Source organism: Neofelis nebulosa, chromosome 7, assembly GCF_028018385.1.
Source record: "Neofelis nebulosa isolate mNeoNeb1 chromosome 7, mNeoNeb1.pri, whole genome shotgun sequence".
NCBI lineage: Eukaryota > Metazoa > Chordata > Mammalia > Carnivora > Felidae > Neofelis > Neofelis nebulosa.
The window spans coordinates 125,430,896-125,502,984 of NC_080788.1; the positions used below are offsets into that span (position 1 = coordinate 125,430,896).

Genomic DNA, 72,089 nt, shown 5'->3' on the forward strand with positions numbered 1-72,089 from the left:
TCCCCTGCTGGGAGGACATCTGGTAGAGACTGTGTGGCTCCCCCACAGGCAAAGGCCCCAGTGGACCTGGGAAAACAACCACATTCACTGGTGCTGGAACAAGGTCATTGGGGTGAAGCCTGGTACCAGAGGCATGTTGTGATTTGCCATAATCCCTGAAACAGTGCTGCTACACAATTGTGTGAACATTTTCTGGGGCAGACTGACACCCAGCCACAGTCTCTGGGCATCAGCAGCAGCACAGTACCACGAACATTCCTGGATGCAGCCGTCACCTGGCCATTGCTTGGTGAAACACTCCCACGGGGGCAGAAGGAGTCAAAGCCACAGTCCCTCAGAAGTAAGGCGTTGGGAAACACAGCTGCATCTTAGATAAAATTCAGCAGGATGGTGCTGCCTGGGGCTTGGTCACGGACAGTGTAAAAGCAGGGAGTGGACAGAAGCCAAAGACAAAGGATGGGTGCATGATTACTGATCAGGGAGAACAGAGTTCTGATACTAGAGACTGGGTAGCTGGGTGACACCATTTTCATCGCTCCCTTGCGTACGCATACACACCTACAAGCACCACAACAATCCACCCCAGTAAGCTAGGCAGCACCATCTAATGGAGAAGGGAGCCATTAGATAAAGTCCCACCCAACTTGGCCAACTTTGATATCCAGGAACACAAGTCTCTCTGCCTGCTTAGTTTACAGACTCTAAAATGCTTTATATTTTGACTTCAGGGGAAAACGAAGTAATTTGAATCGTATTTCAGACTGTTCACTGGTCCATATATACAATTTTCTTTTTTTTCTGTTTTTTTCTCTCTTTTTCATTTCTTTTCTTTTCTTGAATACAGAAAGAGAAAAAAATATTTTTATTTTCAATTTTTATTACAAATATTTTATTCAATTTTTTCTACTATATGTTTTACTTTTTGTAAAATCTTCAAATTCTATTTTACTTTCATCATTTAGTTTTATTCTTCAGTGTATTCATTATTTCAATTTTCAAATGATTTCCTCTTTTTTTTTCTTTCTTTCCCTTTTGCTCTAATCTCTCAAGCCCATTTCAACACTCAGGCAAAACACACCTAGGATATAGAGTCATTTATTTGATTTTTCGTGTGTGTTCATTGTTTTTAATGTTTTTATTTAATTTTTTAATTTTGTTTTTTTACCTCATTAATTCCCTTTGTCCCTTCAAAATGACAAAACAAAGGAATTTACCCCAAAAGAAAGAGCAGGCAAAAATGACAGCCAGGAATTTAACCAACACAGATACATGCAAGATTTCTGAACCAGAATTTACAATCAGGATAATAAGAACGCTAGCTGGATTCAAAAATAGGTTAGAATCCCTTTCTGTGGAGATAAAAGAAGTAACATCTAGTCAGAATGGAACAAAAAAAAATTATAACTGAGGTGCAATCTTGAATGGAAGCCATGGTGGCAAGGATGGACGAGGAAGAGCAGAGGATCGGCAATATAGAGGACAAACTTATGGAGAATAATGAAGCAGAAAAAAAAAGAGGCAGACTAAGGCAAAATATCATGATTTAAGAATTAGAGAAATCAGTGACTCATTAAAAAGGAACAACATAAGAATCATAGGGGTCCCAGAAGATGAAGAGAGAGAAAAAGGGGTAGAGGGTTATGTGAGCAAATCATAGTGGGAAACTTTCCTAACCTGGGGAAAGACACAGACATCAAAATCCAGGAAGCACAAAGGACTCCCATTAGATTCAACAAAAACTTACCATCAACAAGGCATATCATAGTAAATGCACAAAATACCCAGGCAAGGAGAGAATCATGAGAGCAGCAAGGGGAAAAAAAAGTCCTTAATCTACAAGGGAAGACACATCAGGATTGCAGCAGACCTATCCACAGAAACTTGGCAGGCCAGAAAGGAGTGGCAGGATATATTCAATGTGCTGAATCAGAAAAATATGGACCCAACAATTCTTTATCCAGCAAGGCTGTCATTCAAAATAGAAGGAGAGATAAAAAGTTTTCCAGACACACAAAAATTAAAGAAGTCCGTGACCACTAAACCAGCCCTGCAAGAAATTTTAGGAGGGACTTTCTGAGGGGAGAAAAGAAAGACGAAATCATACATACATACATACCAAAAACAACAAAGACTAGAAAGGAACAGAGAACACCACCAGAAGCTCCAACTCTCCAAGCATCATAATGGCAATAAATTCAGATCTTTTAGTACTCACTCTAAATGTCAATGGACTAAATGCTCCAATCAGATGACATAGGGTAACAGAATGGATAAGAAAACAAGATCCATCTATATGCTGTTTACAAGAGACCCACTTTAGATTTAAAGACACCTTCATATGGAAAGTGAGATGATGGAGAACCATCTATCATGCTTATGGTCACCAAAAGAAAGCAAGAGTAGCCATACTTATATCAGACAATCTAGAGTTTAAAATAAAGACTGTAACAAGAGATAAAGAAGCGCATTATATCATAATTAAGAGGTCTATACACCAAGAAGACCTAATAATTGTAAAGATTTATGTGCCAAATGTATGAGCACCCAAATATATAAATCAATTAATCACAAACATAAGGAAACTCATTGATAGCAATAGCATAATAGTAGGAGACTTCAACACCCTGCCTACAGCAATGGACAGATCATCTAACCAAAAATCAACAAGGAAACATTGGCTTTGAATGACACACTGGACCAGATGGACTTAACAGATATATTCAGAACATTTCACCCTAACACAGTGAAATATACATTCTTCTCCAGTAGACATGGAATGATCTCCAGAATAGACCATACACTGGAACACAAATCAGCCTGCAACAAGTACAAAAAAAACAAGATCATACCATGCATATTTTCAGACCAAATGCTATGAAACTCAAAATCAACCACAGGAAAAATTTGGAAAGGTAACAAATACATGGAGACTAAAGAACATCCTATTAAAGGAAGAATAGGCTAACTAAGAAGTTAAAGAGGAAATTAAAAAGTTCATGGAAGCCAATGAAAATGATAACACCACAACACAAAACCTCTGGGACACAGAAAAGGTGGTCATAAGAGGAAAGTATATAGCAATCCAGGCCTTCCTAAAGAAGGAAGAAAGGTCTCAGATACACAATCTAAATTTATACCTTACAGAGTTAAAAAGGAACAGCAAATAAAACCCAAAACCAGCAGAAAACAAGAAATAATAAAGATTAGAGCAGAAATTAAATGCTATCAAAACCAAAAAAAAAAAAAAAACACAACAAAAAAACAACAAAAAAACCCAGCAGAACAGATCAATGAAACAAGAAGCTTGTTCTTTGAAGGAATTAGCAAAATTGATAAGCAACCAGCCAGTTTGATCAAAAAAAAGGAAAGGACCCAAATAAAATCAAGAATGAAAGAGGAGAGATCACAACCAACACAACAGAAATAAAAACAATAATAAGAGAATATTATGAGCAATTATATGCCAATAAAATGGGCAATCTGGAAGAAATGGACAAATTCCTAGACACATATACACTACCAAAACTGAAACAGGAAGAAACAGAAAATTTGAACAGACTCAGAACCAGTAAGGAAATAAAATTAGTAATCAAAAATCTGCCAAAAAACAAGAGTCCAGGGCCAGATGGCTTTCCAGGGGAATTCTACCAAACATTTAACGAAGAGTTAACATTTTCTTGAAACTGTTCCAAAAAATGTAAATGGAAGGAAAATGTCCAAACTCTTTCTATGAAGCCAGCATTACCTTGATTCCAAAACCAGACAGAGACCCCACTAAAAAGGAGAACTATAGACCAATTTCCCTGATGAACATGGATGCAAAAATACTCAACAAGATATTAGTCAACCAGATCCAGCAATACGTTAAAAAAATTATTCACCACAACCAAGTGGGATTTAAACCTGGAATGCAGGGCTGGTTCAATAACCACAAACCAATCAATGTGATGTGATTTATCACATCAATAAAAGAAAGGACAAAAACCATATGATCCTCTCAATAGATGCAGGGAAAGCATTTGACAAAATATAACATCCTTTCTTGATAAAAACCCTCAAGAAATTAGGGATAGAAGGATAATACCTCGAGATCATAAAAGCCATATAGGAGCAACCCAATGCTAATATCATCCTCAATGGGGAAAAACTGAGAGCTTTCCCCCTAAGGTCAGGAACAAGACAGAGATGTCCACTCTCGCTACTGTAATTCAACGTAGTATTGGATGTCAGCCTCTGTAACCAGACAACACAAAGAAATACAAGGCATCCAAATCAGTCAGGAGGAGGTCAAAGTTTCACTCTTTGCAGAGGACATGATACTCTATATGGAAAACCCAAAAGATTCCACCAAAAAACTGCTAGAACTGATCCATGAATTCAGCAAAGTAGCAGGATATAAAATCAATGCACACAAATCAGTTGCATTCCTATATACCAACAATGAAGCAACAGAAAGAGAAATCAAAGTTTGATTCCATTTACAATTACACCAAAAACCATAAAATACCTAGGAATAAATCTAACCAAAGAGGTGAAAAATCTATACACTGAAAACTATAGAAAGCTTATGAAAGAAATTGAGGAAGACAAACAAAAAAAAAAAAAAAAAAGGAAAAAGATTCCATGCTCCTGGATAGGAAAAACAAATATTGTTAAAATGTCGATACTACCCAAAACAATCTACATATCAATGTAATCCCTTTCAAAATAACAATGGCATTCTTCACAGAGATAGAACAAATAATCCTAAAATTTGTATGGAACCAGAAAAGACCCCAAATAGCCAAAGCAATCTTGAAAAAGAAAACCAAAGCAGGAGGCATCACAATCCTGGACTTCAGGCTGTATTACAAAGCTGTAATCATCAAGCCAGTATGGTACTGGCACAAAAACAGACACTCAGATCAATGGAACAGAATAGAGAACTCAGAAATGGACCCACAAATGTATGGCCAAGTAATCTTTGCAATGCAGGAAAGAATATTCAGAGGAATAAACACAGTCTCTTCAGTAAGTGGTGCTGGGAAAACTGGACAGCGACATGCAGAAAAATTAACCTGTATCACTTTCTTACACCATACACAGAAAGAAACTCAAAATGGATGAGAGACCTAAATGTAAGACAGGAAGCCATCATAATCCTCGAGGATAAAGCAGTCAAAAACCTCTTTGACTTTGGCCACAGCAACTTCTTACTCAACACATATCCAGAGGCAAGGGAAACCAAAGCAAAAATGAAATATTGGGACCTCATCAAAATAAAAGGCTTCTGCACTGAAGGAAACAATCAGCAAAACGAAAAGGCAACAGACAGAATGGGAGAAGATATTTACAAATGACGTATCAGATACAGGGTTAGTATCCAAAATCTATAAAGAACTTATCAAACTCAACACCCAAAAAACAATGAATCCAGTGAAGAAATGGGCAAAAGACATGAATAGACACTTCTCCAAAGAAGACATCCAGATGGCCAACCGACACATGAAAAAATGCTCAACATCACTCATCATCAGGGAAATACAAACCAAAACCACAATGAGATACCACCTTACACCCATCAGAATGGCTAACATTAACAACACAGGCAACAACAGATGTTGGCGAGGATGCAAAGAAAGAGAATCTCTTTTGTACTGCTGGTGGGAATGCAAACTGGTGCAGCCACTCTGGAAATCAGTATGGAGGTTCCTCAAAAAATTAAAAATAGAACTACCCTATAACCCAGCAATTGCACTATTAGGTATTTATCCAAGGGATACAGGTATGCTGTTTTGAAGAAGCACATGCACCCCAATGTTTATAGCAGCACTATCAACAATAGCCAAAGTATGGAAAGAGACTAAATGCCCATCGATGGATGAATAAAGATATATACACACACACACACACACACACACACACACACACACACAATGGAGTATTACTTAGCAATCAAAAAGAATGAAACTTTGCCATTTGCAACTATATGCATGGAACTAGAGGGTATTATGCTAAGTGAAATTAGTCAGAGAAAGACAAATATCATATGACTTCAGTCATATGAGGACTTTAAGCCACAGAACAGATGAACACAAGGGAAAGGAAGCAAAAATAATATAAAAACAAGGAGAGGGACAAAACATAAGAGACTCTTAAATATGGAGAACAAATGGGGGAGGCGGATTGTGGGAGGGGGGATGGGCTAAATGGGAATGGGGCATTAAGGAATCTACCCCTGAAATCATTGTTGCACTATATGCTAACTAACTTGGATGTAAATTTAAAAAATAAATTTAAAAAAATCATCCTCAGTGATAAAGTCCTGATGATATTGATTTAAATTGTAAAAGCTGATTATAGGTACCTACCCTAATTAAAGTTAATAGACAAAAAGAAGCAATATAAATTTCTAAGTAAGTTAGGATTATTTTTAGATTTTATTTATTCATTTTAATGTTTACTTATTTATTTTGAGAGAGAGATTGAGAGAGAGAGAGAGCACAAGCAGGGGAGTGGCAGAGAGATGGAGAGACAGAGAGAATCCCAAGCAGGCTCCTCACTGTCAGCACAGAACCTTATGCGGGGTCTAACTCATGAACTGTGAGATACGACCTGAACTGAAATCAAGAGTCAGATGTGGGCACCTGGGTGGCCCAGTTGGTTGAGTATCTGACTCCAGCTCAGGTCATGATCTTGTGATCTGTGAGTTTGAGCCCCAGGTCAGGAGCTGTGCTGACAGCTCAGAGCCTGGAGCCTGTTTCAGATTCTGTGTCTTCCTCTCTCTCTTTCCCTCCCCCACTCACTCTCTCTCTCTCAAAAATGAATAAACGTTAAAAGAAAAAAAGAGAGTCAGATGTGTAACTGACTGAGCCACCTGTGTACCCCAAGATTTTATTTTCAAGTAATCTCTACACCCAGTGTGGGGGTCGAACTCACAACCCTGAGATCAAGAGTTGTGTGTTCCACTTACTGAGCAAGCCAGGTGCCCCCTAAATAAGTTTATAAAAGCAAATGGTTATTTGAGTAATAGAAACATATTATACTTAATATGCTTTAAATAAAGGCCCAGTTTGTGCTTTGTGGGATTTTACTTTTTTTAAAAATACCTATATTTATAATTTTATAAATAAGTTCTTTATATGAAAAGAAATTGCCTATAGTTATGAGTAGCTTGCTTAAAAAATTAAGCATCCAATTGTTTGTATCATTATTTATAATATTAAATAAAATGAAAAACATATTCAACAACAGGGAATTATTTAACTTATGTTACACCATTAAAACAATGCAATTAAAATAATGACTTGCCTTAGCAGTACTTGTTTAAATCATTTTAAAGACATTAAAATTCATGTGTATAACAATTTATCTATATGAGAAAAAGCTTTTGACATGATATTAAGTTTGAAAACATATAAAACAATAAACAATTGATGACAATTAGGTACAGCTATGATTAGTGAAACAAAGATTGGAAGGCAAGTGCATCATGTTTCATTATTGCCGTGTTTTCTTGTTGAAATAGCAGGTGGTACTACCAACATTTTTAATAAAAATTACAATGATTACCATAATAAACATCCTCGTGGGAAAATTTTTGTTCTTATCATTTCTAATTGCCTTACAACAAATCCTATAAATAGACATATTAGATCAAAGAATGTTTCCAAAACTTCTTATCTAGTGCCAATTGCTACTCAGAAATTTTTATACAAATGTACAGTCCATCAGGCAGTAAATAGGATGACTCCTTGTAACTTTCATTTTTATTTTATTTATTTATTTCTGATTTATTTTTATTTACTTATTATTTTTTTTAATGTTTACTTTTGGGAGAGAGAGAGAGAGGCAGAGGCAGAGAGAGAGAAAGAATCCCAAGCAAGCTCCACACTGTCAGCTCAGAGACTGACATGTGACTTGATCCTATGAACTGTGGGATCATGACCTGAGCTGAAATCAAGTGTCGGATGATTAACTGACTGAGCCACCCAGGTGACCCCCATTGTAATTTTTAAAAAGAAAAGAAAAATGAAGTAAACCATCAACATTTGAGCCTTTTTTTTCCAAATGTGGTTCTAAGATCTACTGTGTTTTATGATTACTATGGAAAATATGCAAAGAAGTTGAGAAGACATCATTGTCATGTACTGCTGCTTTTCAGCATAGTAACAAATGTGTTTGGAAATTGCCTGTTTTCTCTGATTAGGAAGCTTTGTAGAGATCCGCAGGAAATATATTTCCAATAGTTTCTGTAGTCAAGGTGAAGGAAGCCATGACTGCTCTGAGTGAGACCATTCTGTAATTATCGCCCCTTGAAGACTACTTCCAATCTCTGTAAGCTAGGTAAAGTAATTTATGTCTGAATATTTCTCATTTTTAAGAACAGTTCTTACTTTCACTGAGTTCTGTTTGTCTGGTTTTCCCATGTTAATGTTTAAATACTTTATAGAATTTTGGCCAAGTCCTTATTTATATCTTTTAATATAACTGTAGGATTTTTAAAAATGTAATCACAATATAATCACTTTGCATTTAGTCCTTCAGGAAATCCTAGGAAAATGACAGAATACCTGTTCGAAATGAGATGTACAGCTTTATTTAATTTTTTTATTTGTTTGTTTCACCACAAATTGCCACACTTATCTTTGCTTTGGACACCGCTGCCTGAAATTTTCTGTAACTGAAACACACCGATAAAATTTAGAGTTTAAGGAGACATAATAACGTCTGGAACCAGGATACTTATATTTGACTTTTTCTCTTTATGAAGTTCCGGTTCCTTCATCTAACATGAGGATAATAATAGTAAGTGCCTCTAGGGATTTTATGACTTTCAACAAGATAATGTAAAACATACATTTCTACATATCACTAAGTGGGTGCCAGGTCTTGCTTCATTTATCATCATTATGATCACCACCATAACCAAACCTGTGGTGGATAAGCTTCTTAATCAGTAGGTCTCAGATACTGAAAAGTGGGTTTTGTTTTTGTTTTTATTTTGTTTGTTTGTTTTTGAGAGAGAGAGTGCAAGTAAGCAACGGACAGAGAGAGAATCCCATGAGGGGCAGATAAAGAGAAAGAGAGAGAGGGAAGGAGAGAGAGAGAAGTGAGGCTCACTCAACGCAGGGCTCAAGCTCACCTGATGTGGAACTTCAACTCACGAACCATGAAATCATGACCTGAGTCTAAGTCAGATGCTTAATGACTGAGCTGCCTAGGTGCCCTGGAGAGGGGTTTCGAATGAAGATTCTTGGACCTCATGTCCAAAGATTCTGATTCAGCTTGTGGGGCTGGGCCCAGATAATTCTGATGTAAAAAGGTTCCACTGACTACATTTTGAACTTCTGACTTACAGCTTGTCTAAGAATTAAAATGACATGAGACAGATTAACAGGGGGAAATAAAATTTAATTTTGTAAATATGATGAATTCACACAGACATGAGGTTCCAAAGACAGGCAAAATGAAGGACATATGCCATCCTCATCTAAGAAGGGGATGAGGTACGGGACTTCAAAGAAAAGGAAAGCAATTCATGGGAAGATGAAAAAAGAGTAAATGTTTGACAAACAAACATTCACTGACCCACACGGAAACAAGGGGACGAAGAAAGGCATTTTAACCAACAGGCTTTGCTAAATTCCTCCCTGTCTACTCTACCTAATTCATATTTTACTGTAGTTATCTATGGTGATAGCTTCCTTCCTGGAACAGGTCCTTTATCTAAATTATTTCAGGCAGTTAGGGGAAGGTCACAATTTCTTCCTGGGTCATTTGGACCCTGATTGTTTTCTGTTTGAAATATAATCTGCATGCCAAAGTGGCACACTATGGAGCAACTTGCCCTTGGTCCCTACAAGGGTTAAGGTAAGGAGTTTAGCTCTCCTTTTTTTTTTTTTTTAAAGTTCAATCACATGGAAGTAGAAAAAAACCAGAAAAACTGTTTCAACAAGGCAACCTGTTTCCAAACTGATTATCCCATGTTAAATGTGAATAACTATTGATGATCTACCAAATAGTACACATGTTGGGAATAGAGAGCCCTCTTGCTTTCCTCCTGTTGCTTTCCTTCTGGGGAATTTTATTGCTCTGTGGGTGGTGGATCAGAACAGAAAAAGGAGTGGACCCATAGCAGGATGCCATCAGGAAGCACCCAAACAGTGGTCAAGATTGGAATACAGATGCTGCGTGGCCTAGGTACATTCTTAAATCCACTGTGGCTTAATCACTTAAATCCACTGTGCCCACTTTCTCATCTGTAAAATAGGGAACTAATACTATCTACCTTATAGCATTGTTGTAACAATTAAATGATGGGATTTTGAAATAGGATGACTAAAGTTGAAGTGCATTTTAATTAATCATCTTTGTTCAGCTGTCTTCCTCCCTAAAGGTTGGCAGTCATTGATCAAATAATGTATCCTATCTCTTCCTCTCCCCAGCCAAAGATGGTGCCTATGATACTGAATACAAATTATAAAAGGAAACATGGAACACTGGTCAAGCAAAATGTATTGCTCTGCCTGCAATTTCCCCTTCTCTACTCCAGATATTAAAAACTAATTCTCTCAGTTATTCATTGCTGGCAGAGATGATTAATTTAATCTTTATAGATAAAGTAAAATGTTTGGACGAAAGGAGCAAATACTCTGCTGAGGCTAAATGTAAGGCACATTCGGGTGAATAATTCATTGTGTGCAGTATAATGATATCATAGATGGTTAGCCAAGAACAAACATCAATTCTATAAAGAGAATTAAACTAAAACCAAGTCCATTTGGCAGCAGAAAATGAATATAGTCCTTACAGCCAATATGGATCTCGTTTTGGTAGATCCTACCAGGGCCCAGAAGGATTCAACTATTAGCAATTTATGATAGTCTTCTTTCATGGTTGCCTTTATTTCTCAGTGCTGACTGTTCATATTCAGCAAAATATTTTGCGTATCACCTGGTATTTAGAATTGTGCTAGTGTAAGAGGGACATTGGAAAAATCCCATACTGCTGCTATGCGTGGTGGCTGTGTATGTGACTTAATCTCGATGAGCTTTCAGTTTCTCACCAGAAAAATGGAGAAAACAAACATGGGATTGTTATGAGGATAATATGAGATTTATTTAAAACATCACTTAATATAGTTCTGAGACTAGCAAATACTTGATCAGGGAGAAAGATGGAGACATGTAATATGTGTACATGGGTATATCTATAAAAATATACATGCATATTATAAATAACATTTCTGTCTATCCTACCATCCAGCTATCTTCCCTTTCACCACCCAGCCTTGTTCATTTTTCAAGGTATTTTCCTTTCTTCCACACATTTTATAATCCTCATCAACAAACACAAGAAGAAAACAGATGGAAAGATTCTTTTCCTCATTAGTAGTTAAAAATGCAAATTATAGCACCCTGGAAATGAGGATTTAAAAAAAAAGATAACATGAGCTGATGTGGCTAAGATAAACTAGTTCCTTACTAACAATACTTTACAATCTTTTTGTAAAGCAATATTTCAAAAGTAAGATCCATAAATGTGCTCTTAGTCAGCATCCCTTCTCAAAAAGTATATCCAAATGTGCCAGAAGCAAAAATTTAGTGACACAATTAATATCTTCATGGGTAAACCTAAGATGGAAAAGTTTTAAAAAACAAACACCACAAATGGAAGACTATGTAATTTATGGCACAACCAAACAATGGAATGTAAAAGAACAATTAAAAATGGTAATAACATATAAAACATGTAAAAACATGAAAAATATTTATGACAATGTAAATAAAAATGCTTAATAAGTTCTATATCAAGATTATGACTAGACTATGCATATGTGAAAGTTATAGCGAAAAAAATATATGAGCTTTTAACGAGGTAGAATTAGCAATTTTTGTGATGACAATTTTTTGGAATTTTTAAAAATCTTGGCATTTTTCTTTATTGAAAAGTGAAGATCAAAGTCTGACCTACTGTGCCACAGCTTCTCACTGAACTGAAATTATATGTACTTTCTTCCCTTTTTAAAAATAATACAATGCCATTTAGTTGTACTTCTTATTCTGGACTTTCCATATATTATTTTTTATTACTTCCACTGACTTCCTGCTTATTTATTTCTTCCCAGAAAGCCTTTAAACCCTTTAAGGACGGAGGTTGGGTAATTTCCATTTTACAAATAGCTCACAATTTCTTGCCCTGACCCGAAATTCAGTAAAGATAAGATAAACTGAAGAGAACTGGCAAAAAATATGAATGAATCACAAAAGTATTACCAATAAATTTAGATAAAACTGATTTATCAATTTGGGAGTTGGTTAACCAAACCAAAATGCTTATTAGGCACCTTCATGCAGGATAAGGATAAGGAAAGGCACTTGGGGCTTTGTTCTCTTGATCCCTTCAAGGTTCACCTTAAGTCTGGTGTCACTAATGTACTGCCTCCTGCTGCTGTTCTTTCCATCCTGGATTCTTACAGATGTGTTTATTTCCTTGATTTTCCCCAAACACCATTCAGATAAGCCATTTGCATCTATGTCAGACTCACTAAAGATTTGGCAAAATAGATACACACACTCACACAATGGGAACTTTTGAAAATGGAAGGTTAGATACTCTTTGTATCAGTCACATTCTAGTCAGGAAAGCAGAAAGCACACTAAACATTTAAACAGAGAGGACTTAACAGGGAATTATATGAACAGGCATTTGAGGTGAGCAACTGGGTATACAAATGAACAATGGCCTGGTATGTATTACAAAAGAACTCTGACCCTTGACCTCTGTAGAAGTCAGCCCAGCACAGTCAAGACTTGACCAATGAACACTAGTTTCCCTATTTTCTTTATCCACTATCCACCCTTCCCCCAACTTTGGGGAGTATGTCCCAAACCAAATATGCTCTCCAAATCAATCCCATGATACCCTGCTTCTAACTAGCCTGCCTCCAAGATTCCTCATTCCAACAAGCCCCAGTCAGAGCACACCTGAAACCTTCCCCTTCTTTCACCATAAAGATTCTCCACTCTCAGTCTGTCTTGGAGTTGCTGCCAAGTGCAAGTGATGGTGGTTGACTCCTTTGCTATGGAAAGCATTGGATAAATAGCCTGTTTGTTCTCATTTTGGCGTTCTTTGCTTTTTGCCACAGTTTGGAATTTAAAAATGAGGTTACACTGAGGTAATACAAAGTTAATAAGCACTGCAAGTCACCACCACCCTTAGTGTTGGAGGAGAAAAAAGGAGATATTACAGCCTAGAAGCTCAGACCCCACACAGTTGAGGAAAGGGTTACCATCTGGCTGATGATAGCAAATCAGGATCTTGGAGAGGGATCTTGGCTTATGGCTGGGGCTGAGCCCTCTGAGACAAGGATGCTGCCCCTCTAGTCTGGTACATCTAAGAGGGTACAATGAGGCTGGTCCTGGAAATGCCAGAAGATAGACACTGAAGCTGACTGATGCTATTTGAATGAAGTTCTTTGTCAGGTGGATGGTTATAGAAATAGCAAATGGCTCCCGTGACAAGAATAGCAAACAAAGAGGAAGGAGCAAGTTCCCAGCAAGTCCCCAGACTCATTGTGGCAAAAACTAACAAAGGCAGCTGACAAAAGAAAATGCTTAGATATATAGCATCTAAGCAACACCATAGCAGAGTATAGAAAGGCAACAGAGGAGAAAGACAACCTCTTAATAATTAACACCCTCTGTCCTTAAAAGAAGTTTAGCCACCCACACTGCCCAAAGCCATTATTAGTTAGCTTTTTCTTCCTTTGTTTTCTTCTCATTCCTTCCTGAATCATCTTTATTTTCTCCAAACTCCCAAGAAACATGACTCTTTCTTTTTTTACATTGCATTCTCCAAACTATGCCCTGGGAGACTCACTGTTTGTACCCTAAATCTTCCAAATGGAGGCATTTTGCTTTACAAAAACCTGCTGCTCTAGAGGGGGAAAAAAAAAAATTATACTACTCCCTTGGGAGACAGAAGCAGCTGCCACCAATTGGGACTTCTAAAAGCCCTTTTGTCCTTGTTTACTTTGTTATACATGTTTCCATGATATCTGTGCATATGTGCTGACAGATGCTAGGGTGACTGCAAACGTGAGGTTTCTAGGAAGTGGCATCTCACTGTGGGAAAATGCATGTTAACAAAGGTAAGGGCAAGAAGATTCAGTGGTAGGGGAGGGTAAAGGAATGCAGATATAGGGAATGAGGTCAAAGTTGGGAAACTCTCAGAGTCCATACCTGCGAAGAATGTTTTCTTCTGTTAACTTTTCAAAGTAATATAATTTGAAAAGATAATCCATGTTCATTGAAAACAACAAAACAGCACTGTTGGTATGTAAAGATGTGAAAATCCTCCCTCATCCTCCATTATTTCCACTTCCCAGGTATATCCACCTTTTATTACTTGGTATGTATTCTTTTTTTCAATAGGTAGTCCCCTCCCACACTGTCTTGGGTTTAGCCACATGACTTTAGCCAATGAGATGATAGCAAATCTTATACAAGTAGGAGCTTGAAAAACGCTCCTGCATTAAGGTTTGCCCTCTCCTGCTGTTGGCAACCTTTCTACCTCATGTGAACAAGCCTAGGCTGGCTTCCTGAAAGGTGAGAGACCACATGGAGGATGGCCTCAGTCACCCTAACCATCCCTGACTTTCCAGCAGAGGCCTGGGCATGTGAGTGAGGCCATTCTCGACCATCCATCCATCCTCAGCTAAGTGAGAACAACTTCCAAACCCATTCATTGACTCATGAGAATAGATGTTTTAAGTAACTGAGTTTTGAAATGGTTTGTTGCACATTGTAAGTTAGTTCATAAAGATGAAAAGATATAAATAGGTTTTTATTTCTGTATATAAATATTACAGGTTTAAAAATATTTTTTTATTTATAGCCACATGAGTAATATATGGTTACATTCTTTAAAAATCCCAAGCATCCAGGGGTCCCTGGGTGGCTCAGTCGGTTAAGCATCTGACTCTTGATTTTGGCTCAGGTCATTATCTCACAGTTTGTGGGGCTCCTCTCTGACAATGCAGAGCCTGTTTGGGATTCTCTCTCTCTCTCTCTCTCTCTCTCTCTCTCTCTCTCTCTCTCTCTCTCTCTCTCTCTCTCTTCTTTTTCTCTCTCTCTACCCACCCCCCCCCGCCCTTCCCCTGCTCTCTCTCTCTCAAAATAAATAAACTTTAAAAAAGAAACAGAAAACATTCTCTCTCTCCCTTTGCCTCTCTCCCCTTCTCATGTGCATGTTCTCTCTCTTAAATAGAAAAAAAATTTAATTTAAAAAATCACAAGCCTACACATAAGGTGAAAGAATCCCTTCAATCAGTAGCCACCATCCAAGTCATCAGTGGGTATGTGTTCTTCTGGATCTATACCTGCTTTGTGAATTAGAAAACAGAGATTTTACTTTCTTCACTTTTTACTTTATTCACTCAACAGTATGGCTTGGAAATATCTCCATCCCAATGAACTTAAGTCTATTCCTACACGCATGCACACACGTACCTTACTGCTTTACTACCTAAATCTTTATAATGTGAAATCTGTTAAATCAAGTTACTCTCAATTTATTCTTTTACAAAGCTGCCTTTACCTTCTTTCACATTTATTCTTTCACTTGAATTTAATATTCATCTAGTCAAGATAGATGAAATATCTTGTAGGGAATTCTGGGGGATTACACTGAATTTATTAAGTTTGAAAGACTCAAGTTTATCGTATTGCACCTCCCATTCACATATTATATTTCTCTTTTACTTAGGTCTTTTCATCACCTTCAGCAAAATTCTATAACTTTCTATATATTATTATACATTTATTTCTAGACTCCTTTATCGTTGGTTTATACATTGTGTTTCCATCAGAAGAAGGATCTTTATTTTGTTTAATGCTTATTTATTATTATTTATTTTGACAGAGAGAGAGCAGGGTGGGGGGGGGGAGAGAGAGAGAGAGAGAGAGAGAGAGAGAGAGAGAGAGAGAGAATCCCAAGCAGGCTCCATGCTCAGCACAAAGCCTGATGTGGGGCTTGACCCTGTGAGATCATGACCTGAGCTAAATCAAGAGTCAGACACTTAACCAACTGAGCCACCAGGCACCCCCAGAAGGATCAAGTCTATTATGTTCCACTGGTACATAGGAGAGCCCTAGATTTTTTTGTTTTTTGCATTTATCTTTTATCAGGCTACAATACTGAACTTTCTTATTCATTCTAATAGGAAAACTAAGACAATCAACTGACAAACTCTAGAGGTAATCTTATCACTTGTAAATAATGATTAATTCTTCCTTTCACTATGTATATCTCATATTATTATTTTTTTTATTTTATTAGATTAGAATTCTGGTGTAGAGTATTAAAGGTGTTAGTAGGCATCTTTAGCTTCTGACTTTGATGGGAATATTTCTAGTGATTCACCATTGATCATGATATTTGCTATGGGTTACTGGTAGAAATTTTATATCAAATTAGAGTTGTTTCTTAGTTCTCATTTTCTTGGAGTGTTTTTTTTTTAAATAAAGAATGGGTGCTGAATATCATCAGATGCTTTTTCACTATCTATTGAGATAGTGCTTTCCTTCTTATTTATGAGCTGAATTATCATAATAAATTCTATTATTAAACTACTCTTGCATTTCTGAAATAAATACTAATTATGTTGTATTATTTTCTAAAACACTACTATGCCTTTTTAGTAGTATTTTACTTTAATAAAATACTGTTCACAAATGAAATTTTTCAATAGTTTTATTTTCTTATTGTCTCCTTATCTACATTTAATAATAGATTATAGTTGACAAGAGGAACAAGAGGATTCGAACTGGAAGAGTCCATTTATATGTGGATTTTTTTTGATACAGTGCCGTAAATGTATTTTCTCTTATTATCTTTTTTTAATGTTTATTTTATTTTTGAGAGAGAGAGAGAGAGTGTGCACTCACAAGCAAGCCAGGGGAGAGGCAGAGAGAGGGACAGAGGATCTGAAGCAGGCTCTGCGCTGACAGCAGAGAGTGTGATGTGGGCTCAAACCCATGAACCATGAGATCATGACCCAAGCCAAAGTTGGGTGCTTAACCGACTGAGCCACCCAGGTTCCCCTCTTTCTTATTATCTTCTTAATAACATTTTCTTTTCTCTAGCTTACTTTATTGTAAGAATACAGTATATAGCATAACAAAATATGTGTTAATTGACTATTTATGTTATCTGTAAGGCTTCCTTCTGGTCAACAGTAGACTGTTCATGGTTAAAGTTTTGGACTTTCAGGGTGCCTGGGTGGCTCAGTCTGTTAAGCGCCCAACTTTGGCTCAGGTCATGATCTCGCCATTCATGAGTTTGAGCCCCCGGGTCGGGCTCTGTGCTGACAGCTTCAGATGCTGCTTCAGATGCTGTCTCCCTCTCTCTCTGCCCATGCCCCGCTCATGCTCTGTCTATGTCTCTCAAAAATAAATTTTCAGCTGCATGTGGGGTCGGCACCTGTAACCCTCATGTTGTTCAAGGGTCAGATGAAATTCAGCTCCTTTATCCTTGATGGTGTAAGAGTGGCTTATGGTTATCTTTAGGTATAACGTACTGTGTTTGTATGTCTGTTTGTATGTGTGTGTTTTGTTCTGCCAGTGACATATCTACATTAAATTCATGCAAAGTCTTCTCATCTATCTCTCTATCCACCATCTTTCTCACTCTCCCTGTCTCTATAAATCTATCAAGTATTCATCTATATATATATACTATTGCCTCCTCTGAGTAATTTTGATTTTCATCTTCTAAAATAGCTGCTGAAATTTTTATTTGTATCTTCAGTGCCTCCCTTTTTTCTTGTGTTTTTCTCGGATTTTTGAGATAGCATTTGAAAATGGTAGTGAATACTCACATAGCTCTTTATAGACAGGCACTGTTCTCAGTGTTTTTCATGTATTGACTCAATTCAATCTTCATAGCCACCTACTTCTGGTTGAACATGATAAACTATATTAGTTGGGATTGATTTGGGAAAACAAAACACCCCAGATATTTCAGCAAAGAGTACTTAGGGTATTGGTTAAACAAGTTTGGAACACTGAAAAATCAAAATGAGAACAGTGAAGTAACCTAGAGCCATATGGAAGTAATAGTGACAGAAAGTGGCTGCCACCTATAAGTGTAGGGAAATTTATGAAAGAGTTTCAGAACCTAGAAACTCCATAGAATTGGAGGGCAGAATTTGAGCAGGAGATGCCAGTGTAGGTCAGGTCGGCAGAGGAGGGGTCTCTTGGAGAGGAGGCAGTGCCCACTGTATGGATATTGATGAGGGAGAGTGAAGAAGCTTGTTCTGGGATGCCAAAAGAAGGTAGAAGACTAGAACCAACTGCTATTTCCAGGATTACCTCCTATTGTTAGGACCCTGGTAACATTAACTACAAACAAACCAGGAAATTCCTACCCCTGCCTCTTAGTTGTGCTTTTTGTGCTTTCTGTGGGCATAACTTTATAGTTCATAAAATGACAAAGAGAAATAAGTTTACAAATTCATAGCTCCAGCTTCATAGAGAAAAGTATTGTAGGATATACTTAGAGTTTAAAGAAAAAAGCATAATAATGAACACCAAAAATTTAAATAATTTTTCTAATGTCACACAGCCATTAAGTATAGACCTAGTATTCAAACCTAGGCAGTCTGTTTCCAGCATCTGTGCTCTTAACCACCACACAATATTACCTCTCCAACTGTTTAAATTCCAGAAAACTACTTAATTCTATCTCACTAGTTTCTCTCGAACTATGGTCTTTCTTCTGTTCTGCCCAACTACTGAGTATTATTTCAATGATGAGAGTTTTGTTTATTTTTAAATTTTTGAAATTTTATTATGGTAAGAACACTTAACATGATGTTTATGCTCTTAAATTTTGAAGTGTACAATACAGTGTTGTTAACTATAGGCATAATGTTGTACAGATCTCTAGAAGTTGTTCATTTTATATTATTGAAACTTTATACTCACGTAATAGCAACTCCTCATTCCCCCCACCAGGCCCTGGCAACCACCATTCTACTCTCTTCTTCTCTGACTTAAACTATTCTAGGTAGCTTATATAAGTGGAATCATGAAGTGTTTGTCCTTCTGTGGCTGGATTATTCTACTAAGTATAATGTCCTCAAGGTTCATCCATGTAGTCACATATTCTTTTTTAAGGCTAAATAATATTTCATTTTTTTCTGTATAACACCCTTTCTTTCCCCATTCATCCATCAATGGGCATTTAAGTTGTTTCCACATCTGGGCTATGTGTGAATAGTGCTGCAGTAAATATGGAAGTACTAATATCTCTCGATTCTTTTTGGATAAATACACAGAAATGGGATTGCTGGATCATATGCTAATTTTATTTAATTAATTAATTATTTGTTTGTTTAGTTACTTATCCTCAAGCTAGCTAACATATAGTGTAGTCTTGGCTTCAGGAATAGAACCCAGTGATTCATCTCTTACGTATGACACCCCATGCTCTTCCTGAAGAGTACCTTCCTTAATGCCCGTCACCCATTTAACCCATCCCCATCAACCCTCAGGTTTTATGGTTTGCCTTTCTCTCTGTCTTCATCTTATTTTTTCCTTCCCTTCCCCTATGTTCATCTATTAAGTTTCTCCACATATGAATGAAATCAGATGATATCTGTCTTTCTCTGACTTATTTCGCTTAGCATAATAGCCTCCAGTTCCATCCACACTGTTGAAAAGGCCAAGATTTCATTGTTTTTTGTGAGAACTTCCATAATATTTTTCATAACAGCTACACTCTTATATTCTTATCAACAGTATTCAGAGGTTCCATTTTTTCTCCATATTCTCGCCAATAATGATGACAGCTTTTCTTTATATATTAGGTTAATTTTATTATGGGTCAAATATCTTCTTACATTTCTGAGGATATAAATAATACTTACCCTAAACTTCTTGTTATGATTATTCTAAGTCTCTGTCCTCATGATTAAGTTACTCTTTTATTGAGGAACAACAAACTAGTAGCTTTCCTCAAGTAGTCGATGACTTTTTTTAAGTAAGTCACTTTAATGTTTTTTGGTTTTTTTGTGTGTGGTTTTTTTCTACAGTAGAATAAATAGTTCTCTTGGTAATTGCAGACATATGAGGCTCTTGGGTAGTATTAAGAAACATCTCAGTAATGCTGGTTTTCCTGATTGGCGTGTAGTCTTCAATAATTGTCAGGAGTTACTTATATGAAATTGATGTCAAAATATAGGGCCACATTTATGCATCCATTATTTTCAAGATTGCTGGTTACCTGTGGGTATAATTTCCCCCAATACTTTGCCTTCTTGTGTCCCAAGGTCCAACCTGCTCATGTTCACCTCAGTGACACTCCTTTGGTAATGATACCCAAAGTTGCATATAGTGGGGATAGGACATTCTTATTTATACCAAGTATTGATAGGCAAAAGGTGCTTTTCAGTTCAGGATGAGTTTACGTGCACTTTTGAAACATAAATCCATTGGCTTAATGAGTCTTTCATATTTAGGTGGTTTTTGAGTACAGCTATTTCCAACAAAGCAGACTTTAGTAAATATCCTCTTCCACATCTTCTCCTTTCTCCTTTCTGTTCAAATAACTTAATACTTCTGTTTCTTTCCGGACAGGAATTTGGGCAGAACTTTCCTGCTCTCCTTTTTTGTTTTTGTTTAATCATATTAGAAAGTATTTTAGCTCAGGACTGTTCCCTTCTGTCCAGTGGATTTGTAGGTACTGCTCCTTGTGGAGTCTTTTTTTTAATCATTAGTTTGTTTGGTGCTTCTCTTTTCTTGCATCTTGGTAGTTTTCATTTGTATTTTCTCAGCATGGCTCTGTTTATGGTAGAGCTTAGCATTCAAACCAATCATCATTTTTGCCTTTCAACATTTATGAGCCTCTTGACCTTCCTTCTTTCTCCTTTTCTCATGCTAATCCAAATTCAATATGTTCCTTTTGTGGCATGGTGATAACTGCCAAGTGATCAGGTGTCTCTGCCAGGTGCAAAGAAGCTCTCAATTTTGGGATCTCAGAGATGTATGAGCGGACTCCACACCAGCCACCACAGGAAGGGGACAGTTGTAAAATGACCAGTTCCAGAAAAAGCATGATGTAATTGGTAACTATTGGTGTGCTTTAATGTCTATAGCCGAAATACCTTGCTGGATTGACTGTCCACTTATGGGGAGAGGTGAGATGAATTGCTGTGGCCTGGATTTAGCAGGTTTCTTTCAGAGTAGAGAGGCTTGGGTGCAATATGGCAGCCTTCAGCATTATCCCATTTCCTTGACCCCAAATTCTCACAGCCTAATACCCTCCTACCTCCATCTCACCTGAGTCTGAAATCTCTGTGGCTGTTCTCTGGACTAAGAAGGTAGGTTATGCAGAATCTGTCCTGCTTGGTTCCCTCTTCCGATAACCGTTTGGTTACTCTTAGTACCTCTCTTGAACTCAGAGTCCACTACACTTGGTTATGAAGCTCCCTTGGGACCTTTCCCAACTTTTCTAGAAGCAAAATATGTTCTATGTCTTGGGAACTTAAATTTTTTCTCACTTCATTCTTCTCATTTCCCATTTTTCAAGAATTTTTCATGTGTTATGGTCCATTAAGAGTTTTCATTCTTGATCGACATACCAGATGTGAATTTTAAAAAGACAATACATAATCATTTGTAGAGATATTTTATGACATGGAGTGGCTAAAGTTGTGCTAAGTCTGCCATCCAGAATGAAATTTTACATCTTTTTTTTTAATGGGTTTTTTACTCTTCATAATATTTTGGAACATTTTTAATGAATCAATTAAACACACTTCCATGAAAGGAGGTACATGTTATTTTAAGGTTGCAATAGTGTTGTAGATATGAATATACCACATAGACATTCCCATTGATGACCATTTTCATTTCTTTCCAATTTTTACTGTTATAAACAATACTGAAATAGTGCATCACACACTTTTGAAATTGTCTCTATAGGATTGATTTTTCAGTGCAGATTTATAAAGTCAAAAAGATATATTCATGCGATGTGGTTTTCGGAGAAAGAGATCATTCTTTTTTCTCCATGTTTTTGTTAACCCCATTTGCATTAGATCGAGGTGCTTATTGTTCTGGCTATTTCAGTCCAGGGAGTTGAGTGACGGCCCGTCATCTCTAAGTATCCTCATTTAATCAGAGTAGTAGAACCAGGACAGAGTTGGGTATTCAAACACACAGAGAAGCATCATGCAAAAAAGAAGCATCACCCATGGATTCCCAGAACATTAAAATGGGGCTACAATATCTGTTGATAAATAAATGACAGTGTTTTTCATTAAAATGTTTACTTAGAAATATGCAGAAAAATAACATGTCCTGAAGTCAAACAACTAATTTCTAAAAATTATCAGAAGCTTTACACACACCAAGAAACATTTAATCCTTTTCAGCAAAGAGATCTTTTCTTCACATCCTAAATCCTTTTTCTCAATAGACTCAAATCCCAACATCTGTTTTCATTCCTCTTTTAAACATCTTCTTACCCATTCTGGACTTCTTTCCAACAATTAACACTTTCAAGTTCTGTTCCTTTCTCTTATCCTCATGTATAAGCTCCAAAATGTCTGTGTCAGAACAAGCATCTGATAAACCTACCAGAATAACCCTGGGTACAAAAGTTATTAATCTGAGATGAGCTAATTCATAACAGATGACCAAAATATCACTAGAATTTGCTAGAAATGTGCTGTGTGTGACTTGTTATTTTTTTCTAGAAACTATGAGAAAGCACAGGCAGGACATACAAACACACACACATACACACAGGAAAGAAGAGAAGGAAAAAGAAAAAGAAACAATTGCTTTGGCAGATGGTGTTTCAAAAGCCATGTTTCCAGTTCTACAATTGCAGAACCTTACCATTTCTCCCATCAGAAGGTAGAGTCTAATGTTCACTCCTTGAATGTAGGTCAACATTTGTGACTGCCCAATAAACAGAATGCAAAGGAAGAGATACTGTGTGACTTTTGAGGCTAGGACACAAAAGGTGATACAGCTTCCATCTGGGTCTTTCTCTGGGACCCTCCCTTTTGGACCTCAGCCACCAAATTTTGAGGAATCCAAGGCTCCATGAAGAAGCCACCTGTAGGTGATCTGGTTGACAGGCCTAAATCAAGTCCCAGATGAAAGCTATTATCAATTGCCAGGCATGCAAGTGAATAGCCTCCAGATGATTCCAGTCCCTAGTCTTCCTTGGTAGTATCTTCCAGATGAGGCTTCATCAATATGGATCAGAGACAAGCTATCTCTCCTGTGCCCTATTCAAGTTCCTGACACATAGAGAATCTGTAACAAATGGATGTTTTTGCCTTATTTGGGGAAATCATGGAAAACAACTTTCACCCTTATAAAAATGGAATACTCACGTTGAGTTATTGAAATTAATAATTATTGAAGCATATATGTTTAAAACATCAGGTTTGAACAAGGCTGGACACATTCACACCCTTCCATCACCAATGCTGGTTCTAGTGTAGAATTAATTATTTTACTAGAGATATGAATCAATATCAATGGATCTCAGATGTTTCAGGTGGGCACTTCTTCCTGTCCTTTGGTATTTTCTCTCCTGTGTAGCTGAAAATGTTTAAAATTGCAATAGATTCTCCTAATGTTTAATTGAAAATTTCCCTTCCTATGTTTTAAGGCATTGTCTCTAAGGTTTCTATCTAATGTCAGTCTTGACCCTCCTATTGCATGCTGTATACTCTACTGAGATTCATTTCTCTTTCTTGGCACCTGCATTCTCTGTTAGGTTGGTAGAGTTGAATGAGAATTAATAATTTATTCATTTGGAAGGAATTGATAAGTTTATTATTTAGCAAGTATATTTCAGAATGCCTTAGGCTTATCTATTAAGGATTCCTACTCCTTTAGATCGTAAAAAAAAAGCAGTAAGGTTTTACCCAAGACACCTATTAGGTCAGCCCTGCAAAAAGAAATCAAATTGGGTAAGACCTTGTTTTGTTTTTAGTTTTAGTGAGCAAGACTCTTTGCTTGGACTCAAAGCTTGATGCAACAGTTAATGGGAAATTTTATCTCTTTCTGATGATGTGCAAATAGTCACACAGTTGAGTGTGAGTCTTATATTCAATCAAAGATTAAAGCCTACGTTCATTTATGGTGTCTCGGGTTCTGTTTTGGTAATGAAATTCAGTGTTTTAAAAAAATTTACTCTGCAGCTTGTTCTAACACAATTGCTATCTGACTACATTTATAACCTACACCATACCATTTATGGATAAAATAATGAAATTTCACAGAGAATTAATTTAATGTTCTCAGGGGAATTTTCCATATCTGTTTTTTTTCTTTACTTACCAAATATGGCTGTGTGAATAAGGGAGGGGAAAGACATGGGAAACTAGATTCTATTCCATTGCTGCGGTTTGATCTAAAGCAACTAAGAGACATTCTTTTTTCAGGTTCCTCAGATGGAAAATTTTCTACTCATGTTGGTCCTTTATCTTCCTAGGTGAGGTATAGATAATGAATGGGATACTGTTGCTGATTTGAAGATGAATATGTTAGAGAGGTGTTAGGATTAAATAATAATTTGTAATTTGTGGTATTAAATAGTCTAGTGTTACTTTTAAATCACTACCTCATAAATTAGAGTTGCCAAACGTGATCTAAAATTGGAAATATGTAGGGGCATCTAGGTGGCTCAGTCGGTTAAGTGTCAGACCCTTGATTTCAGCTCAGGTCATGATCTCACAGTTTGTGAGATGAAGCCCCATGTCAGGCTCCATGCTGACTGCACAGAGCCTGCTTAGGATTCTCTCCCTCTCTCTCTCTGAAAGTAAATAAATAAACTCTAAATAAAATGAGAACATGTAGCATTAATACTCTATTCCTTGTGTCTTGAAAACCAGACATGGGGGCGCCTGGGTGGCGCAGTCGGTTAAGCGTCCTACTTCAGCCAGGTCACGATCTCGCGGTCCGTGAGTTCGAGCCCCGCGTCAGGCTCTGGGCTGATGGCTCGGAGCCTGGAGCCTGTTTCCGATTCTGTGTCTCCCTCTCTCTCTCTGCCCCTCCCCCGTTCATGCTCTGTCTCTCTCTGTCCCCAAAATAAATAAAAAACGTTGAAAAAAAAAATTAAAAAAAAAAAAGAAAACCAGACATGTTTGCTGCTACAGCTACTTTATGATTCTTGGTGTGCATGTATATATACATGTGTATGTTTACAAAATGAAACAAAGACCAGAGAAGTATATCCTTTGAGAGAAAGTGCATACAAATAGGAAAAGCTTTTTACCCTGAGGTTATTGATAACTTTCTCTCCAGTTCCTTTCAGGATTTTTCCTTCAGATAATCATGGAGCTGAGAGAGTAGGACAGAACTCACCCATACCGGATGTTACACTTGCTGGATGTTTTCTACTCCTTTAGTGTAGCTTCTTATCTCAAGCAGGCTTCCTTTTTGGCAGTGTCCAATCATGACAGAACTATGTATGTAAGAGAACTCAGAACATAGACATAGCTAGAACATCTTCATTCATTATGAGCTAAAATATAAGTGTGCTTATATGAAACGTGTCCTTGTGTTTGTTTTGGTTTAAAATAGGTTTCTCTGATTCTGGGTTAAGCTTCATATTCTAGCCCATGAAAATAATTTTCCAGATGGATTTCTTAGGCAGTTAATATAGTACTTTCTAGTCATGGCAATAGAATTTTGAAGTGGCCCTATTTTTTTCCCTCTTTTTGGACTACTGCAAAATATCCTCCACTCAGTCAACACTTAACTGTGAACTATGGTGTGTGACCAACTCTATTGGTGAAACTATCTATTCTTGCAAGAAATAAGGGCATGCGGATTTGGGAGATTAGTTTGTGCTCCACAGTCACAATTCTTTTTCTTTTAATGAACTTAGGACATTATTCTCAAAGCATTCAGGGGGCAGGTCTTTCCGGCATTTTTTCTTATAATAGCCATAATCACCATTAGTACTACTGTCACTGCATTCTGTTTTGTGGATACCTACCAGATGTCAGACATTGCTCTCCACGTTCAATATGTTGTCTTCTTAAACTTTGTGAAATAGATATAACCCCTTGTTTTACAAATGAGTAAGTCATAGTCACCAAAGCATAGTGGATATAGTAAAATTATTGGTGTCACAGAGACTTGAACGCAGTCTCTGCCACTTGAGAGATGTAGTATTATTGCTTAAATCATTGGATTTTTTTTTAATCTCAACGTCATAAAAGATTTAAAAAAATGTTTGGTTTGAGGGAACCATGAAGCAAAAAACAAATGAAAGAAAAACAAAAAGCAAAAAACAAAACAAGCAAACAAAACAGATAACCAGACTTTAAAGATTCTTTCCCCACCCCACCCCCCTTCAGGTGTCTAAACTGTTGTAAAAATGACCAACACCCATGTTGATCAGGTGAATTTGAACTTCTGATTAATTTCCCTTGAAGTTTAATAAATCAGTCATTCTTACTGATAAGCTGACGTGTTTAAGTAACCAAGGAATTCATTTTATATGTTTTTATATATGTATTTAAATTCTAAACTGCCTAAAAATATTATTTTTGTCCTAATTTTAAGCTACCATGAAGTTATGACTGAATCTCTGGTTAATCAAGAGTTTTTATCATTTCAGTTTAAATCATTCTCTTATAGAAGAAAACAAGTATTAATTGGAAAACCGAAGTATTAACCAAAGTTGATTTTAAGTTATCATGTCTCTTGGCACCCTTTCTTTTCAAATGAAGTTCCGTTAGCTTTTTCACTTACGCTTTAAACCAAGACATTTAAAATTTTTTTTTAACGTTTATTCATTTTTGAGACAGAGAGAGACAGAGCATGAATGGGGGAAGGTCATAGAGAGAGGGAGACACAGAATCTGAAACAGGCTGCAGGCTCTGAACTGTCAGCACAGAGCCCGACGCAGGGCTCGAACTCACGGACCGCGAGATCATAACCTGAGCCGAAGTCAGACGCCCAACCGACTGAGCTACCCAGGCGCCCCTAAACCAAGACATTTAAACTGACAATAGCCAGAAAAATAGAGAGACACTATGGGGTTTTTAAAATCTCAGCTCTGGAAAACCAATATGCATATTCAGTCTTCCAGGATTCATACTTAGTCTAGAAGACACAGTCCAGATGTGCAATGCTCTTTGGTGAGATTTAAAGTCTTCATCTGGCCCAGGGTATGTGGAATCTTTGAAGCTTCCTCTGAACAGAGGTATATGCAGTAAAATATCACCTCTGGTTGCCCACAAGAGGAGCCTCCTCACCTTCTAATTTGGCCAGATTTCTGTGATAGCCTTTGTTCAGAAAGGATGAGTTGTGTATTAATGGGTACTAAATACCTTATACTACCAAAGAGTGTTCCTTTTCATCTTCTGGTATCAGATGATCACAGTAATCTAGGGAGAACATTATTTTGTGCTGAGGTGACTTTTTCTTCTGAATACTTCAAAGTGAAACTATCATTAAACCTGAGTGGCATTCATTATTTGCCTCTAAAACCCAAATGAGCAGATGAGTGGGGACTGTCTAAATGGCAAAGGGCATGACAACTGACAGAATTCTAAACCTGATACTCAACCTATCCCTTGTCATGAGGACAATGATATGGAGATAGATTTTATACTATGGAGGGTCCACATAAGAGAGATATTCCCCAATTGTGGTCTGTCAATTAAAAAACACTCAACAAGAATTTGTTTAATGCCTACCATGTGCAGTGTTGTCCCTGAGCCGCATCACTCTCTGGGAACTGTTCTTCAGAGCAAACAATAAGCCACACTCATGAGCAAGTTCTTAACAGCTATGACCTTAAAGGATAGAAGTATGGTTTCACATTAAAGTTTTCCAACTGGAATTAAATGCTGGAAAAGGCATGGGAGTCAGAGACAGCTAATCCTACATCCTATAGACAGATACAGAAGACTTACTTAGAAAAGACTTTGCTAGAAACATGATTCACCCCAGTTTGAAATGTCTTAAAGGGAAATGTTCACAATTTTCCATGGAAGCTCAAATTCATGGTCTGTTAGAAGCTGGTATCCCCCTATTTCCTTGAATTTAAAGGAGAATATTTTTCTTTCTCTTTTTGAATCTTTCGCCTCCTGTTATTTCCTTACAGTGTAATGCTTACCCTATTCCATTATCATTTCCATGTAACTGTGGTTCGGAAGTTGATAACTAAGGATTTCTAAAAGTTGGCCAAATATCCTTGGAAGGTACCTTGATGATTATCTCAGATCCACTAAGATATCTGCATTTTATATCGCATACAAATTAAAAATAAGTGCATTTTTGCTATAAAAAAGGCTGAAAAATCCTATTTAAATAACCCTGTGTGGAACTCTTTTATAATCAATTCTTTAAATTATTCCCTTACTAAAATTTGATGTAAATGAAGGTAGCAAGGTTCTCTGGCACTTGGATCATTAAGTATCTGCCTTCCTTTACCATATCATAAAAGACAGTCTTTTGCCTTGGTTTTCTTTCCTGTGTCTATTTAAAGAATGCTTTGCCTGCATGCCTTTGGCACATTGCATTTCATATCCTGCTTAGCCTTTGCTGGTCAAGAGAGCTTGGGTTTTCTTTTTTAGGAGGTCCATTTGCTTAGAGACAAATTATATGAAATGATATCAGTAAAGGTGGCCTTGGGTGATGAACATGTGCTCATATCATTCATGTGCATGCCCTTCAACCCAGTACAAATTCACTTTTAATATGTTAATTAAATCACTGGCTCCTTAAGAACAGAGAGCACATCTCTATCCTCCCTTCTCTCTCAGTCTTTCTGTCTTCTATCGTGCCTAGTAGGGTGTTGTATACTTTGTGATTGCGCTGAGGAAAGGGTGCTGGCACACTTTGAAGACATAGTAATATAATAATAATAAAACCTTCTATTTTCTTTTCTAGTTTCCTAATCTAAACTCTGTATCTTTCTATCAATCACTCTTATGGTTCCCCTCAGCTCCCTTCATTTCAATTGTATTCTTCCCGTAAGAAAATGAACAAACCAATGTCAATTTTCAGGTGGCAATCTCATGCATTTCCATGGCTTTATTTACTATGTATGCAGGTGACAGCCTGCTCATTCCATCAATCACAGAGGTAAATTCCCATGAGTCCCCGAGATGCCTCGATTTATTATCCCTGGACTATTCCCTTTGAGAGATTTATCAAAGAAAGGGTGTTTCAGAGAAACCTAACAATCCTTGCATTGAGGTTCACTCAATCATTCAGACAGTCTAAGGAATCACATTTGTGAAGCCTCTTGATGCATAAAATAATGCAAAGAGAGGAATAAAACTTACCCTGAACTTGCACTAGTGGGAAAGCCATGAATTGTAGTGATTAAAAACACAGACTTTGGATTCAGCCAGTCTGGATGCAAATCACAGCACACCAAATACTGGCTGTGTGATGAGAGCCAGTTCCTGAATCTCAGTTTCCTCATATGCGAAAAGAAGTAAGAATATCTACCTCATACGACTGCTGAGAAAATCGAATGAGATAATGGTTGTAAATATGAAACCTAGTAAGATGTGCATTTTCCTAAAACTGTAACTATAGTTATTCTTAAAGGCTGCAAAATGGCCAATCTCATTATGAGAAGGTTTCTTATTTCAGTTTCACAGATTCCTTTAGTTAAATCTCATTTTTCAAAATATCTCTATTGAACATGGTAGGGAGCACATATTATCAGACACCACCAGCCCTGTTTTGCCATCTGCAGCATTATCAAGGGGCAGGGGAGCCATCTCATCACATTACGAATTTGGCAGAAGGATTAAAGATGTATATAGTTTGAATCATAGGCTATGTGTTAATTAGTATAAAAGCCAAAGGAGTACTTGATTTAAGTTCAACTTGAAATTTTTAATTTATTTCTCAGTTCAGTGGGACAGTAATATTAATAGCCAGCATTAATGGAGTGATTACTCTGTGCCAGGCACTAGATTCCCTAGCACAAATATTTCTCAATTTAGGGGAACATTCTGTAGGTCTCTGGGACAACAATCCTTGGGTAGGGAATAATTATTGTGCCTTCTCCTCAAGTGAATCAAAATTCAAATTAAGTTCTCCTTTGACTTTAGATATGCCAACATCTGGCATCTACTTTGACATCTATGTCTCACCAGGCCATTTATAACTCTCTGATTTTGTCTTCATTCTGAAGGCTGCTTTTTAATGAATTCCTCACCAATGTACAAAGGCCTTAAAGTTCAGTGCATTTTCACAGTCAGAGGCAGATTTTTAGGGATCAGCTGTGTTATCATGTTGGGTCATTTGCGACATCACTAGGATAGTCCTTATTGCCCAATTTTTATTTATTCAATGAAAAAGCAGAGGACAGTTAACACTAAATGACACATCTGAAAGACTTATAAATAGGGTAACTAAGGGGCTACACTAGGCTGAAAGCAGTAATTTCATGGCAGGAAGAATGCCTAAAGGGCTTATTTCAAATTCTGATGATGCAGCAGATCTAGATGCTAGCATTTTATAGTAATGCCTGAACTGACAAACATTAACCAGAGATCATTGCCCATGATACAGGTGGCAATCTATCATGGTAAATGTCAGTCTGGGGAAGACTTTAAAAGCCAAAAAACAAAAAAGATCAGACACAAAGCTCATCCAATTGGACTTTGCTCCCTAGAGGACTTGTAAATTCAGATTATAATTGGGTGACCTCTGCTCTTTATAAGTTCTCAAAAAGTCCTCTCGCTCTGGGTGGTATTGTTTATTGCCCTACATGATTACATATCAGTAGAAGAGAGGCAATCTTTGCATGACACAAAGATTTCCAGGTTCTACATGACGGCCCATGTATTCCAAGCTACATTCAAGTCAATAAAATTTCAAAGTAGTACCAGTGATGGAGTTGGATCCATCCATGTGAATCAGTATTAATAAAATTTAACTCTCAAATTTATTTTTTTTTTCAAATCAGAAAGCTAATCTAAAGATCCTAAGCAGAATATATCAGCTTCCCCTTTTAGATCTAATATCCTTATTTCAATCAATATTATGATAGAAATCTCCTATTAATATGTTTTTAAAACATAAAACTGAAATACAACACTCAACTGATTAAAAAATTCTAGGACTCTTGTTCCAGAAATAAAGCCTAAATCACTGGCAGAATACAAAATCTTTCAAAATGACCTCAACTTAACTTTCCAATCTTTTCCCTACATTTCTACTCATCTCCAAAATTTATACCTAAACTATAGCTACATGGGTCTGTTGCAGTTTCTCTAAAATTTCATGGACTTTTACCTGTTTCTTGCACTTAAATGACCCACTTCCCTTCTCTGTATGAATGATTCCAAATCAGTCTTCAAACTCCAGCTCCACTACAACTCACAGAGCTGGTTGCCTCCTCCACTATCTGTGCAGAGTTGATCTATCAGAGCCTCTGCCACATTGTGCTGGCCTCTGACCACATCACAGAGAGTGAAAAACTCTATTTTGCCTTTGTATTTGCAGTACTCAGAATTTCATTTAAGAGTCAGTGGACAATAAATAATATATATATTTTTTTCTGAATGAATCATTCCCAGGGATGTTGTGTATATCTGTGCAGGTTATGCATAACATAACTCTGAGAGTCCCAATTCAGATAGATTATGATGTGAACAGGAGGCCTGCAGTTGTGAGGTGCACACCAGGAGCAACAACATGTGGCAGACTCAGTCATTCAAGATGAAAGTTCTATATTCCCTCATGCTGAATGTTAGTATTTTACGCTACTCATGCCCTCTTCCATTGGTTGCCAAATCCTGATAAACCAGGATTAGCTAGGTTTTGCTGTAGTAACAAACAGTTCCAAAATCTCATTATTTAACCCAAGAAAAGTGACTCACTCATCACACATGTCCAATACAATTCTTCTCAAGATTGTCTTTCAGAGAACCAGACTGACATAGGTTACAGCTTGACATGTGGTCATGATCCTTGAGATGTTAAAATCAGAATGTGGCAGATGATGTACTGGCTTTTTGAGCTTCTGTTTAGATGTGGCACATATCACTTCCAGTAACATCTCAGTGACCAAAGAAAAACATGTAGCCATGATACAAAGGTCAAAGAAAATGAAATTCTACCACATATTCTAAAGAAGGGGAAAATATTCATAAATAGGAGTATCTCCTATTTCTATTCCATTTATCTGGTTTAATTCCTTCTTACTTTATCCTTGGACTATTAGAATCACCTACATAGCCTCCCTGCCTCCCTTTTCTTTCCTCTATCTTGCCCTCATACCTTCTTTCCATCAATGGCAGACTGATCTTCTTAAAACACAACTCTTTCTTCTTTCAAAGAAGACATTTTTAATTAAACACCTTTAGTGATTATTCCACTGATTACCAAATTAAGCCTCAACTTATTCATCAAATCCCTCCTTTCATTCATTCTACAATTTTTGTGTTCTTAATGGGAATCAGGCATTTAAGAAACAAAGAAAAGAGTTCCTGAATTTAACATAGCTTATAGCCAGGCATAAAGAGAAAATGAGGGCATTTCAGAGTGATGCTACAGTGGCATAATTCAGTGGTAAGATCAAGAAGTAAATAACTTTGATTGGAAGTCAATAAAGGCATCTCTGAGGAGGAGATGCTTAAGGTGGTTCTTGGATTTTTAATATATGCTTTCTAGGCAAATATAGTTGAAAATAGGCAAACTAGGGAGGAGTGAAGGAAGAGGGAAGAGAGTAGATAAAGATAGATGGAGGCATGAAAATTGGTGTGTTGTAAGAAATGTAAATGGTGAGAAGGAGCCAAGATAGTGGAACAGCATGGATGTTTTTTGTGTGTTTCGTGTCCATGAAATACACCAGACCAACACTAAACCATCCTACACATCTAGAAAACTGATTGGAGGATTAACACATCAATCTGCACAACCTGAACCACAGAATTCAGCACGTATGCAGTACAGAGAAGTGAATTTGGGGAGCAGGAAGCCGCAGAGGGTAGGGAGCCACTTTTGTGGGCGGAGAGAGGACAGAGACTGGGGAGGGGGGAGCATATCGGAAAAACACCCCTCCCCAAAAGCAGCTGAAGATAAAGTGGAAAATTGGAAATAGCTGCAGGGACTAAATTAAAAAGGGAGAAAGGAGAGAGGAGAGGGTTTAAATTCCATTAAGACTGTAAACAAGGGGAACACAAAGGCTGCAACTCCGCAGCTCCATACCTGGCGGTGCTCTGGTGGGAAGGGTGAATCCCCAGGAACAGAGTGGGGTCCGGGAGGTTCTCGGGCCACACAGGGAAAAGCAGTCCCACTGCTGGAAGGACACTTGGTAGAGACTGTTGAAGCCACCTGGTCCCAGCAGACCCTGGAAAACAGCCACATTCGCTGGTGTTGAAACAGGTTCGTAAGGGTGAAGCCTGGTGCCAGATGTGTGTTGTGATTTTCCATAATCCCTGAAACACCACTGCTACACTATCTCATGAACTTTTTCTAGGGCGGGCTGGCAACTGGCCATAGTCTCAGGGACCAGCAGCAGCAGGGTCCAGCAAATGTTCCTGGGTGCAGCCGATATTCGGCCATTGCTCAGTGAGACCCTCCCACAGAGGGTCGGAATGGGTCAAAGCCGCAGTCCTTCAGAAGGAAGGGGCCAGGGAAAACAGCTACATTTGAGACAAAACTCGGGAGAGAGTTACTGCCTGGGGCCTGGTCACGGAGAGTGAAGAAGCGGGGAGTGGATGAAAGCTGTAGACAGAGGACTGGTGTGTGATTGTTGATCCTGTAGAACAGACTGGGTAACTGAGTGGCACCATCTTCACCGCTCCCGCGCATGTGCATACGCACCTACAAGCCTTGCGACATTTCCCCCCAGTAGGCTAGCAGCACCATCTAGAGGAGAGCGGAGCTGTTACACTGAGCCCTGCCAAACTGGGCTGACTTCGCTCTTCAAGAACACAAGTCTTACCGCGTGCTTAGTTTATGGACTATAAAGAGCTACATAGACAGACTTCTAGGGGAAAAGGAAGTAATTTCAGTCCTACTTCAATCTGTTAGCAGGTCCATCTATTCAATTTTCTCTCTTTTCTTTTTTTTCAAGTTTAGAATTCTTTTCCTTTTCTTGAATACAGAAAGAGAAAAAATTCATTTCTATTTTCATTTTTTTAAAATATTTTTAATTTTTATTACTAAGTTTTTAACTTTTGTGTAATTTTTTCAAATTCTATTTTACTTCCATCATTTTATTCTGGTCTGCTTCAGTGTATTCAATTATTCAAAATCTCAAACGATTTCTTTTTTTTCTCTCCCTCCCATTTTTTTCTCTAATCTGTCAAACCATTTTCAATACCCAGACCATAACACACCTAGGATCTAGCATCATATATTCAATTTGTGTGTGTGTGTGTGTGTGTGTTTAATTTTTTAAGTTTAATATTTTTTTCAATTTATTTTTTTAATTTCAATTTTTCTACCTCATTAATTCCTTTTCTCCCTTCAAAATGACAAAACGAAGGAATTCATCCCAAAAGACAGAGCACGAAGAAAGGACAGCCAGGATTTAACCAACACAGGTATAATAAAGATGTCTGAACCAGAATTTAGAACCACGATAACAAGAATAATAGCTGGAGTTAAAAATAGATTAGAATCCCTTTCTGCAGAGATAAAAGAAATAAAAAATAGCCAGAATGAAATTAAAAATTCTATAAATGAGCTGTAATCACAGATGGATGCAGCGACAGCCAGGAAGGGTGAGACAGAACAGAGAATCAGCAATATAGAGGACACATTTATAGAGACTAATGAAGCAAAAAAAAAAAAGAGGGAGATTAAGGCAAAAGAGCACGATTTAAGAACTAGAGAAATCAGTGACTCATTAAAAAGGAACATCAGAATCATAGGGGTCCCAGAAGAGGAAGAGAGAGAAAAGGGGGTTATGTGAGCAAATCATAGTGGAAAACATTCCTAACCTGGGGAAAGACACAGACATCAAAATCCAGGAAGCACAGAGGACCCCCATTATATTCAACAAAAACCAACCAACAACAAGGCATATCATAGTCAAATTCACAAAATACTCAGGCAAGGAGAGAATCATGAGAGCAGCAAAGGAAAAAAAAGTCCTTAACCTACAATGGAAGACAGATCAGGATTGCAGCAGACCTATCCACAGAAACTTGGCAAGGCCAGAAAGGAGTGGCAGGATATACTCAGTGTGCTGAATCAGAAAAATATGCATCCAAGTATTCTTTAACCAGCAAGGCTGTCATTCAAAATAGGAGAGATAAAAAGTTTCCCAGACAAACAAAAATTAAAGGAGTCTGTGACCACTAAACCAGCTCTGCAAGAAATTTTAAGGGGGACTCTCTGAGGAGAGAAAAGATGAAAAAAATATATATATATACACATATGTGTATAAATATATACATATACGTATAAATATATACATATATACATATATGTATATATATGTGTGTATAAATATATATATCAATATTTATACATATTATAAATATATTTATATTTATATAAATATAAATATACACAAATATTTATATTTATATATACATAAATATATATATATATATATATATATATATATATATATATATAAATGCCAAAAGCAACAAAAGATTAGAAAGGACCAGAGAACACCACCAGAAACTCCCACTCTACAAACACCATAATGGCAATAAATTCATATCTTTCAGTACTCACTCTAAACGTCAATGTACTCAATGCTCCAATCAAAAGACACAGGGTAACAGAATGGATAAGAAAAAAGATCCATCTATATGCTGTTTACAAAAGACCCACTTTAGACCTAAAGACACCTTCATATTGAAAATAAGGGGATGGAGAACCATCTGTCTTGCTAATGGTCAACAAAAGAAAGCCGGAGTAGCCATACTTATATCAGACAATCTAGACATTAAAATAAAGACTGTATTGAGGCACCTGGGTGGCTCAGTCAGTTGAGCGTCTGGGTTCGGCTCAGGTCATGATCTCATGGTTTGTGAGTTTAAGCCCTGCGTCAGGCTCTGTGCTGACAGCTCAGAGCCTGGAGCCTGTTTCTGATTCTGTGTCTCCCTCTCTCTCTGCTCCTCCCCTGCTCGTGCTCTGTCTCTTTCTCTCTCAAAAATAAATAAATAATCATTAAAAAAATAAAAAAATAAAATAAAGACTGTATCAAGAGATGAAGAAGGGCATTATATCATAATGAAGGGGTCTATCCACCAAGAAGACCTAAAAATTGTAAACATTTATGTGCCAAATGTGTGAGAACCCAAATATATAAATCAATTAATCACAAACATGAAGAAACTCATCGATAGTAATACCATAACTGTAGGAGACTTCAACACCCCACTCAAGCAACGGACAGATCATCTAATCAAAACATCAACAAGGAAACAATGGCTTTGAATGGCACGCTGTACCAGATGGACTTAACAGATATATTCAGAACATTTCATCCTAAAGCAGCAGAATATACATTCTTCTCCAGTGGACAAGGAATGTTCTCCAGAACAGACCATATACTGGGACACAAACCAGCCCTAAGTAAATACAAAAGATCGAGATCATACCGTGCATATTTTCAGACCACGATGCTATGAAACTCGAAATCAACCACATGAAAAAATTTGGAAAGGTAACAAATACTTGGAGACTGAGGAACATCCTACTGAAAAATGAATGGGCTAACCAAGAAGTTAAAGAGGAAATTAAAAAGTATATGGAAGTCAATGAAAATGATAACACTACAACCCAAAACCTCTGGGACACAGCAAAGGCGGTCCTAAGAGGAAACTATATAGCAATCCAGGCCTTCCTAGAGAAGGAAGAAAGGTCTCAGATACACAACCTAACCTTACGCCTTAAGGAGCTGGAAAAAGTACAGCAAATACAACCCCAAACCAGCAGAAGACAGGAAATAAAGATTAGAGCAGAAATTAATGCTATTGAAACCAAAAAAAAAACCCCAAAAAACAAAACAAAACAAAAAAAACAGTAGAACAGATCTATGAAAGCACAAGTTGGTTCTTTGAAAGAATTAACAAAATTGATAAACCACTAGCCAGTTTGATCAAGAAGAAAAAGGAAAGGACCCAAATAAGTGATATCAAGAATGAAAGAGGAGAGATCACAACCAACACAACAGAAATAAAAACAATAATAAGAGAATATTATGAGCAATTATATGCCAATAAAATGGGCAATCTGGAAGAAATGGACAAATTCCTAGACACATATACACTACCAAAACTGAAACAGGAAGAAACAGAAAATTTGAACAGACCCATAACCAGTAAGGAAATCGAATTAGTAATCAAAAATCTGCCAAAAAACAAGAGTCCAGGGCCAGATGGCTTTCCAGGGGAATTCTACCAAACATTTAAGGAAGAGTTAACACCTATTCTCTTGAAGCTGTTCCAAAAAATAGAAACAGAAGGAAAACTTCCAAACTCTTTCTATGAAGCCAGCATTACCTTGATTCCAAAACCAGAGAGAGACCCCACTAAAAAGGAGAACTATAGACCAAATTCCCTGATGAACATGGATGCAAAAATCCTCAACAAGATATTAGCCAACCAGCTCCAACAATACATTAAAAAAAATTTTCACCTCGACCAAGTGGGATTTATACCTGTGCTGCAGAGCTGGTTCAATATCCGCAAAACAATTAACATGATTCATCACATCAATAAAAGAAAGGACAAAAACCATATGATCCTTTCAATAGATGCAGAGAAAGCATTTGACAAAATACAGCCTCCTTTCTTGATAAAAAAACCTCAAGAAAGTAGGGATAGAAGGACAATACCTCAAGATCATAAAAGCCATATATGAAAGACCCAATGCTAAATCATCCTCAATGTGGAAAAACTGGCAGCTTTCCCCCTAAAGTCAGGAACAAGACAGGGATGTCCACTCTTGCCACTGTTATTCAACATAGTATCAGGAGTCTTAGCCTCTGCAGTCAGACAACACAAAGAAATAAAAGGCATCCAAATTGTCCAGAAGGAGGCCAAACTTTCACTCTTCGCAGATGACATGATACTCTATATGGAAAACCAAAAGATTCCACTAAAAAACTGCTAGAACTGATCCATGAACTCAGTAAAGTAGCAGGATATAAAATCAACACACAGAAAACAGTTTCAATCCTATACACCAATAATGAAGCATCAGAATGAGAAATCAAGGAATCCATCCCATTTATAATTGCACCCAAACCAGTAAAATAACTAGGAAAAAAACCTAACTGAAGGGATGAAAAATCTATATGCTGAAAACTATAGAAAGTTTATGAAAGAAATTGAAGAAGACACAAAGAAATGGAAAAAGATTCCATGCTCATGGATTAGAAGAGAAAATATTGTTAAAATGTCTATAACTACCCAAAGCAATCTACCTATTCAATGCAATCCATAGCATTCTTCACAGAGCTAGAACAAACAATCCTAAATTTTGTATGGAACAAGAAAAGACCCCGAAGAGCCAAAGCAATCTTGAAAAAGAAAACCAAAGCAGGAAGAATCACAATCCCGGACTTTAAGCTATACTACAAAGCTGTGGTCATCAAGATAGTATGGTATTGGCACAAGAACAGACACTCAGATCGATGAAACAGAATAGAGAACCCAGAAATGGACCCACAAACGTATGGCCAACTAATCTTTGACAAAGCAGGAAAGAGTATTCAATGGAATAAAGACAGTCTCTTCAGCAAGTGGTGCTGGGAAAACTGGACAGCGACATGCAGAGGAATGAACCTGGACCCTTTCTGACACCATAGACAAAAATAAACTCAAAATGGATGAAAGACCTCAATGTAAGACAGGAAGCCATCAAAATCTTCAAGGAGAAAGCAGGCAAAAACCTCTCTGATCTTGGCCACAGCAATTTCTTACTCAACACATCTTCAGAGGCAAGGGAAACAAAAGCAAAAATGAACTACTGGGACCTCATCAAAATAAAAAGCTTCTGCACAGAGAAGGAAACAATCAGCAAAACTAAAAGGCAACAGACAGAATGGGAGAAGATATTTGCAAATGACATATCAGATAATATCAGACATATCCAAAATCTACAAAGAACTTATCAAACTCAACACCCAAAAAACAAAGAATCCAGTGAAGAAATGGGCAGAAGACATAAACAGACACTTCTCCAAAGAAGACATCTAGATGGCCAACCGACACATGAGAAAATGCTCAACATCACTCATCATCAGGGAAATACAAATCAAAACCACAATGAGATACCACCTTACACCTTCAGAATGGCTAACAATAACAACTCAGGCAACAACATGTTGGCGAGGATGCAGAGAAAGAGGATCTCTTTTGCATTGTTGGTGGGAATGCAAGCTGGTGCAGCCACTCTGGAAAACAGTACGGAGGTTTCTCAAAAAACTAAAAATAGAACTACCCTACGACCCAGCAATTGCACTACTAGGCATTTATCCCAGGGATACAGGTGTGCTGTTTCGAAGGGACACATGCACCCCCATGTTTATAGCGGCACTATCAACAATAGCCAAAGTATGGAAAGAGCCCAAATGTCCATTGATGTATGAATGGATAAAGAAAATGTGGTATATATATATATATATATATATATATATATATATATACACACACACACAATGGAGTATTACTTGGCAATCAAAAAGAATGAAATGTTGCCATTTGCAACTACGTGGATGGAACTAGAGGGTATTATGCTAAGTGAAATTAGTCAGAGAAAGACAAAAATCATATGACTTCACTCATATGAGGACTTTAAGAGACAAAACAGATGAACATAAGGGAAGGGAAACAAAAATAATATAAAACGAGGGAGGGGGACAACACAGAAGAGACTCATAAATATGGAGAATAAACTGAGGGTTACTGGAGGAGTTGTGGGAGGGAGGATAGGCTAAATGGGTAAGGGGCACTAAGGAATCTACTCCTGAAATCATTGTTGTACTATATGCTAACTTGGATGTAAATTTTAAAAAATAAAAAAATAAAAATAAAAAAAAGAAATGTAAATGGTTCTGTAGGCTGGAAGAGAAGGAGTTCATGTGTTAGATTGGATCAGTTCTGAGGAGTAGAAAGTACACTTGAAAATAGAGATTGAAGTCAGGTGAGAAATGGAGGAGGCTTACAGGTGGTTTTAAGGAGTTTGTCCTTTGTCCTTTGGGAAATGTAGAATAATTCAATAGTTTTAAGCAGGATATGATGTAATCTGATTTGCACTTAAGGTTTACTCTGGTGTTAGTATGAATGCTGAAGTGAAAGGCAGGGAAAATCTATTTTGGGGCTACTTTTACTGAGTGTGGTGGTGAATTTTATGTGTCAGGGCCATAGCGTGCCCATATATTTGGTCAAACATTGTTCTGGGTGTTTCTGTGAAGGTGTTTTGGATGAAATTAACATTTAAATGGGTAGACTTTGAGTAAAGCAGATTGCTGTACCTAATGTGGCTGAGCTTCATCCGGTCAGTTGAAGACCTAAGTAGAATAAAAAGACTGGTGTCCCCTGAGGAAGAGAGATTTCTTCAGCAAACTGCCTTCAGACTTTATCTGCAACATCACTTTTTCCTGGTTCTAGAGCAGAGTAGTCTTAGACTCAATTGGAACATTGGCTCTTCTGTGTCTCTAGCCCATGAGCCCACTCTGCAGATTTTTGACTTGTCAGCCTCCATATCAGTGTAAACCAATACTTTATAATAAATCTCTCTCCCTCCCTTTCTCACCCCCTCCCTCCTTTCTCTCTCCCTTCTCTCTGTCTCTCTTTTCTCTCTATCTCTCTTTTCTTTCTCTCTCTGTTGATTCTGTTTCTCTGGAGTATCCTGACTAGTATAAATTTTGGTACTGGGAGTGGTTCTGGAAGAACAGAATCTTAGGGATGAATTTTCTGAGTTCACAACAATGTGAATGTACTAACATTACTGAATTACACACTTATAAGTGGTGAAGATGATGAATTTTATTTTATGTGTTTTCATCACAGCTAAAAATAAAAAGTATTTTTTATTAGTAAAAAAAAAAAGAGAAGAAAGAATCTGGGTGGCCACATATATAATACTTTTGGATGTTTTTGTCAAAGTAACAATCTTAAATGGTTTAGCATTTGACAAGTCAGGAAATAGTCTAAGAAAACTTAATTGACTTGCCCAAGGCACCAAAGCTTAAAGTGGAGGAGGTATGTCTTGAACTTACATTTGCTGATGTAGTTTCCTATATTTTCACCCATTACTCCAAAACTGAAGGAAAACCTTGATTTCAGTCCAAGGACTTTACATTTGAATTACAATTTGCAGTTCTCTGGAAATAGCTCAGTACTTTCCAGGATGGCCACAATGTAGATGCTGACTAAGGATTTATTAACAATGGAGGTGGGCATGATCTGATGGGATTAATCAGGTATGGGTCATGCTGCCCCAGAAGTAATTTCCATAAACTACACAGAAAACCTAATTATGTAAATCACTTTAGAGATCCCCAACTGACCTTCTTGACAAGACCTAACCAGCAGTAATGAGTGGAAAAAGAAAATACTGAAAACTGGATCATTTCCTCAGACAAATCCAGAGTTGACTACAATGCTTCTTGAATTTGAGTGCTGTAGTTGCATACTGGGGACTACAATTGCTAATTCAAACTCCCTGAATGTGACATATAGATTCACTAGGAAGTAAACTAAAAAAAGAGCTGTTTTCTGTTTCTGAATGACCTAGCTTTATTAAAACTTGAAATGTTTCTCAAAGTGATGGTAAACAAACTTCTTGAACTGGCAAGGAAAAAAAAAATCACTCTGTATTTTCTAATCAAGGAGGATTAAAAGGCTGTGAAACTATATCTAATGCACAAATGTTGTAATTACGATAAATATTTGTCCTTTCTGTTTTCACTACAAACTCAAAAATCCTAGAGTCTGTGTTTGGCACATGCAGGAGATTACAGCCATCTGCTGAGAGACAAAGCTGTCAATTATAAAACAATCTGGCTTTCTATTTCATTCCATTTCCAGGTTAAATGTGGCCCAGCTGAGGTAGAATCATACTATTACTACTATTAAAATTGAGAAATTTGTGATGCCCTCTACCCTGTAAACCTATTCTCAGGATCCCAAGAAATTTGCAAATCTCTGAACTTGGACTTTCAAACTCAAGGTCAGCATGTCTTGTACAGGCCATTAAATAAGAGAAGACTATGAGCTTTATATCTAACTTGAATACAAAATGATGTTTTTATTCATTTAAAATGTACTTTAGGCTAAGGGGAGAAATTATGGCAAATAGAAACAACTAAATGGAGATAGGGTTGTTCTCTCTCAGCAGGACTGGTGAACATTTAAAACAGAGGCTTTGAGGTTAAAAAAGAATAATAAAACAACGAAACACAGGGGGCTCCTGGTTGGCTCAGTTGGAAGAGATTGTGACTCTTGACCTTGGGATTGTGAATTCAAGCCCCACATTGGGTGGTAGAGATTACTAAATATACAAACAAGTAAACAGACAAATAAATAAATAAATAATAAATAAACTTAAAAAAACCAATGATACATGAAAAGCAGAATGGTCAATTTAGTAACTTAGGATTTGGCAACATTGAGGAGGGACAATTCAAAACCATAGCAGAGACATTTTAATGGAAGAGACAGTAGTTCTAAAATTGTGGCCATTAAAGACGAAATGGAAGTGAGTTTGCCTTTGTTACAGCCAGATTCCATATTAGAAAATTCACTCTGCTTTCTGAATTTTTCCTACAGTTTTACTGGAAACAGTTATCTTGTGTTTTGCCTTAGACAGTTAAATTACCTTTTAAAAGACTGCTCAGAAACTCTTCCATTCCTCAGCAGCAGTGGAGGAAGAATTGGCTTTTAAACAGACACCTCACAGTAGAGAATAAACATTTTCCCACCTACATCTGGGTGTGGGTCAGGCCTGAGGACACTTCCAAGTGGCCATTGAGAGCCTAGATTAAGACTCTCTTTACATAATGCTAATCATAGTGTTTTCTGGAAGAGTTCTTCCTCAAGGCCATTAGTGACCAGACAGAAATGAAAGTTTGAATTTTCTCAAGTGCATGATTCCTCCCCTTAACTCAATTTAACAACCATACTTTGCATTTCATATCAATCTCGGGTCAATAATTTCACCTACTGACTCTTGAAATCAAAGCAAAAAACAAAACAAAACAAAACAAAACAAAAAAAAACCACTCTATTTTTTTATAATTGAAGGGCCCACTGAAACATAATTCATAAAGTTGCTAATGCTTCTCAGTTAACTATAAAAATGCTTATCTAACAGGATTCAGTATAAAGCAAATTGGGTAACAATTAAGGCATCTGGCTCTAGCCTGCAGAAGCAAATTTGGCCTCCTGGTTCAGGGAGAAGGTTAAGTTGGATTTCAAAGTTACCTTCTACTTTCCAGCTGGCTCTGTCCTCCCATATGGTGACTGCTTATCCTAGCAGCATCCTCACTGTTACTATTTCATTTTCTCTTCTCTCTGTTTTGTACTCAACCATCAACACTGTGTGTCCTGGATATTATTCCATCCACCGATTAAATGTTAACCCTATGATAAAAAACAGTCGACTAACCTTATTGTTTAGTGCAGCTGTTCTCAGCTTTCAGTGTCAATATATTCCTGGACCACAATCAACTGTGAAGTTTATTTATTTACTTTTTTAAAGTTTAATTATTTTTGACACAGAGCACTAGTTGGAGAGGGGCAGAGAGAGAGAGAGACAGAGAGGATCCAAAGTAGACTCTGCACTGACAGCAGAGAGCCCAATACAGGGCTTGAACTCATGACTTGCAAGATCATGACCTGAGTCAAAGTCAGATGCTTAACCAACTGAGCCATCCAGGAACCCCAATAAACTGTGAAGTTTACTATAATTCATTTGACACCTATACAGAGACTCCTCTACTTAAAGACTTTCAACTTCAGACTCTTTTAGACAAAAAATTTTCACTACAGAATCGTCAACTTTTCTTTCCTCAACAAATGATAATATATGGGGGATCCTGCAGATAGGTATTGAAGGATCAGATATACCACCTAAAAATATACCATCTTGACATAAGGATTACTTTGAGTTGAAGGCAATTGAGAACTAACAGATGCAGAAAGTGTTCTCTGCCCTCCCCTTATCTGCCTAAAAGCAGAACATAAATTTCCCTTTGTGAAGGTTACCTCATTTTATCAGGAAGAGAAGAGTGACTGTCACCTGAGACAGAGAGCCAAGGTGAGTTTGCACAAACTTTACTAAAAAGCCCTTATCTCTCATCCATTGCCCCATATATTCCCTAGTCCCTTCCCCATAATTTATTGCCCTCTGAAGCTCAAACTTCCTTTCTTTTGTTAAAATGGTATACAAACCCCTGAGTGTAACCACTTTTTTGAGTGTCATTTTTCTATGAACTCTTATGTATGTAACTCTTAATAAAAATTCTGTGCCTTTTACCTCTTAATCTATCTTTTGTTAACTTCACAGACCACCCCTTCAAGACTGAATGTGAGAATTATGATATGGAAGAGTTTCAACACTGCGTGCCTAAGGTTGATACAGGAGAAGGACAGGAGTATGTTTGAGACTTAATTCCTACATGTAGTAAAGTTACTGCTGATGGAAAATTTTCTGGGGACTATGATGTTGGTTCACACTCAAGACAATTTGCATCTGCACATCATTAAGGTTAACGGTAAGACGGAAAATAAACTTGTGAAGTTTATTAATGACATGTGGCTTCCACTGCTTGTTAACCTACAATATCTGTTTTCCTATTTTTAATTCATAACTTGAATTTCTTATTCATAATGAATTTTTTATTTATAACCCTTACTTCCTTATCAGCTCTGATTTCATTCCAAGTAGCAGTGATTCACTGTTTAGGCCAAAGAAAAGAACTTACCACCTTAGGCCTCCTTGAAACTAGAGGATTATATGGCCCAGTTGTGGCTAATGAGGGGAGGTCTCCAAGTGGAGATTTTGAGAATAATATTGCTTTCCTGTCAAAAGAGACAAACTCATTTGACATGAATCATATGAACCGTTTGCTGTTTATTTTTCTCTTTTCCTCTTGCTGGAATACAGATGCAATGTCTGAAGCACGGCCATCTTGCAATCATGAAGTTAAAACAAACAAGCTAAGACCAAGAGGAAGAAGGAGCCTTGCTTTTGATGACTTCCTAGAACAACTGTCCCAGTTTTGGACTGCCTGTATCTGGAATTCTGGTCATGTGAGAAAAGTCTCTGTTTGAGCCACACTTGAGGTTTCTGTGATATGAAGCCATTTGTAGTTCTGAGTGATACAAACTGCTCCAACAGATTTTAATATTGACAAAAAGTGGTCTATTTGGGGGGAAAATGCTTGGAAGGTCTTATTTTAAGACTCTGAGGACTAGCTCAGACTTCTATGCAGGAAAGGGTACTGCATAGTACCTTGAGCAAGTTCAGTTTCTCTCTGAAACTACAGACTTACATAAAGGGAAGAAGAAAAAGACAAACAAATTTTGGCTATTCTATCTTTGCCAAGGGACTGGCATTAGTAAGTTATTTCTCTTTATGCAAATTAAAATGCATTGAATATTTTTCCCACAATAATGCCTCTTTCCTTCACTTGTCAATTGAAGTTCCCTACTAGTGATAGAAGGGAGGAACTTTAAGTAGCACTCCTGGAATCAAACACACCCTGGGAGTTTATCCTCCAAGGGAATCTCCTATGCTATATTTGTCACAGGGAACTACTTAAAAACTGCTGGAATCAAACAAGCAATCCTAAAATTCATATGGAACAACAAAAAGCCCCGAATAGCCAAAGTAATTTTGAAGAAGAAGAGCAAAGCAGGAGGCATCACAATCCCAGACTTTAGCCTCTACTACAAAGCTGTCATCATCAAGACAGAATGGTATTGGCACAAAAACAGACACATAGACCAATGGAATAGAATAGAAACCCCAGAAGTAGACCCACAAACCTATGGCCAACTCATCTTTGACAAAGCAGGAAAGAACATCCAATGGAAAAAAGACAGTCTCTTTAACAAATGGGCCTGGGAGAACTGGACAGCAACATGCAGAAGGTTGAAACTAGACCACTTTCTCACGCCATTCACAAAAATAAACTCAAAATGGATAAAGGACCTGAATGTGAGACAGGAAACCATCAAAACCCTAGAGGAGAAAGCAGGAAAAGACCTCTCTGACCTCAGCCGTAGCAATCTCTTACTCGGCACATCCCCAAAGGCAAGGGAATTAAAAGCAAAAATGAATTACTGGGACCTTATGAAGATAGAAAGCTTCTGCACAGCAAAGGAAACAACCAACAAAACTAAAAGGCAACCAACGGAATGGGAAAAGATATTTACAAATGACATATCGGACAAAGGGCTAGTATCCAAGATCTATAAAGAGCTCACCAAACTCCACACCCTAAAAACAAATAACCCCGTGAAGAAATGGGCAGAAAACATGAATAGACACTTCTCTAAAGAAGACATCCGGATGGCCAACAGGCACATGAAAAGATACTCAACATCACTCCTTATCAGGGAAATACAAATCAGAACCACACTCAGATATTACCTCATGCCAGTTAGAGTGGCCAAAATGAACAAATCAGGAGACTACAGATGCTGGAGAGGATGTGGAGAAACGGGAAGCCTCTTGCACTGTTGGTGGGAATGCAAATTGGTGCAGCAACTCTGGAAAACAGTGTGGAGGTTCCTCAGAAAATTAAAAATAGACCTACCCTATGACCCAGCAATAGCACTGCTAGGAATTTACCCATGGGATACAGGAGTACTGATGCCTAGGGGCACTTGTACCCCAATGTTTATAGCAGCACTCTCAACAATAGCCAAATTATGGAAAGAGCCTAAATGTCCATCAACTGATGAATGGATAAAGAAATTGTGGTTTATATACACAATGGAGTACTATAGGGCAATGAGAAAGAACGAAATATGGCCCTTTGTAGCAACGTGGATGGAACTGGAGAGTGTGATGCTAAGTGAAATAAGCCATACAGAGAAAGACAGATACCATATGGTTTCACTCTTATGTGGATCCTGAGAAACTTAACAGAAACCCATGGGGGAGGGGAAGGGGAAAAAAAAAAAAGAGGTTAGAGTGGGAGAGAGCCAAAGCGTAAGAGACTCTTAAAAACTGAGAACAAACTGAGAGTTGATGGGGGGTGGGAGGGAGGGGAGGGTGGGTGATGGGTATTGAGGAGGGCACGTTTTGGGATGAGCACTGGGTGTTGTATGGAAACCAATTTGACAATAAATTTCATATATTGAGAAAAATAAAAATAAAAAAAATAAAAACTGCTGGAATAATGCATGTAGCTATGATTAGTTTTCTAAATTCACACGCTGATTTTAATGATCCTTTCTTTAAACGCAAAGTCTTAACCCAACAAAATTCTGTAGAAGAATGAGAAGGTGGGTGTTTGGGGAACTGGTCCTTTCAGTATTCAAAATTGGTTCGCCTCCATGGGTAATCCTCTTTTAGAATATGAATGCTAGATGGAGGTAAGTTGGTGGAAAAGCAAAAGGGAGAGAGGAAAGAAGTGGCCTCCATCATAATACTTTGCATATGGCTCCCAAGCTTTCTCAGTAGGTTTATTTGTACAGTGATCATTCTTTAGGGCTCCCTGCACTAGGTAAAGATTCCATCATTAGGTTTGTGACTTGTAAAACTCCCTTGCTGCCTCACTCTCACTGGAAGGGACCAAATGAATCAATCCGCATCACTTTCCCAAGGCTCTGTTTGCAACCAAAAGGGCCAAAGGTTTTCTTGTTTATGATTAGCAAAACATCCTGCTAGAACGAGCTCCACAAGAAGGTTTGCCAGCATCACACATCCTCATCCCTACATCCAACTCATAAAGAATATACACTCTTTGTGGTGTATAGGATGGTGCTTAGCAGCTGTTTAACAGCACAGCAACTGTACACAGGACTAAAAAGCAAAGGAAAATACCAGATTTGATTGAACCTGCAGGGAAAATTTCAGGTGGCATAATGTAATTACCTGAGTTAGGATATTGAGGTTAAATAACACCTATGCTCTCTTACCTAAAAGTATCTAGGATCTATACCAGCCATAAATGACTTGGATCTTAGTTTTATAACCTGGTAGTGGAAAGGGAGGCAGTTCTCCAGCAGCACAGCAGTCTCTTGTTGGAAACCCTGTTTCTCATCCGGCACCACCTGTGTGTCCCCTTGGCTGCCCCCCAGCACAAGGCACTGATGCAGCCAAACCCACTGAGCCTGTGAGAGTGGCCAGAAACACAGCAGAAGGTGTTGGCTTCCTGGCCTCTCGTTGAGGCCATCTGGACCCTCTAACACACCTGTTTAGGAGGGTTTCCATAGCTTCGTTTACAAATGTAAGTGCAGCTCAAAATGTTCCAGTCCAGTGCTGATCATTCGCCCTTACTTTTTGGGATGTTAATTATGCAACAAGATCATTTCTGTGCCCATTTTTCTCCTCCGTTATAAACTTTAGATGACAAAAATGTGCTTCTCAGTATGTTTTTTTTTTTAGTAGAATGAACAGATGTAAAAATGTTTTCAATTCCTTAATAAAGGTGACATTAGGCCAGATTTGATATTACACTAAGTCCCACATAACATTTAAAAATGGGGTTTTTCAACCATAAAATTACTAATTGATCTGTCTTGTAAAAAGATAAAGGAAATGAATGCCTATTTGAGTTTCATTTCTGTCAGGCTTCCGATTCCTTATTTTATGTAGTGCAAAATGAATTTTAATGAACCAGCCTCCAAATTTCAAAATATGCCATTACCCTTCTGAAGTAATTGGCATATTTGACTGCCTTTTCCTTTCTTAGAGTCTGTCTGACTTTCTAATCTTAAAGTCAATGTTCCATTCAACATGTTCTTGTGCATGCCATCTAAAAGAAATAAATTAAAACAAAAGGAGAGACTATACCAGGAAGAATTCATTCATTGAGCCACTCAACAAATATTTATGGAATTCCTGCTGTAGGTCAGGCACTGTTCCAGGTGCTGCAGAAAGAGGGGGACATAAGTGAAAAATCCCTGTTTTCATGGAGTTTCCATGTCAGTGCAGTAAGTCAGTATAATAGACACACAAATATATAATATTCAGGTGATCAGAGCTACAGAGAAAAATAATGAATGTTGATGTGTAGAAAGGCACAAGATGGAGAATCTCAAGCAGAGACTCAACTAAAGCAAAAGTGTGAGTTATTGGGGGATGAGAATCAGCAGATAGAGTAGCCTTTCTTCTTCCTCCCATTTAAAAAACAATTGTTTAATGTTTTGTTTTGTTTTTTTGAGAGAGACAGAGACAGAGGGTGAGTGGGGGGGGGAGAGAGAGAGAGAGACAGAGAGAGAGAGAGAGACAGATAGACAGACAGACAGACAGAATCCAAGGCAGGCTCCAGGCTCTGAGCTGTCAGCACAGAGCCCGATGCAGGGCTTGAACTCATGAACCGTGAGATCATGACCTGAGCTGAAGTTGGACTCTTAACCAACTGAGCCACCCAAGTGCCCCTCTGATCTCAGCTTTTTGCCTACTTATATACATACAAAACATTTATGGCTGCATTGTCTAATCTGGGAGGGAAGCTACAGAGGGCATGAGGAGAAAGGCAACTTTGATTGAGTACCTACTTGTGCCACAATATGTATATTTCCGTTTTGTGAATCTGTGGGGCAACCCTCTGGTCTGTTGATCTGATCCTTATTTTATAGCTGGGGAAGCAAAAGCTCAGGGACATCAGGTAGTTCGGTGGACAAATGTTCTAGTTATTTATTGTTGCCTTACAAACTCCTGAATTTTGTGGCTTAAAATAACAATTATTATTTATGTTGCTCATAAATATGCAATTTGGGCAAGACTCAAAAGGGAAGGCTTATATCTGTCCCCTGTGGCATCATTTGGGGAGCACAATTTAGGGCTAAGGATCCATATCCAAGATGACTCATTCCCATGGCTGGCAAGTTAGTGTTATTTATCCAATTTATCCAATGACTGTTGGAGGGCCTGAGGGCCTCCTTTTCTCTCCATGCAGACTGGGCTTCCTCACAGCATAGTGACTGGGTTTCTAAAACAATGTTCTAAGAGAAGCATAAGATAGAAAAACATGGCATTATGATGGTGTAGTCTTGGAAGCCCATTATGCCCAGGTCTGCCTCTCACTAGTATTGGGTCCTTAGCAAACTGACATCACCCCAGAGGGAGGGCATTTTCCCAAATAACAGGTTTCTCTGCAACCATTTGTTTAGTCAACAAGCATTCCTGAGTGCCTCTAGCACAATAGAACTCTGCTCTGGAGTCCAATTGCTTGACTTTGCATCCTAGCTCTTCCACTTGCTTGCTGACAAATTAGGAAGATTTACTCAATCTCTCTTTGCCTCAGTTTTATTAAATGTAAAGCATCAGGATTTAAGGAAAGTCCAGAGAACTTCTCATGTACCTAATAAGAGCACTAATTTCTACCCCTGCAATACCATCAGCTCAGCCCCAATGCCTTAAAAAATCAATTCCAAGAAGGAAGGTAAAATTAGAATTAATGGCCTACCTTCTGCAAAATTGCCATACATTTTATCTCCACAAGAGGTCCAAGACTTATATGATATCTTTTACAAGAATTCCTGGGGCGCCTGGGTGGCTCAGTCGGTTAAGCATCCAACTTTGGCTCAGGTCACGATCTCACGGTCCGTGAGTTCGAGCCCAGCGTCAGGCTCTGGGCTGATGGCTCAGAGCCTGGAGCCTGTTTCCGATCTGTGTCTCCCTCTCTCTCTCTGCCCCTCCCCTGTTCATGCTCTGTCTCTCTCTGTCTCAAAAATAAATAAACGTTAAAAAAAAAATAAAAAAAAAATAAAAGAATTCCTATTCCCTTATGTTTTTATATAACCCTGAATCTAATGCAAGCTCTTGTCTACCATTACCACCATCACCCTTGCCCCAGCAGAGCACCAAACTCTTCCACTCTTCCTTTTGGAATTCATGCACACCATAAGGGCAAAAACAAAAACAAACAAAAACTTCTTTTCTAAGCAATCTCTTCACCTTCTTTAAGGGAAAATGGTTTCCTAAAGCTCTTCTCTGCAGTGGCTGTTTCTTTGTTTCTCTTGTTTCTGTTTGTTTGTTTGTTTTGTTTTGTTTTGTTTTTTACCACATCACCCCATGTGGTGAAGGGCTTTGTGGTAGGATAATCATCTTTCTTGATCTTTCTTACTGTGTCTAAATCATTTCTTTTCTCACCATCCCCAAATCCAATGTTCTTCAAAGCAAATGCCATAAGACTATATTGCCTGCCATCACTACATAACACAATCATCCATGGATACCATGCTTTTTCCTTACCATTCACTTGGGACTTTAGCACCTGCCTCAGTCAATAAGTTTTTCTCTGCTACTGTATCAGTCACTATGTTATCTGGTTTTACCACATGTACAGATAATCCACCCATTATCCTGGCCTCTAACAATAAATTGTCCTTCCCTCTTCTAAAAGTCTTGTCTTTTATCCCATCTCTACCATGCACTTTTACAGCCATATTTTGGATCCTATCTTTTCAGCTTAGCACTGGTTCCAATAATTCTTAGTTCATCAAGAATTTTAATCCACTTTTTTTCAACATTCCTCTCTTCCTTCTTCTTCCTCCTTACCTTGCTATGTAGGTAGGATTCTACAGTCTATTACTAAAGACCAATCCTTGTCATAGTCCATCAACGACTTGACCTTTATTTCCTATGCAAACACAGTGGTTTGAAACAACACTCATTTGTTTATTTCACAGTTCTATAGGTCAATGTCTTGTGGGTTCTTACCTGGAGACTCTGAGGAATTATCCACTTCTAAGCTCATTCAGATGTTGGCCAAACAATTCCATACAATTGTAGGACTGAGGTCCCATTTCTTTGCAGGCTGTTGGCTGGGAGCCACCCTTAGCCCCTAGAGGCCACTGTCTGGTCCTTGCATGTAGACCATCACATTTCAAAGCTAATAAGTTCCATTGAATCTTTCTCATACTTAGAATATCTCTAATCTCTTCTTCTGCCTCTCTGCTTTTAATGTTTCATGTGTCTACATTGGGCCCACCTGGATTATGCAAGATAATCTCCTTATCTTAAATTCAGTTGATTAATAACCTTACATCTTCAAAGTTCCTTTATAGCAGGAGCTAGATTAATGCCTGATGGAATAACCAGTGGATAGTATCCTGGAGAGTCATCTTTAAAATTTTGCCTACCACCATCCATGTAACTTTTACATGACAAACTCTAACTCTGTTTAAACCTGGTTCTTGACCACTTTGCAGCTACTCCATAGCATCTCATTATGGCTGAAGAAAAACATTCAATATTCTTACAGGGACATTCTGAATTTGTGATGGCAAACCTCAAGCAGGACTCAGCACAGTCCAACAATCATTCTGTGCTTCCCTAGGGACACCAGCATATAGAAGATGTTTAAGACATTGGGACTAATGAGCTCAACAATAGAGAGAATGTTGATAGAGAACAGAAGAGAGCTGATGATTGAGCTCCGAGGAAGTCCAATATTTAGAAGTCAGGAAGAAGGAGAATCAAACAAAAGGAACTGAAGAAAAAAAAAGCAGCCACAAGTACAAGGAGAGTACAGTGATCTAGACAATAAATAAAGAAGGTGTCTTAGGAACTGGGGATTCATCAACTGTGTCAGATGTTGCCAAGAATTGGGAATTGTTCATTGGGTTTGGCAAAATGTAGGTCCACAGTGACCTTGAGAAGTGGAATATTAGTAAATGGTAGGGGCAAAGTCTGACTGGAATGAGTTGAAGAGAAAATAGCTATTGGGGAAGTAAAGAGAGCAAGAGTGGACAACTTTCTAAGGAGTTTTGCTATAAAAATGAGCACAGAAATTGGGGCAGTGCTGTAGGGTTTTGTGGGATTTAAGAGCAAAGAAAGATTGGTGGGAAAGCAGAGGGGGGCATTTGTATTGACTACTAGTTGGTGTGAAAACCCAAAAGAATCCACCTAGAAAATTTTAATTTCAGCTTTTCACTGTTAATATTTTCAAATTACTGAACATTTGAATGTGTGGATACTTGCTTAGATCTTTATGCATTACTGGACAAGTTCTAGCACAGTGTAGAGTAAGAAGGCCATAACACATTACACTGTACCCAGGAACCATATATCTTTTCCATGACAAAGTCAAGGGAGGATTTTTTTTTAATGGGAGAAATTTCTGTATTTTGTATTGTGAGGTTAGCAATGCAGCAAAGAGAGAAAAAGGATGCAGAACAGAAAGTACAATTGTAATTGGAAAGTCATAGAATAGGCAAGAGGGGATGAGATTGAGTGCATCCTGGGAGGTTGATATTAAATTAAAGCAAGGAGTTAAATAGGAGCAGAGAAGATGAATATTTGCATAAAAATGCAACAGATGACAAGATTTGATAATGGGGAAATGCCATAGATTTCGTCTGATTGCTTTGAATCTTCCTCCCGGTGAAATAGAAGTTGAAGCCATCATCTGGATATATAATATGAATAGAGTATTGAAGATTAGAAAAACATGTGAAATGCCATGTGGGGCAGTGGAAGCATCCCATCTCAATCAGGCTTTGCCCCTACCATTTACTGATATTCCACTTCTCAGGGTCACCGTGGACCTCTACAATGCCAAACCCAATGAACAATTCCCAATTCTTGGCAGCATCTGACACAGTTGATGAATCGCCTGTTCTTAAGACACCTTCTTTATTTATCTTCTAGATCACTATAATCTCCTGGGTTTTCTTGTACTTGCACTTTTGGCTGTTCTTTTTTAGTTCCTTATGCTTGGTTCTCCCTCTTCCTGACCTCTAAATATTGGACTTCCTCGGGGCTTAGTCGTCAGCTCTCTTCCATTCTCTATCAACATTCTCTCTATAGATGAGCTCATTAGTTCCAGTGTTTTAAACATCTTCTATATGCTGATGGCTCCCAGTTTTAGATTTCTAGTTCTGACATATCCCCTGAGCATTAAACTCATTTACCAATTGCTTACTCAACATCTCCACGTGGTTGTCTAATAAGGTTCTCAAAATTAGCATGTCTAATATAACACTCATGCTCCTCTCCATTTGCTCTCTCCCCTCCCCACCACAAGTCAGTTCTCTGCCTGTGTCATCTTCATCAATGTTACAATTCACCTATCTGCTCAGATCAAAACTGTGTTAGTCAGGGTTCTCCATAAGGCAGAACCAATTAGATGTGTAAACATGTAGAAAGAGAGATGTCTTTTCAAGAATTATTAGCTCAGGCAATTGTTGAGGGATAGCTAGTCTGAAATCTGTAGGGAAGGCCAATAGCCTAGAAACTTGGGGAGGAGTTGAGGTTGCAGCTTAAGTCCAAACACAGTCAGGAAGCAGAATTCCTTCTTCCTTGGGGAACCATAGTCTTTGCACTTAAGGCCTTCAACGATTAAAGGGTACTGCCTCACGTTATGAAGGGTAATCTACTTTACTCAGAGTCTATTGATTTAAATGTTAATCACATTAATCATGTTAATATTTATCTAAATGAAACTTAAATTTAAATGTTAATTTAAAAAGTATCTTCACATCAACATCTAGCCAAGCTGACATAAAATTAACCATCACCGTCCACCCCTTATCAACTTGACGTTCATATGCACCTTCTTAAATCATATTTAATCTCCAAACAAAGGCCATAAGGTCACACTTCTGCCTAACATGATAGAGATATCCTATGTACAACCAAAACACACTCATAGTTTTCCTAGAAAAGGATACAAAGTCCTTAGGTGACATTCACTTTTCTTCTTTATATCTTGTATTTAAATACTGTAATGTAAAATCTGTACATCTTATCTTATGTGATATGATAAAGAGAGAAAAGGGAAAAAAACCAAATATTTTATATATATTATTTATGTTTATTATATGTATTCATATCTATTTATTAAATATTATGTATATGTAATATTTTTGGTGTCAATGCAGAGCTTGTGTCCAATAATCTTAAACGGTCGCTATTTTTAGTTCTCCCTTGTAGGAGGCCCATAGGCAGCAACCATGGCACCCATTCAGAATGACATGATCCTGAAGCGTGACTTTCACAAGGACAGGCCAGGGCACTTGGCCATGTGGTTCAACCAGCTGGTGCAGAAGATCCACAAATACAAGACCTGAGAAGCCAAGGCATGCCACAATGTCCAATGCCCTGCATGTGGGCCCATCCAGCCCACTGTGAGGTGCCCTATGGTGAGGTATCACACCAAAGTGTGAGCTGGCAGGGGCTTCAGCTTGGAAGAGTTAAAGGGTGGAAGGGTGGCTGGCATTCACAAGAAGGTGGCACAGGCCATTGGGATCAGTAGATCCAAGAAGGTGGAAAAAGTCCTTAAACCTCTGCAGACCAATGTGCAGCAGCTGAAGGAATACCACTCCAAGCTCATCCTCTCCCCCTAGGAAGCCCTCAGCCTCCAAGAAAGAAGACAACTCTTCTGAAGAACTCAGATTGGCTACCCAGCTGACAAGACTGGTCATGCCTATAGGTTATGCCTATAAGAAGGAGAAAGCCAGAGTCATTATAAAGGAGAAGAACTTCAAGACCTTTGCCATGTTAGCATGACCCATGCCAATGCCAGGCTCTTTGGCATCCAGGCAAAAAAGACCAAGGAAGCTACAGGATGATGAAACAGGATGGTGAAAAGAAAAAGTGCCACTGACAAGTTGTGGAAAAAAAGGGCATTATTTTATTTTCCTCAGTACATAGTCACCTTGATAAAAGGCCATATATCCCTTTGGAATACACTGAGAGAAATATTAACAGTATACATTTTTGACAGTGTGGTGAGGTTCTTCCACAAGGGGAACTGTCCTCTCTTTCATTCAATTCAAGGGGTTCTTAGTCTCTATAAACTGGCTCAGAGGTTAGGAATTATGGGTCTGTGATTCTGCTTTTATAATTCAAATTTGTCTCTTGTTCCTGTGACCTAGATCTCTCTGCTTATACAAATCAAGTAAGAATGTAGTAGACTTACCATGTGTTTTACTCCTAGAAATACCATGATCAACTAGCCAATACTGTAGGTCTCTGAAAGTCATAATATTCTGACTGCTGCCTTGATTCTGCTGTTCATTATAGTAACCATGCCCACCCTGCCTTTGGTGATTAAATAGCACCACTTGGCCTCTGACATCTTGGGATTCAATTACTTCCATTGCATTTAGGTTTTCCAATTCAGTGACAGATATTCCCACTATAATTTCTGACTTAGAAAATCAGGGGCACCTGAGTGGCTCAGTAAGTTAGGCATCTGATTTCAGCTCAGGTCATGGTCTCACAGTTCTGAAGTTCGAGCCGCACGTCAGGCTCTGTGCTGACAGCTTGGAGCCTGCTTCAAATTCTGCCTCTCTCTCTCTTTCTCTCTCTCTCTGCCTCTACCACTCACACTCTGTCTCTCTCTCTCTCTCTCTCAAAAATAAATATTAGGAAAAAAAAAATCACAGAGCTCCTCAAGAATGTTGGGGCTCCCCTCACAAACTTGTTGTTCATAGTCATAGTGAAAATTATGTCCTTTGTACCCTCCTAGGGTGGATGAGCATATCTTAAATGATAAATCCACTCTAACATTCCAGTCTCCCTAAGCTTTTGAATCTCCTCCTTTCTAGTTTATCAAGGCAGTTCTGGCATTTCAGTTCATTTAGTGTCAGTCACCTGTTGGTTTGTGTTTCAGGTAGCCAACCAACCACCAGTTAGAGCTTTTTCCAACCCTCTAAGTTGCAACATTAAATCCAGATCTCTGCTTAGTGGGCCTAAATAAATTCTGCCTGATCCAATTTTATGGTCTTTCTACCACTATGCCACACCTTTAATATTTACTCCTACCCACATTTCTTGGATTTCTCTTTATATAAATTGGAAAAATCAAGTAGTTCTTGTGGAGTGTACTCCACCTATTTATGGGTTACACTTTGTACCTCACCATTAGGGGCCTACAGGAGCTTGAGTCCAGTGATAAATCTAGAAGCAAAGAGGAGTGGTGGGGGTAGGTTCTGAGGAGAATCAGCAGTGTCCTGTAAGGCAACTACCTTAGGGGAGGCCATTACAATTTGTTCAGGCAGAGGAGGGTTAATCTCCTCAGATAAGGATGGAGTGGTTGCTTCTACTGGCAAAGAAGACTCATGGGAGTTTAAGGGTTCAATGTCCCCAGCTTTATCAGGATCTTCCCATATGTCCCCAATCAAATTTTCAGGATCTCATTCCTTCCCAATCTATGCCCTCACTTTAATAGCAGACACCCTGTGAGGTTGAAAATTCAATTTGCATTGTAATTCAACCACTTGCGGGATGAGACTCTGAGTTTAGTTTTCAGCAATCTCAGCTCTTTGGCTACAGGTGATAAGGGTTTCTTTTAGGACAGACAGAGATACTTTTAGGTCATTTATGCAGCACATGATCTGGGAATTTTTTATCCTTTTATTTCCTTTCATTTCCTCATCCTTTTATTTCCTCACTTTGTCCAGTGCAATTAGGAGCAACTAGCCAATCTCATACTCATTATTTTGATAAAAAATGTTCTAAAATATTAAAAACATGGTCACTCAGAAACTTGTCTAAGAGTTTGATTAGGAGTATCCAATGGCGATACTTCATGAACCTCTATTGTCACATCACACCACAAACTATCCATGCTCTGTTTACTAATGGAGTAGTCATCAGTGCCTTTGAATTTAGTAAGATTAGAGAACCAATTCCAAAAACTGGGCACCATGCTCCAGCTAACTTGACGCATAAAATTAAGCATTATAAAAACCTACAATCCTTAACGTTTTTCATTCTTACCACATTTGATCCATCAACTCCACTTTCAGAGTATACCCTGCCTCTTATCATTGATCACATTCAACATTGTTGCCATCCTCATCCAAACCATCATCATCTCTCACCTACACTCTTAAAATAGTCTTTTTGCTTTCTTTGCTTTCACTCTGCCTTCTATCCCACTGGTCCCACATACACTCTGAGTCTGTAATTTATGCAGCAACCAAAATGGTTTATTTAAGATCTAAATTTAATCATTTCACTCATCAGCTCCAAAACTCCAGTGGCCCTATCAAACGCAAAAGTAAAACTCAAACTTCCTATTGTTTACAACTCTCTGCAGTCTGACCCTGCCTCTTTCTCTGATTTTACTTCCATATTCACCAGCATTTTTATTAACTTCCTAATTTCCAACTATAGGTGTGTTTTTTTTTTTTAATGTTTCTTAATGTTTATTTATTTTTGAGAGGGGGAGACACAGAATCTGAACCAGTGAGCAGAGCCCGATGCGGGGCTAGGACTCACAGACCACGAGATTATGACCTAAGCTGAAGTCAGATACTTACCTGACTGAGTCACTCAGGCACCCATCAACTGAAGGTGTTTTTGTTCCTTTTGCCTGGAAACCTCCTCTCCCAGATGTTTATATGGCTCCATTCAGATCCTTGCTCAGAAGTCACCTCTTCAAAGTCCTTTCAGGGTCACTCTATTAAAATTAAACATTATACACTATTCTCCTACGCTGATTAACATTTCTTCATTACCCTTATCACTGCTTAGCATATTATATGTGTATTTGTTTGATGTCTCCCTTACCAACTAGAATAAAACCTCCAAGGGGACAAGGGCTTGCATGCTTTGTGTCCTGCCAAATCCCAAAGCCCTAGAACTATATCTAATGTACAGTAATGCACAATCATATTTGTCAAAGAAATGAATGGTAGTAATAACAGTACCCTAAGGTTAGTACTTATAAGGTTGTTTAGATGGTTAAATTTGATAATACACATATGCCAAAGACTGCTAATTATCTTCTAACGTCAATTCTTCTTTCCTTCTTTCCTAATAGAATCCCCAATTTTTATTTAGTCATATGGTTTCAATCACTCTGAACTAGTGCCATGCCTGGAATCAGACTGCAACCACTGTTGCACCCACCACCTCCTGTTGCCTCTGGACCATGGACCCCACAGTGAACAAGCTTCGGGCCTTGGTGAAAATGTGCAGGCAGGATCTGAGTATTCTGCACACTGAGGAAATGCACTTCCTGCATGAGTGGGTGGAGAGCATGGGGGTAAAATACCACCTGCTATTTATAAAACTACATCAGAAGACAATATCAAAGAAGAAAAAACAGTAAGAAGGAGGAGGAAAACAAAGACAGACAAATCATAAAGTGAGGAAAGTGGTCTAAAAGTTTACAGTGAAGTGTGATTGAACCAGATACTTATGCCCCTCAAGAAATGGGAGATGAAAATGTAGAGATGACTGAGGAAATGATGGATATGGCAAATGATAAAAATGTAGCTGCCATTGATGCCCTAAGTAATGGTGAACTACAGAAAGCCATTGACTTGTTCACAGATGCTATTAAGCTGAATGCTTGCTCGGGCACTCTGTATGCCAAGAGAGCCAGTGTCTTCATCAAATTACAGAAGCCAAATAAATACTGCCATGCAAGACTGTGACAGAGCTATAGAAATAAATCCTGATTCAGCTCAACCTTACAAGCAACAAGGGAAAGCATACAGACTTCTAGGCCATTGGGAAGAAGCAGCACATGATCTTGCCCTTGCTTGTAAACTGGATTATGATGAAGATGCTAGTGTAATGAGGAGAGAAATTCAACTGAGGACCCAGAAAACTGCTGGACATCAGAGAAAGTAGGAGAGAAAATGTGAAAAGTGAGAGATCAAAGAAAAAGTAGAAAGGGTTAAGAAGACTTGGAAAGAACATGAGAGCCTAGAGGAAAGAAGAAGCCAGAGGACTATCAGGAGCTCAGGATGGCTCTTTCCCAGGTGGCTTTCCTGGGGGGATGCCTGGAATGACAGGGGGCAAGCCTGGAATGTCAGGAATGCCTGGGCTCAGTGAAATTCTTAGTGATCCAGAGGTTCTTGCAGGAATGCAGGATCCAGAAGTTATCATGGCCTTCCAGCATGTGGCCCAGAACCCAGCAAATATATAAAAATATCAGAGCAACCCAAAGGTTATGAATCTCACCAGTAAATTGTCAGCCAAATTTGGAGGTCAAGAATAATGCCCTTCTGACAAATAAAGCCCTTGCTGAAGGATAAGCAACTTAGATCACCTAATGGACGTCACAATAACACAAACCAGCGTACCTCTGGCCTTCTCATGGAGAAAGCTGGGGTGCTGTGAAGATAATCGCTACCCCTCTGCCCAATATGCAACGGAGACATTTTACAGTGGTTTCCCATTGGGGTATTCATTCAGATAATATTTTCCTACTAGGAATGACAAACTTTAAACACTTCTTAACTCTTAAAAATATTTGAAAACCATTTAAGAGGGTGTGTTAATCCCTACATTTTTCCTTACTAATCATTTCAGTTTTTTTTTTTTTCCTCTTTGGCTTAATTGAGCAAGGAAGATATTTCAGTATGGAAGATGTATTGCTTAGTCTGAGTGAAATAAAGGTTTATTAGCAGGAGGCAAATCTCACATTTAAACACATAAAGTTTAAGTTGGTTACTCAGGCATTTTGACTTCTTTTTAAATGCTTTATTTTTAAAACATGATTTATTTGATAAAATCACTGGGACCACCAGTATTGCAGTAGGACCTCGGTAAGGACCAGAAATACTTGACAAGGCAGCAGAAACCTTACTCCTTTTATAGAGCATGCATCCTTGTGCAGATGCATTGAAATATTGCACTGTGGTTAAGGGATGGTTTTTATAGTGCTGCAGTAGAGTTGGATTACTTAGCTGTGTTCTTGTCTGATATAGAAAATGAACATTTCACATCATTTGCACACGAAAAAAGACTCCATTTCCCACCATGCCTTTCAGTTAAGAATGTTCATGTGACTAGTTTCAGCCAACATGGCATAAGCAAAGTTCCACATGAAACTTCTGAGAAGAGATCTTAAAAGAAGTAGGTGAAGAGGAGGAGTTTGTCCCCCTTCTCTTTCTTGGCTGACAGCAATTCAGGCATGATGGCCAGATCTCCAGAAGCTCTAACATCCATCCTGAAGCATGAGATGACCTTCAGAATAGAATTCTACCATGGAGGGTCATAAGATACAAAGGGCCTGGGGTTTTGCTACCACAGAGTGACATATTATGTCTAGCCTCTGAACTTCTTGACTGTGAGGAAAAAAGTAGACTTCTTTCATTCTTAACTCATTATTTTGAGATTTTCTGTTTCTTTCAAACAAGAAACAATTTTAACATGTAAGTGACCAAGACAAACTTTGGACTATAAAACCTTAATAAGTATTGTCTTTTAGTTGGTATTACTGTCATAAATGTTTATTTACTTTTGAGAGAGAGACAGAGAGTGAGTGGGTAGGGGGAGAGACAGAGGGAGACACAGGATCTGAAGCAGGCTCCAGGCTCCGAGCTGTCAGCACAGAGCCCAATGTGGGGCTCGAACTCACGAACCGTGAGATCATGACCTGAGCCAAAGTCAGACACTTAACCGACTGAACCACCCAGGCACCCCTCCTGTCATTATTTTTTTTTTCTGTTTCTGTATCTCCTTGTTAGCATTGTTGTTATTTTTATATGCTGTATACTGTACCAAATTTTAGGAATATGGGCAAGAATAAAATAGAGCTTTGATTTAAAGGACATTGTGTTTTGGGAAGGGTGAGATAAAATGACAGCACAATGTGAAATGTGCTTTAATGCTTTAATAAAAACATGCTATGGGAACACATAGGAAGGAAAGCATAAGTCTTCCAGGAGGAGTAGAGGCAGATTCATTGCAGAAGACATAAATCTTGAAACAAGATGTAAATATGTATAGCAAACTATCATGAGGACAGAAGGTTGGGGAGGGCAGAAAGAAAAGCAAAAGAAATGACTGCATATGGGCTTCCCTATCTGGTGAGCAGGAGTAATTTGGACCTTACCAAAAAAAGTAAAGCTGAGACTCTAAGCTTTATTGACTCTAAGAAAGCTGAGACTCTTATCTTATCCAATATTTCATTGCAAATGTGAAGTCACTGTATTAAACAAACAAACAAACATTAGCATCAGTTTGATTGATTACAAGATGGGTTGGTATCTTAGAAAGCAAAGAAGTGATTTCCAGATGGAATGTATATAATCAGGTCTATTAAAAGAAATGACATATCTTTGTTGGGCTTTTTGGGGGATAGAGGTGGAGGAAAGAGGTGGGGAGGTAGCAGGAGAGAATATGTAAATGTATAAAATTAGAAGGTTCTTCCAAGGGAAGGATAGCCACTTAAGGTTCTTAAGTCAACAATTTTTAAAGTAGTTTCTAAAAATTAAACTGTAAGTACTCCCTAGTCTGTTCTTTATATTGACAAGCAATAAGAAGCTTAGGATAGTATTCATTTGACTTTATTTTTCAAGGCAATTTTTTTAATAAATTTAAAAATCCTCACCCTAACCTCCACTGTATGTTTTTGTAGTGCAAGTCAGAGGGTAAAGGAAGAAGAACTAAGACAGGAAAACAAGGATAAACAGTTGGGGATTTCCTCCTTAAGACATCTTTACTGCTGCAACCTCAGTGCTTCTGCTGATTCCAAATTTGGACCCTCAGGATTCTTGACATTGTTTAACCTCCCGAAACTAAGCTGACCTTAAATTTTCTCCTGGAATTTCCTTTTACCTCTAACACTAGATTTAGCATTCATTCACAGCTTCTCTAATACTCACTCTTGATTTTTTATCTTGATACCCTGTCCCACTAGCAAATTATTTTAAAAGTAATTTTTAATATGTCTCAGAGCCAAGTGTACTCTGAAAATGCAATGGAAATCTATTGAAAACTGTTAGTTGATCTATAAAAGTCTGATTTACAGATACTAAATTTCAAGAATGACTGTATAATAAAAACAAAACAAAGTAAACAAAACAAACAAAAATACTCCAAAAGGCAACTGTTAAAGGAATTGATTTCTGGGACTGAAGGGAAGGGAAAATAACATTTGCTTAATATTAACCTATTATAATGTATTCTTCATCTCAGCTTCTCTTTGCCACATTTTAAAGCCGCAACCCTTTTTACTGACCATATAATTCAAATCTTTCTTTGGAGAAATATGCAATAGTGGGTAATTGCATGCATTCTAAAGCATCTCATTTTATGCCCCCCAAATGCATGATTTACTTTGAATGATAAATATGGCTATGAAATGGAGTGTTTCCGGCATTCACAGATCAAATGTAACTAGGGAGAAATAACTCAGATGCATCCTGATGTTTTATATTTCCATGCACTAATATTTGCTTCATACCATATGTCACAGTAACACAAGAATGTGATAAAGTAGAACAGCCCAGTGGTTCTCTCTTCCAACATCTGGTCTTCTGAGGAAGTCTAGCACTTTAGAGATTCATGTTTAAATCCCCAGATAGGTGGGATAATCAAATGCCTTGGTGAGAGGAAGCAAAGGGAGTACTGGAAAGCCTTCTTCCTATTATCAAATTAGCATCAGTGAATACTGTAATAATCTCAATTGAATTAAACAAACAGACCTAGTAGTCCAGTGGATGCTCCCTGAAAAGCCACACACAATGTCCATTCCCAGAGCAGTAAAGAAAACCAGATGTTAGCTTTTAAAATAGTGGCCATTCGTCAAGCCTTCTGACTCTTTGTTTTGTTCAAAGCAGCCGACCCTGGAGGGACCACAGCTACCTAAGGAACAATGGCAAAATCATCTTCCTAAAGCTGGCATGGCCAGTCTCCACAGAAAAAGATCAAGACCACATCAGCTAAATTGATAGGATTTGTAACACATACTTATCTCTCCAATCCTTTATAAAAAGCGGGGGGGGGGGGGATATGCTTTCATATTTCCTACTCCCTTTCAGGAGTAAATTAACTATATTTGTTCTCTTCATTTCCTCACATGCTCCTTGTTCTTCATGTGGGCACAATATGGCCACCATACCAACCATTTCATGGAAGCTACCCAATGAGTTCCCAAATGGCGACCATATAAGTGAGATTTCACATACCCTTTCATTCTTTATTTTGTATCACCACAACATTTAATATTGTTGGCTGCTCTCTCCTTCTTGGAATATTGTTTACTTCATGAAATGCCAACTCTCTGCTTTTGTAATCACTCTCTTTAAGTCTTTTTATTATTATTATTATTTACTTTTTCTAGACACACACATTTTGATGTTTGGCAAACCTTGATCTTAGGCCTTTTTGTCTGCATCTCTTCCTGGATGATCTATTTCTCTCCCAAAATTCCAGGCCCTAATCATTTGTGTGCTGCATGTGCTGGTATCTTCATTTGCTCCTCCAGGTCTATTGTCCACTCTTCTCTACCCTGTTCTGTGCTGTGGGAAACTGACCTCTTACAATGTGCATCATCAGTTCTTTGGTTGGTGGTTTACTTTTGTCAAGGAAAATACCAGTAGGAAAGTAGATAGTAGGAGGGGACAGGTAAGATATTAACATTTTTCTGGCTCCTTCCCTGCCAGGCTCTGGGTTACCAGTGGTTGCATTGCTGTACCAGAGACCATTCCTGTTAGGCAGCTTTCTCCTACAGCTACAGCTCTTGTAGTTTCCAGTAGCTTCTCCTTTCTCTTTCCCCTCAAGCCTAGAGGTGGTAGCAGCTTTCAGTTGTTGCTCATTCCAGAGTACCTCCTCACTCTTGCTGTGTTCCTGAACCCAGCCAATAACTTTGTAGAAAGTTCATTAAGGGCTTTTCTAGTGACCTCTTTCCAATACACCATCTATTTTGATGTCAAAACTCTGACCCACCCTATGAAATTACCTTACTCTCTATCTCAAGTTCATCTTTCTTGCCTGAGATCAACATCCATAACACTGACTACTGTGGCTACTAACAAGCCCATCTGAATTTTATGGAATATTTAAATACTAACATGAACAGCAATGAACACATCAGCTTCTCCTGCTCTTTGTATATTTCCCTACTCAGCAAATGACATTGCTATTTTCAAAGCTCAGTTTTTCAAGCCAGAACATGGAAGTCACCTTTAACCCCCTCTCTTTCCTTCACTTCTATTTTTCCAGTGAAATACTAAGTTTTACTGAGTCTGCTCTAAATATTTCTTGAACCCAGTCATTTCCCTCATTCTCATTGCTTTTCTGCTAAACTGGACTACCTTCAACTTTTGTCTCCTTGTCCCTATGATACATTTTCCACAGGGAAGCAAGATCTTTCCAAAAGTCAACTTTCATTATGTTGAAATTCTATTTAAAAAGTCCTTAAAATGGACTTTTTCTTTGGATAAAATCTGGGCTCCTTACCATGGTTATGTGTTCACCCACTACCTGATCTATGCAGTGGTATACCATTTATTACACTTTATTGTAATTTATTTAAATGTTACCTGCCTCCACATTTAGAGTGAAAGTCCATAGGTTAGGTATTAGGATTGAATTGTATTCCTCTAAAATTTGTATGTTGAAGTTCTAATTCCCAGTACCTCAGAATGTGACTTTATTTGGAAATAGGATCATTGAATATATAATTAGTTAAAATGAGTTCATACTGGAGTAGGGTAGGTTTCTAATCCAATATGACTGGTTTCCTTATAAAAAGAGGAATTTGGGGGATCCTGGGTGGCTCAGCTGGTTAATCTGACTCTTTATTTGGCTCAGGTCATGATCTCAGAGTTAGTGAGTTCAAGCCCCACATCAGTCTCTGCCCTTACAGTGTGAAACTTCCTTGGGATTCTCTCTCTCCCTCTCTCTCTCTGCCCCTCCCCATTCATGTACACACTCTCTCGCTCTCTCTCAAAATAAATAAATGAACTTTAAAAAACAAAAGGCAAATTTGGACACAAACATAGACACATGTACAGGCAAGTTGATATAAAGAGACAGGGGGAGATGTCCATCTACAAGCCCAGAAAGGAAGCCTGGAACAGATCCTTCCCTCACAACCATTGGAAGGAATTAATGTGTCAACACCTTTATTTTAAACTTCTAGCCTCCAAAACTATGAGTCTACAAATTTCTTTTGTTTAAGCCACCTAGTTGTGATACTTCTCTAGCAAACTGATATAGCAAGGAACATGTCTGTCTTGATTATTGTGGTACCCTAAGTCTCTGACAGTGTCTCAAACATGCACAGTAGGTATTCTATAAATATTTATTGAATAACTTAATGAATTCCTGTAATTACTGTAAAGTAGAATTATATATTGGGCAGGTAGAACAGACCAATTTGATGGAGCTTAATTATTGAAGTATCAAGAATATCTCATTAAAACCTGAACCCAAATTAAAAATTTAAGGACAATGCTTTAGTCAAACCTCATCACATTCAATATTAATTAATCAAGCAGGAAAATAGAGTAAATTTTCCATCAGAAAAAAAATGCTAAGGATTACTCAGCTAGAATAATAATTTATTTTTAAAATGCCATATCAAAAAATAAAATAAAACAATAAAATACCATATCAGCTTTCCCTTGTTCCATTCATAAGCTGTTTAGATTTTACTTAACTAAATAATAGAGTCATTATTGTCATTTAGGGACTTACACATAGAGGGTGGAAGACTTTGAATGGGTCCTTTGTCATTTTTACTTATATCTCAGGCACCAGGCTAGAAGGGTTATTTAGTTGCTACTTTTTGAGTTTATCTTTTCCTAAGTCAAAGCTGAGAGTTTCAACACCCCCAACAGAGTATTTATGGGCTGAAGTTTGGAAACCCTGTTAAAATTTCATGAATCTGAATCGAATATATTGGTTCATTCAGCTTTCCTTACTGCTCCTAAGGCTCAGATGGTTCAGCTGAGACATGGCCTGTGGATTTCTTAATGAATAGTGAATACTGTAAGTTTATGTATACTCCCCCAAAATCACATCGCTTAACACAATATCACATGTTAAACTTAGCTAATATCTTGAAAATCAGAGCCTCCGTGCCCTTTGGAGTACCACAGGTCAACATGTCACAAATGAAATAATCCTCTTTACTTAAATAAAGACTAGTCATGGTGATAAGTGGTCAATATAATTTGAATTAAATTATATCCTAAATAATTAAGTCTAGAAAAATCAGCAGCCTAATAAAACTCATTAGTATTGACTTTGTACTTGATGACATCAATGATCTTTCAATTTTTATTCTTCAGGTGTAAAAAGACATACATGACATTCATGTATGTCTTATGAAATGTCATCAAGCTTTTTCCTTCAAAGAATGGATAGTACTTCAATTTAGCCTCTTAATTTTTTTATCTTTATTTTTTAGAGAGAGAGAGAGAGAGAGAGAGCGAGAGAGAGAGAGAGAGAGCACACATGAGCAGGGACAAGGGAGAGAAAGAGAGAATCCCAAGCAGTGGGAGCCCAATTAGGGGCTGAATCCTACAACCAGATCATGACCTGAGCCAAAATCAAGAGTTGGAAGCTCAACTGACTAAGCCACTCAGACACCCTGAATTTAGCCACTTTAAGTAGCATTTCTTTCTTATTAACTACTATTTTATATACCCACAGCACAAGTCAAGCCATTAGGTGCATTTGATATTTACCATGTCATACTAAGATAATTCTATAACCCTAGTCAAGTCTTCCATGAAGAGAAACTAAATGATCAGAATCTGGCACTTTCTTTAAATAATGAATCTGTTTGCACCATGTGGCTAACTCTCAAGCAGAGAAGTCCTCACTCGCTAGCATATTCTTGGCCTATATCCAACTCTGTCTCATCTGAAATAGAATTCTTTTTCTTAAAATGTTATTTGAATCATCATTTTCTTGAGTACCCCAGGCCCTTTCTCTGATGAGTGACAATGCTTTTTTGCCATCAAATTTGGCTACTATACCCAGCTATGCACATGACCCCTCATATGGTATCACTCTTCCTCTAGCCATGCAGATTTCACTCTTAACTTGAGCAATTCAGATCCCTATACCTTATCACACCATCGGTGTGTAGGCAGAGATTTATGTAGTCCAGGAAATGGGAAATAAGATAATAATGAAAGAAGTATAGTTTGCTTTTGTTACTAATCTTGGGCTCCCTTCTCTACATCCATGGACCCTTAGGATCCGGGCTCACAAATTCATGGATATATGTTGATGCCATAATGGTTTCTCCATGGACTCCTACCTGAGTCAGAGTATATAATTTTAGAAAGTTTGTAAGTGTTAGAGAATGCTTCTTCCGTCAAAAAATATTTTATAATCTTCTCCCTCTTTTAGCCTTCTATCATCATAGCAATTAGAAGACTGATTAGTACACTGCTGCCTGGGACACAAATTGGGAGATAATTTTCCTTGAAAATCTAGCTTAATCCTTGTTGGAGCCATTAGAAAATTGGTTTTCTATTACTTGCAAATAAATGATTTCTAGAAAGTCATCTAATTCAGTCTTTCATATCAAAGAAATTCTAATCCTATTTTAAGATTTTAAGAGTTAGGGAAAGGAGACAAAGACAGGCAAAGGAGAAGAGCAGAAAAGGAATCTGAATGACTAATTGACAATTTCCTGTGTCTTTGAAACACCAGGGCCAGTTTAACATTTTGCAATATTGTCACATTAAGTATCTTGGTCTCCTCATGATTCAACTGGTGTTTTCAGGTAGCTTATCAAGGTATCCATGAAGTGATCACTAAATCATTGCATCTAATCAGCATGAAATAAAATTATTGTTTTTAAAGATCCTTAAATATTCTTAATTCTGAGCATTCGGAGCTTAAAAAAATACATCCAAAGAATACATTGTTTTTGAGTTTTGATATGAATTAGCAGAAAACAGATTCTGACACTGACCTAAGCTATTAACAAAAAGATTTAAGTATCAATGAATAAAAGTGGAGCATAGTTAAGGATGTTTATTATATCTTTTAAAAGAAACACCTTCATCCAGTGAAGAAACGGGCAGAAAACATGAATAGACACTTCTCTAAAGAAGACATCCAGATGGCCAACAGGCACATGAAAAGATGCTCAGCATCGCTCCTCATCAGGGAAATGCAAATCAAAACCACACTCAGATATCACCTCACACCAGTCAGAGTGGGTAAAATGAACAAATCAGGAGACTATAGATGCTGGAGAGGATGTGGAGAAATGGGAACCCTCTTGCACTGTTGGTGGGAATGCAAACTGGTGCAGGTGCTCTGGAAACAGTGTGGAGGTTCCTCAAAAAATTAAAAATAGACCTACCCTATGACCCAGCAATAACACTGCTAGGAATTTACCCAAGGGATACAGGAGTACTGATGCATAGGGGCACTTGTACCCCGATGTTTATAGCAGCAGTCTCAACAATAGTCAAATTATGGAAAGAGCCTAAATGTCCATCAACTGACGAATGGATAAAGAAATTGTGGTTTATATATACAATGGAATACATGGGGCAATGAGAATGAATGAAATATGGCCTTTTGTAACAACGTGGATGGAACTGGAGAGTGTTATGCTAAGTGAAATAAGTCATACAGAGAAAGACAGATACCATATGTTTTCACTCTTATGTGGATCCTGAGAAACTTAACAGAAGTCCATGGGGAGGGGAAGAAAAAAAAAAAAAGAGAGAATAGAGAGGGAGAGAGCCAAAGCATAAGAGACTCTTAAAAACTGAGAACAAACTGAGGGTTGATGGGGGGTGGGAGGGAGGGAAGGGTGGGTGATGGGTATTGAAGAGGGCACCTTTTGGGATGAGCACTGGGTGTTGTATGGAAATCAATTTGACAATAATTTTCATATTAAAAAAAACACCCTCAGCTTATTAATCTTCTAATAAAAAATATTCATAATTATATCTAAGAGAAAGGGTAAGTTATTAATAATCATACATTTAGAAGACTTTGAAAAAAAAGGGAAACATTTTCTAGTGGAGCAAATTCTTCAAAATGCAGGTAAATGTGATCTAGCAAAAACATCGTGAACTCAGGCCTTTTATAAATACATATATGTAATTTCATATTTACCTTTTAATAAAACATTGGAAGGTCAGAATGACAAAATGTGCCAGAACTACAGTTCATATTTAGAGGAATAATATCGTATCTTTCCATGCTTCTTTTAGATTGACATTGGAATAATTATACAACAGTCCACAAATTGATAATACACTATATACATATGCCTTGTTAGAATATCAAACCCTAAAAGTCTGTTCATACTTTGGTTGGTCAACACAACCCTTAATTTTCTTGAAAAAGCCACACACACACACACACACACACACACACAAACAACAACAAAAAAACAAAAACAAGCAATTTTCTCCCTTCCATGTTGGCTTCTCAAATAATGTCTGCATGGAGCCTGCAGGGAAACTTAGGAATTGGAACTCTTTTTCAATTAGTAAAGGAAAATCAAAGAGAATTTCCAGTAGTGACTCTATTAATCCAAGCACAGCAGGGAGTAACATCCTAATAGTTGGAATAAGAAATGGTGGGAGGATGCCTAAAATACATTTCTAATTCCAAAGCTTGAAAACTGAGTGGCCTAAGGCAATTTTACCTGCCTACCAGTCCTTCATGTTTCCCCATTGTCAAAATAAAAAACTGAAATTTAATTTAGTTTCATCATGTAGCAAGTGTTCAGAACATTTACATGCTCTACTAACGGGGTTCATAGAGCACCACAAAGAAGGGGCCTAGAGACTGACAAGACTATTAAATGCTAGTTATGTCCTAAGTTAAGTTTGTACACCTCAGGTCTTCATTGATGTCAAGAATATTTTCATATCTGTCTTCAATTCTCAGATATTTCTACTTTTCAGGATGGGGAGATATTTATCAATGTACCCGAGACAGTTTTGATAGCATAAGTTTCAGTTTTAAACCTCTCTTGAGAGGCTCTCACATTTTGCAGGTTCACCTAGGCTGATTCCAAGGAAGTCTCTTGAGTAACTATCCTCGGGCCATCTGCATGCATTTTAGCTTCTAGATGAGATCCCACTGAGTTAACAGTTTGTTAAAATTGTTTTTAGAAATATGTTCCTGAGTGGCAAAGCTCCAAATAACATCTAAATTATCATTTGTGAGGCATGAAGGGGAGTGTGGCTGTCTCCACCACGTCCCCCACAGGCCAAGGTCCACCCTGACAAAACACAGGGTAAAGCTCTCATCACACAGGAAATACACAATACCTACAGCAGCTTCAACTCAGAGGCAATGTGACAGCAGAGCTACAGGGTAAACACAGCTCATTAGGACAGTGGAGTTTTGCTTGCTTCCTCTTCCCATCTTCTCATTTTCCAATCAAAATGCAGATTTGCTTTGAAAGTTCAAACTGGTCCCAACAGAACCTACTGAGTAATATTATTTTACGTTTATTGCTATGTAGAAAGAGTCATGCTAATTTTCTGTTTTTGACTCTTCACACATATTCTTTATTCTGTTTGGAATGTCTTTCCTCTTCTCAACTTGGGTAAAGTCCAATCCTAAAGGAAGAAAGTCTTCCTTGGGAACCTTGTGCCCTCCCCAGGTAATTTGAGTACCCATCTACGGACACACAGGCCCTCCTTTGGCTCCTATTTTATAGCACTTTTCCCACAATGTTTGGGTCACTTTCTGGATCACTAGATTGTAACCTCCCTGAAGTAGAGAACAGATGGCATTACCTTAGTGTCTACAGGGTCTTTAGCACAATTCCTAACACGGAGGTATATACTAAAATAAGCATGTTTATTGAATTAATATACCTAGCACTATCCAGCAATAAATGTTGTCAGTGACTAACAGGATTTAGATTCATATATTCTATGTAATTATTTCAGCATTTTCAACACACACACTAGCATGTAGATAATAGATTATCTTTAAACTCATCCTTTTCTTAGATTGTCCTCTGACTCAAATGTGCTTTCTTGTAGCCATAATGTATTCTCATTTATCTTTTTTATTAGACTTTGAAAAAAGGGACTGTGCCCTGCTTCCTATGGCTATCAGGGTGAAAAAATAAATATTTTTGGAATGAATAACCAACCAAATCTGAAAAGATAATTGTTGATGCCCATGCCTAGGAAGAGGGCATGGCTATTGTGGATTGACTCAACAGATACACAGCTAATCAGAGGTGATAACTGGAGTTAAGAAGGGAGAGTAGGGTTGGAACTGGGATAAGGAGTTTAGGAAATTCATAATAAAAACCCTTCC

At 37.9% G+C, this 72,089-nt stretch overlaps 3 pseudogenes; 2 read left to right on the forward strand and 1 right to left on the reverse strand.

The window, feature by feature from the left end:
• Nucleotides 1-20,073: 20,073 nt before the first annotated feature.
• On the reverse strand, nucleotides 20,074-29,466 carry LOC131517989 (ribosome biogenesis protein NSA2 homolog; annotated as a pseudogene).
• A 25,600-nt stretch (nucleotides 29,467-55,066) lies between these two features.
• LOC131517990 (large ribosomal subunit protein eL13-like) lies at nucleotides 55,067-55,684 on the forward strand (annotated as a pseudogene).
• Nucleotides 55,685-58,902: 3,218 nt separating this feature from the next.
• On the forward strand, nucleotides 58,903-60,199 carry LOC131518259 (hsc70-interacting protein-like; annotated as a pseudogene).
• The last annotated feature ends 11,890 nt before the right edge of the window (nucleotides 60,200-72,089 follow it).